Source organism: Talpa europaea (genome assembly GCF_964194135.1).
Source record: "Talpa europaea genome assembly, chromosome: 6".
In the NCBI taxonomy this organism is placed as follows: domain Eukaryota; kingdom Metazoa; phylum Chordata; class Mammalia; order Eulipotyphla; family Talpidae; genus Talpa; species Talpa europaea.
In genome coordinates this window covers 32,954,243-33,026,331 of record NC_140072.1, presented here as the reverse complement: position 1 = coordinate 33,026,331, position 72,089 = coordinate 32,954,243, and the positions used below count along the sequence as shown (strand labels likewise).

Here is a 72,089-nt window from a genome sequence, read left to right as displayed (position 1 = left end):
TAGGTCTATGCCACAGGCTCTGTTTTATTTCTTTGAAGATTTGTTAGGGATTGTGTTGGATCTGTATATTGCTTTAGATAAAATGGCCATTTTGACAATATTGATTCTTCTGATCCATAAGCAAGGAGTATCTTTCCATGTGTCCTTTTCAATTTCTTTCAGCACTGTCTTATAGTTTAAGTATACAGTCTTTTACTTCTTTGATTCAATTTATCCCTAAGTATTTAATTCTTTTTGTTGAGATTGTAAATGGTATTGTTTTAATCATTTTTCTTTCTACTAGGTCATCATTTGTATAGCAATACAATAGATTTTTATATGTAAAATTTTGTAGCCTGTGACTTTACTGTATTTGCTTATTGTTTCTATCAGTTTTTTGGTGGAGTCTTTGGGGTTTTCTGCATATAACATATTATCTGTATACAGTGACAGTTTTACTTCTTCCTTTCCAATCTGGATGTTATTTATTTATTTTTCCTACCTGATTACTCTGACTAGGACTCCACAACTCTGTTAAATAATAGTGGTAAGAGTGTACATCCTCATCTTGTTCCTAATCTTAGAGGAAAAGCCTTCAGTTTTTCCCCATTGAGTATAATATTAGCTATGGGTTTGTCATATATAACCTTTATTATATTTATTTATGTTCCTCTATGCCCATATTAATGAGAGTTTGTTTTTTATCATAATGGATGCTGAATTTAATCAAATGTCTTTTCTGCATCTACTGAGATGATGATCATATGACTTTTATCTTTCATTTTGTTTCTTGATGAGAAGATTCTTGATATATGCTGATTAAATTTCAAATGAAATAATGTTAGTTGTGGGTTGTAGGTCATCCAAATGTATAAACTTTCAGTTATAAGATAAATGAGTTCTGGGAATTTAATATACAGTTTTGTGACTGTAGTTAATGATACTATATAGTATGTTTAAAAGTTGCTAAAACAATTCATCTTAAAAGTTCTCATTACAAAAATGTAACTATGTCAGATGATGAATGTTAGCTAGATGCATCATGGTAGCATTTTGTAATATATACATATATCAAATCATTATGTTGTATACCTTATACTATGTTATATATCAATTATGTCTCAGTAAAACTGGAAAAAAGACAATGTCAGTTGTTCCCATCTTCTTTTTTTTTTTTTTTAAAGATTTATTTATTTATTTATATAAGCACTGGGTACAGTCAGAAGCGCAGGAGGGCGAGAGAATTCACCAGAGCAAGAGAGGGGAACAAAACAGGCAGACAGACGGAGGACGCTGCTGAGGGGATCAGCGGGCGTGGCAGGAGAGGTCTCCGCGCCATGTGGGACCCTCGCTGGCAGCCAGGGATGGAACCGGCGCTGCAGAGGCTGCGGGCAGAGCCCAGCGCTCAACTGCTGTGCCACTGGGGAGAGGCCCTGTTCCCACCTTCTTGATAGGAACTGCCAGACCACGTAAAGCCTCGAGCCAAAAGACTGAATGATGTATGCAATTTCTCATGTTCAGAATTTATTTTTGTCTTTCTTAGGTCGTGGTCACACAGGTTAATATTTATTTTTTTTTTTAAGGTTGGATTAATGTCTGACTTCTAAGATACTATAGATAATTGAGGTTGTTCAGGCAGGCCCTTTCTAAATGCATAGGTTTTTTTCAACACAGCAGTCTTGACACTTTCATGCTCTCTCTCTTTTTCCTCCCCTCTTACACACACACATTGCAGTCCAGCATTTTACACTGCTCTTCTTGTTTCTAAGTTTTTTTTTTGTGACTTTCGTGTTGTTGCCAGATAACTGCAAACCATGTCCTGCAAAACGAATCCCCTCAGCCCATGTTAACTCTATTGACCTGTAGACTATCTTGCCTACATGTCTCTGCTCCAACAAAAACAAGCAATATGTCCTCCCATTTGCACACCTGTGCTGCTGCATCATAGTCAAATGTTGGGATAGCCTTGAAATGCGCAGGCTTCCTACATGTTCCAAAGAAATCTTGTCAATCTGACCTCCCATGGGGAAAATAAAGGAACCAAGGAACCAATTAAAAAAATAAAAAACAATAAAAAAAAGTTTCCTGTGCATATTGCAGAGGAGAATAATGTACAGAGCAGTGTGGTAGAAAGAAGGCAGACATCAGAAAGCTGGGACAGAGTCAGGCAACCCATTGAATTTTTCTAATATGTTTTATAATTATTCCCTCCTACCATAAAATTAAATAATAGCTGCAAAATCAATTATGAACATCATTACTTAAATTTCCAGTTAATTAAAGCTACATAGAGAATCTAAAAATCTAGTAAACAAATCTTTCTATGCTGTAAACCTTGCTCAAATATTCTGGAGCCAGATATCCAGAGTTTGAATCCCAACTCTGCCTCTACACAGATATTAAGTAATTTGTGAACTTTGGTAAATCGCTATACCTCTGTAAAGGGTAAGATAGGAGGAATAACTGTGCCTAATTTCATAGGTTTGATGTGAAGATTAAATGAGTTAACATGTATAGATCAAAGAGTTCTTAATAATTAGAAGCATGCAAAAATTATTAACTATTCTTCTCTGTCTGCATCAGAAAAGCTCTTTTGTATCATCAAATAAGTGTTGATATTTTAAAGATAGAAGCATAAATGCTATTGTGGTAACCAATGTATATCAAATCAACACTGTATACCTTAAACTTAGGTAATGTCAGTTATTGCTCAATAAAGTTGGGGAAAATAAAAACACAGGTATGATTTGATTGTGTTTTAACAGGATCACAGTTTAAGAACAAGGGGATCAAAAGAAAAAGGAAGACCAACTAGGAAGCTATTGTACAAATGCAGGTGAGGGATTATGCGGCTTAGGCAGAGTTCTGACAGTTGAGGTGGTGATGTCTACAAAGCAACATCTACTAAATAATCTATGCTTTGTGGTACCCATCTATATCACAAATCAAGTGCATTTGAGTGTGTGTGCCTCTGTGTTGTATGTATGCATGTGTATATGAGTGCCTCTGAGCTCTGCTCTGTTCAGTTTACCTAATACTATTTTTAATATTAAGGCTTTGTGATATGTGTTAATACCTGATAGAGTGACTTTTACCTTTTGCTTTTTTCCAAAGTTAACTTGGTTGGCTATGTTCTTTTATTCTGTCATATACATTTTCAAATGAATTGATCAAGTTCCTCAAATCAAAAAAATTTCTTAGAACTTTCATATTTCTCATTAGGTGGTGCGATGTGTGTGTGTGTGTGTGTGTGTATCTTTTATTTGATTGGGTTTTATATTTTTTGCAATTGATCATAGTTTGGGACTGAAGTTCCTAGTTCTTTACCTTAAAATTGAATTTATAATTTTAAAAAAATGAAAAATTTAATATCCCTACTTTTCATAAGGATGAACAAAATGTGCAATTGCAGGATCTTAGCAAAACCACAACTAGGAATATGTATTTGTTCAATTATAATCACATCAAACTATGAACCCATAATGGTAATGATAACAGAGCAACAAAAGTGCTAATCTTTCAGCTCATGTATATTCTCAGCACAGTGATTCAGAAGCAGATATTGATATCTCAGACCTTTACCTGTTTAAATTTATTATGTTGTAACTAAATATGTTTTTATATTTTTGCTTATAATATATACTTGTCTTTTCTGGTAATATGAATATTAGTATTATATTGTTTCAATTTTGTTCATATATACACATATCAATTTAGCACAGAGAAGGATTTAGAATTATATATCAATAGTAAAATTCCTTTGATATTTAAATGTTTAAACATAAGACTGTAAAAAGAATCTATTTTCAGTTTTGTTTATTTACATCTCCTCTTACATGAAAGGATGCAGAAATCCATCAATTTTCAAATAATTCAGAGTTATAAGTTCAGATTTAAAAAAGATCATCCATTAAATATGGTTTACAGAGAATAACTGAATCTCTGTGAGTTATTAAAATAACAGTTTATATAGTCACATCATATTTTAGTAAAAATAAATATTTAAGCTTGGTAGTAATTTAAAACATTTCTAACAGTAGTAACTATTTTTCTGCCTAATAAAATAATAAGGCATACCATTTCTAGCTGGGGACAGTCCAGTGAAACACTGGCTTATTCATTTGTTTCTAGACCATTTCATAGCTCATACAAATTCATTCTCTGTGATTTGATATTCTTCTGTGTAGGATTTTGAAATGTTTCAGGGAAAGGAATAAAATGTATGCCAAAGATGTCATTTAAAAAATCCAAAAAAGCATAATTGGCCAAAACTAAAGAAATAATTACATAAATTTTGGCATGTCCACTTGATGGAACATAAGGCAGTCATTAAAAATCAAAGGTTATATAGCATATGAGAAGTGTCTATTCTGGTAGGTAAAGAAGGAAAATCTATAAAAGTGAATCAATATAAGATTCTTAACTATATGTTTACAATGCATGTAAAAAATGAAATTAATAGTTACTATGTTGGTAAGATCATGGGGGAAGCCATTCTCTAGAATTCCTGTGACAGTAATAATAATAGCTGCAAAAATGTCTTGAGTGCTTTTATGCCAGGCACTATACTAAACACTTAGTACACATAATTTCCAATCTTCATGTGTTCCTCAATCTTTTGTGAACATCAAAATACCCTGGAGGTCTTTTTTTTTAGTTTTTAAATTTTTTTACATCATTGTTCATTTTTAAACAATATTTGCTTCCCCCCATGCCTCAGGTGTAGTCCCCATAGAATTTCCTTCCCCCATGTACCCATGCACCATCACCTCAGTCCCCTGTGCTCCTCCCTCCCTCCCTCTGATCCCTCTCCCTCCTCCTCCCCTGCAGTATGTCTCTGATTTATAATTGCAGTACCCTGGAGATCTTGTTAAAAGACAGATTGTTGGTCTGCATCTTTAGAATTTTGGGCTTATATGTCTGGGATTGGTTATAAGAATTTGCATTTCTAGCAAGTTCCTAGAAATGTTGGTCCATTGCTTTAATCCTAATGTTTGTTCTTCTTGAAATTCATATGGTGAAATCCTAACCTTCAGTGAGATAGTTTTAGGAGGTGGAGCCTTCAGAAGGTAATTAATTAGGTCGTGAGCACACAGTCAAATGGGTTGGCACCCTTGTAAAAGGGCCCCAGAGGCCCCTTGTCAGACACTCGATCTGCTAGTGACTTGATCTTCCTTGCCTCCAGAACTGTGAGAAATATTTTCTTTGTTTTTTATAAGCCACTCAATCTATGGTATACTGTTATAAAAACCTGAGCAGACCAGACATCCAGGTTGTGCACTTTTATAACCATTGATTTGTTATATATAACATTCCCTCCATTTTGTGATTGAGAACGTCGAGTCAGAGGTTAAATAATGAAGGCTATAAGTGGTAGAACCAGGATTTAGTCACACGTTCATATATGCTCCCTCTGCTCTATGCTTCACTTGTCCTTTGAGTGTGATCCTATAGCTGACCCACAAAATATCTTAGTTATTTCGTCAGGACCAGGGTGTTGCACAATTGAGTCGCAGCTCACTATGGAGGTGTTACAAGATGGCATATACTTGAGGAAATCAGAATCTGGCTCTTTGGCTTTAAAATTCAGAAACTGAAACCTTGTGGAGTTTCTGAGTTGAGTGAACTTAGGGGAGATTCCTGACACAAAATTCTCAACAGACTGATGTGTAAAGTGAGGATGCCTGTTTAAAAATTTCCTATGAGAAATATAATTGCTATGGGACCAGAAATTCCTGGTTGGCCTGACCAGGCATGTTCTCCCTGGAGACATGTTATATGCATGAGAAACCAAATTATCAAAAGGCTGCTTGGTGACCAAGGAATGCAGGCTAGGGAACTTAATATGACTAAAATATTTCGCGTCTTCTGCACTACTAGAATGCCTCAGTGACAGAAAGAAATATCATGCTAGGGGCCTCCCTGGTGGCACAAGGGGTTAAGCACTAGCAATCCTCAGCCTCTGCAGCATGAGTTTGATCCACGGCTGGCCAGGGAGCAACCCACTTGGCGCAGCAGACCTCTCCTGTCTCGCCCACTGCTCCGCTCAACAGTGTATTTCAGTCAGTCTGCCTGTTCTGTTCCCCACTCTGTCTCTGGTGAATCCTCTCACCCCCCGCATCTCTGTCCTGTACCCCAGCTCTTGTATGCATAAATAAATAAATCTTAATAAAAAAAGAAAAAAAGAAATACCATGCTGCATAGATTGATGCTCAAGTTGGGCTGACCAAGCAGTTCTGTTGCTCCCTAAAAACTACTCAAATGGGTTCAATATTATTGGCTGCTAAGAGTTCCCTCTCCTCTGTGTCTTTAAGACCATTTCATCTTGTTTCAGATTCATTGTGTTTTAAGTGTCTAAATAATTTTCTGTTTTTTTTTTTGTGGGACCCTCGCGGATGGCCGGGGATATAACCGGCGCTGCAGAGGCTGCAGGCAGCCTCGCAACCCAGCGCTCAACCGCTGTGCCACCAGGGGAGGCCCTCTAAATAGTTTTGATGTGGTTTTTGGAGTGTGTGGGTTTGGAGTGCAGGGTTCTTGGGCTCACTCTGGGAAAGGTTTCACCAAAGCTCCCTTTTCAGCGACACACGGCGAGTTTCCCGGGGGAGTTTCTCCACGAGACAGAGACGTTAGTTATATTTAAAGAACAAGTTTAAGAGGGCAAGGGACAAAAGAATAAAGGACACTTGCATAGACACAAGTGGGCAGGAAGAGCTACCCCAGAAGGGACAGGTTTGCTAAGAAAGGCCTGCATGGTTGCTGGTGGGCGGCCTTAGCAAGTCACCGGCAGGCAGGAAGGCTGCTGCCCTGCAGAGGGAGAGAGATGGGGAAAAGAGGCACCTGCATAGTAACAGGTGGGCAGTGGGAGTGCTGCCCTGAGCCTGTGCAGACACTGCACTGATACAGTCTTCTTCTGTTTGGGAGGGGCTCACTCCTTGTGAGTCATCAGTTGATTGCTAATTTTGGATAACTATGTGGAATTTGAAAAGGACTGGAGATTCTACAATGGACTCAATCTCCATATCTTTACCTTTGGATGTGCCCTCAGATACCTGCTTGGATGTTATGCTTTGTTATCTAGTCCTCTTCTGTCTAAGGATACTAGCTTCAGCAACTGTGTCATCTTCGCCTAAGTATCTTTCCGTAGCTGTGGCAAGGGCTATGTTAATCTCTTCTACCCCCACCTCCTTGTGAGCCAGGTTTCTGGCCTTTTTTTTTTTTTTTTAGTTTTTTTTTTTTTTTTTTTTTTCTATCTTGTCCTCCATCAGTTTCAACTTGATGAGTATCAAGTCTTTCAAGTATGGGAGTGCTGTGGTCTCAAAGTTTATGTCCTCTCTGTATTCAAATTTTGGATAACCTCACTCTTTGTGGGGTCAAAGAATTCAAAGCCACATCTTTAGCAGAAGCAAAAGCAAAATTTATTTAGAGAGAGGATTAAAGTAAGGAGAGAAAGAGAGGGAGAGGGTGCTTCCCTTAGGTGCTTCTTGAAGACTTATGTCCCCTGTCCCCTGGATGCTTCTTGCCTGCCTGGATTTTTTTGGCTTTTGTCAATTCAAAGGTGTAGGTCTGTGTGGCACTATCTTGCCTGCACTCAGGGCTTGGGGTATTGTTTTCTTTTTACAAGTTTTTATCAGCCCAGAACTATTGTAAACCTCTAGTGCCTAAGGGGTGGCCACCCCTAATTGCCTTACACTCCCTCCATTTATATGCTGAATACTAACTTCCAAAGTGATGGTATTAGGAGGTAGGGCCTCTGGAAGGTCGTTATGAGGTTATGAGGGAAGAATGCTCATTTATGGGATCAGTACCTTTATAAAAGAGACCCCAGAGTGGTCCCTCACCTTTTCCACCATGTGAGGTTATATGAAAAGATGGCTATGAGAAAATGGGCCTTACCAGATAATCTGCTGATGCCTTGAACTTGCAGTTGCCTTCAGAATGGTGAGAAATAAATTTTCCATTGTTTATAAGCTATCCAGTTTATGAAATTTTTGTTATAGCAGTACAATGGACATCCAGTTTATGTCTACTCATCTATTTTTTATAATTATTGTTTAGCTTTTAGGGGGTGATAGTTCCCTCTTCAGTGGCTTTATTCTTGGCTTGCATGAGTAAGTTCATGGAGATAGTAGTTTTCTTGGTACTATGGATGTGAGCTCCAAAGTTCAGAGCAATGTTAAAAAAAGGATTATAATTACAATAATCCTTTTATAATTAAAAAGGATTATAATTCACATCTGGAGGCATCAAGGCCTCAGATACAAGATAACTGGTAAGAGTCCAAGAGACCCCTTCTCTGGTCAGCATAGCAGGGCTTGGAGAGGGATGAATGATGCTCCGTGATTTGAATGAACACATTTGATTTGTTGGCATACATGGATGACTGTCCTCATGGGGTTTCTGGGTGAGGCATGTGCCTTCCCCTGTGCCTGTTGCATGCTCCATACTGGTGGTTCTCAAAGTGTAGCACTCCTTTGTGCTAAATTGAATCCCCACCTCCCTTCAAGTTCATATGTTGAAGTCCAAATTAAAGAAGTAATTAAAATTAAATGAGTTATTATGCATGATATAAAAGAGCAACAAAACAAAAATGGAGGCAACAGACACCTAAATTATACTATGTGGAGGAGAATAATAATAATAATATAGTCTGCTAAAATTACTTTGAGATCATACTGTCCAATGGATCACAAAAAAATAGTCCATGATTTACTAACCTCGGCAGAACCTTCAAATAAATCTCAAAAGAAATAGTTTCTTGGTTAGATGTGGATCAATGCAGGGATCTGTCTGTAGGTAAGGAAAACCCAGGAGGGTGGGTTTTCAGGTTTTGTTTGTTTTTTAAAAATTTTTTTTTTTGCTTCTAAGAATATTTTAGAATTACTTCTTGAGAAACAACACTGAACAATGTATGTGCAACAGGTTTACTAATACTTGCAATCCATGTTTGTTCAGAATGGAGGCTTCACCTTATCAGTTCGCCTTGGGGAAATTTTAGAGCTTGAATTTCAGGGCATCCAGTTTAGAAGTTTGTTTAATTTGTTGTGCTTTCCCTTCATGTCTGCAATGGCATTTTTAATATCTAGGCAGATGGTGTGTAAACATTCAGGAATTTTACACCCAGAGTTTGCTTGGTATGCTGATAGGGCATTTTTCAGAGAATAGATTTTCCTCATTGTGATTATGACATAGTTACAATATTTTCATCAGCCAATTTTGAGGAATTTACCTGTGTTTGTATGTTAAGAAATAGTTTCTAGCTCTTAATTTCTTATAATTTCCTTTGCATTTCTTGTTTTCTTTCAATGAAATTTGGCAATATTTTAATGCTGAGGTGGACAAGTATCTAGATTCTGGGTATGTGAAAATGGACTATGCCCAATTATGTTCAAGGTCCTTGGGTGATAATGTGCTTTGAATAGTGAAATAGAAGGGTTTTCCAATAGAGAATAAAAGTGCAGGTCTTTTGAATATGAGAATTTGAGTTGAGACCTAGTTCCAAACTACTCAATCTATTGGTCAGACAAGATCAAATTCATAAAGGTTAATAATAGATTAGAGTATCTAAGGTTTAGTTGTTTTTCACAAATGTGAATAGTTAATTTTAAGCAACCCCTGCTCTTACTATAAGTACTAAATACTCATTCTTTACCTAGTATTGTATTTGTTTCTCTGAGAAACACTAGACATTTAAGACCTGTCTCTTTGTCCCAAGGAAGCTTAATCGTCCATATGAAGGAAGGAACAGAACTAGCACACATGAGAAATTTAATGCAAAACTATGTGCTACAGAGTAATTACCCCCTCTCTGGCGTTTTTTTTTTTTTTTTTTAATGAGAATTTTCTGAGCACACTCTAGGTTTTTCCTTCCTTTTTATTCATTCCACTTCCATGGTGGGAGGGAAGTGGTGAATTGCTGTAGCATGTTCTGGGCATCCTACTCTTTCTTTTTCCTTTCTTGTGAGCCAGAGGATTGTTCCCATAGAGCATGGGCTGTCTGCAATGCTTCTTTTCAAAGATATATGTTCCATCTGGACTCATATCTATCCCTTGCTCTGGGTTGACTGAGACTGGGAGAAAGACTGCCTAATAAATCAAGGGGTTAGTTTTAGCATTCCCACTTGATAATAAAGTTGACATTTTGGTATCCATATTTCTTCTTTAATTCTCAGTTTTTACAGAAACCATATGAAGAAGACTTAAATAAGGTATGACTCTCTAACCGACATCCATGCTAATGTAGAACCTGTTTGCAGTCAAGCAGACGCTGTCTTGTTTCTTACTGCCAGGGTGAGACTTTTAGTTGAAAATGTTAAAAACTTGGGCCTCCCCTGGTGGCGGGTGGTTGAGCACTGTGCTGTGACACTGTCCGCTGCCTCTGCAGTGCTGGTTTGATACCTGCTGGCGAGGGTCCCACATGGCGCGACAGACCCCTCCTGTCTTGCCTGCTGCTCCCCTCAGCAGTATATTTCATCAGTCTGCCTGTTCTGTTCCCTGCTCTGTCTCTGGTGAATTTTCTTACACTCCTGCGCATCTGGCCTGTATCCAGTTCTTGTATAAATTAAATAAATAAATCTTAAAAAAAAAAAAAGAAAATGTTAAAAACTTGACTCTGCAATTCAGTGGCTATGAAAAAGTAAGATATCATTTGCTGATTATGTTCACTGATCACAGCCTTCCAGCCTCTGATGCAGACTTTTACCCACTGGTAATGGACAGACAGTTGAACTTAAGAACCATTCCAAAAGATTTCAAAACAAATTTTTTTTTTTAAAGATTTTATTTAGGGGCCTCCCTGGTGGTGCCAGATTGCCCGCTGCTCCCCTCAGCAGTGTATTTCAGTCCATCTGCCTGTTCTGTTCCCAGCTGTGTCTCTGGTAAATCCTCTCACCATCCACACCTCTGACCTGTACCCCAGTTCTTGTATGCACAGTAAATCTTTTTTAGATTTTTATTTATTTTTGTGCAGAAGAGCTGGGGTGTAGGCCAGAGAGCAGAACAGGTGAATTCACTGGAATATACCGTTGAAGGGAATCAGCTGGTGAAATAGGAGAGGTCTGTTGTGTCATATGGGTTAGCTCCCTGGCCAGGATTGAACTCAGGCCTCAGTGGCCCTTTGCAGTTGTAGAACTGAGACTTAACCCTTACCCCAGTAGAGTGGCCCCCAAAACAAATGTCTTAAACTCAGAGAGTTCTCCTTCCTGATTCTTTAAAATTCCCTGTATTCTGATTTTGATGGTACGCAACCTGGAACCGCCCCTTGATCACGGACCTGGATCATGATTCCTATCCTCAAATATATACTTTTTTAATAGTGTTGTTATAGGACAGGGAGAGGGGCAGCCAAAACTCCACAAACCTGTCTGTTTTAAATGGGTTCTGCTATCCGCCGCATCAACATAAAACATATGAGACTTTAATGGGAAGGAACTTTAATAAAACTAGGAAAAAAATACAGGTAAGGCAAAGAGTTTAGTTTCTAAATGAAGCACCCAAAGTTACCCGTCCCCTCGTGGGTAAAACTTTATCCATATGGGATCGGCCCAGAACAAGGCCCCAAAGCCTGCCACAAGTCTAAAGTATTTTCCAGTGGGGACCCACAGAAAAGGGTCAGAAACAACCAGACAAGCCCAGAAGAAAAAGAGCAAAATCAACATCAAGATAAAAGTTGTCAATGTCACCTCCCCATGGGTCTCACCCACATCTGTGTCACCCAGTCCACGACCAAAAGACAAGTGCAGTTTCTTTATGTGTTTCTAGGCTCCATGCGTCTCCTCCAGGTCTCCTGGCTCCATCTTGTTTCTTCCTTCCTCAGTCTCTTCTGCAGCTTTTTCTCTCTCTGCTTAGCTCCACCCTCCCTTGGGAGGAGCAGGGAACCTCCCTCTTTCCTGGGGACCACCCTGTTACAGTATTACTGCCTTGTTATTTCTTGGCCAACAGCAAATTAGTGTGGACTGTGAATGATAGCGAAGACTTCATGAAGTGAAAGAGTCATTGGGATTAGATCTTAAAAAATGACTGGGACTTAGCAAATAGAAAGAAGGTAGGGAGTCTTTTAAGTCTCATCCACAATCTAACTTTTAGACTACTGTATTAGAAGAAATAGCAATGATTTTCCTATTGCAGATGGCCCCATGTGCCAGGAAGAGAATCTTTGTGAATATCACAAAGGGGAAAAAAATGAGAGAATTCCAAATTTTTGTGGTTTTCCAGGATTGTAAACAGAAGCAGAATTATGCTCTTGTCTAATGCAAAGTTTTCTAGAGAAGTGTCATTTGCCCATACCCACTAGTCTCACTTGGAGAAACAGGTCAGTAAACAGAAGACACTGACGTCTTCAAGTCCTACCTGCTAAGAGGAGGAGGGATGGGGGAAGCCTTCTAGAACTACTTAGCATCTTCACTACTCCCTACTTCTTCGAGGTCTTTAGCATGGATACTAAGAATCACATGCCAAATATGGAGCACATCCTTCTGAAGATATATTTGCAGTCTTCTCCTCTGTGTGCTGTGTGATTGTCGGCAAATCATAGATTAGATGTTGGCAAAAGTGCGGTCTCCTGAAGGCCACTGCCAGTTCCCTCCAGGTCAGAGCTTTTGTGGGAAACTTTGTGTTAACCAACACAGTCCTGGAGCTCTATAAAACCTTGTGGATTGAATACAAACAAATAGAAAATGTCTATTATCTCCAAATTAGCCCTCCTGCTGTGTTTTCAAATGGATCTGAAATCCCCATTTACATGCTGCAGTGGTAAAAAGCTTCTCAAAGGTTATTCGAAATCTGAGCTGATTGCAAGAGGATTGATTTTCAGCAAATGTGGCAAAATAACCAAGAGGGATTCAGGACAGCTTCTTACACACTGTGATGTTGGATAAAAGGTCACTGACTTGAGATCAGATTAAGGATTCGTTAGCATGTCATGAACATTCCTGTGCTTTACCACTTCCTCCTCTTCCCTACACCCTGTCTCCCCTCATTCCATATCCAAACAAATTACCAAATGTTGGAAAAGGAAATTTGGAGTCCTGCTGTGTTTATTTTGCTTTATATGTTCTGGATTTAGAACTTTCCAGTAGATGAACTGTGTCAAGAGCTTTTCATTTTATATTGTAAAATGTGTTGTTATGCACAGTTCATTCTATTAAAAAACAAAACATGTAAACCCAAATTAAAATGCATAGTGTGGATCTCTCAGAGGGGCTTCTGAAACACCCGGGCACAAAATGTTGCATGGATTTCTTGTTAACCAGAAATTATTTTTGCAAGCGAACCTTCCTGAGGCCTTATGGAAGGAGCTAGGGCATTGTGAGCCTCAGAAGTTGTAAGGTAGGTGCTTGATATTACACACATTTATCTCGGTTGCCAAGATCTCAACATTGCCATCTGTCTCAAGCTTTGCCAGAAGCTACCTGTGGTTTAAAAGGCCGGGAAGGTCTGGTCTGCGAGGGGGCTTTGGGAAATAATGTGGAAATAAAATATTTGCAATTTGTTTCGTTAACTCTCCTTTTGATACACCATGTTAGGTATTCAGCTTTCTTTTTTAGGTTTCATGCTGTGAGGAAACCATCATGATTTTTTTTTAAAAGGCAAAACCAACTTCCTGTGGTGACACAGTCATAATGTAGGTATCTAGAAATACAGTTATCAGCCCTTATATTTGAGACCTTTGCTTTTAGACCTGGTGATAAGTGAACTTTTGGGTGAAGAGTTCTCCATAGAGGAGGCTGAGATTGTTCACTAATACTTGGCTTTGCTATAGCCAAAGGGAGTAAGAGGACTGAAATAGTCATCTGTAGAGTTCAGAAAAATCTCTTTTTGGCTACATTTCCAGTAATTGTCTTAAGGCAATGTCATTAGTACAGACATTTGCCCCCGTGTCTTCTGCAATTGCATTCTAAAGAAACCGCTTTGGAAATAAGATTGAAAATTGTAGCTATTTAATGAACTGTGGACTACTAGATCTTCAGTAGATATGTGAGGGGAAAATGGAAATTGTCCAGGTCAATGCAAATCTAACAGTAAATATATTGTGTTTTTATTTAAAACACAGTCTTAAAAATCAGAGTTTTGGGCCTCCCCGGTGGCGCAGCGGTTGAGCGCTGGGTTGCGAAGCTGCCCGCGGCCTCTGCGGCGCCGGTTCGATCCCCGGCTGCTCCCCGGCCATCGGAGGAGGGTCCCACATGGCGCGCAGACCTCTCCTGCCGCCCGCTGCTCCCCTCAGCAGTGTACTTCGGTCCTTCTGCCTGCTCTGCTCCCCGCTCTGGCTCTGGTGAATTCTCTCACCCTCCCGCGCTTCTGACTGTACCCAGTGCATGTATAAACAAAACAAACAAACAAACCAGCAAACAAATAAATAAAGCATGCCTCTATAAAAAAAAAAAATAAAAATCAGAGTCTTAACCATGTAATATAATTTCCCCCCCCCCCAAAAAAAAATAGAGCCCAGAATCTAGTAGTAATTGGCCAGCAGTTATAAAAGACCAAATATGGGCCTTCTTACTTTCTGTGTGACCTTGGTCAATGTCCTCAGTGACCTCTGCTGACTTAACTCCTGTTTCCTGATTTCTAAAATGAATGGTTATGAGGATCCTATGTCATGGCACATGTAACTCACCAACGCCAGTGCTTTGCATATTGAGAAGTTCAGTGTTGTGCCTTTTTATTTCCATCCTTTTTACTGTTTCTCTTTTATGTTGTTTTTAGTTTGACAAGATTAAACAGTAGAATTAACAAGGAGACATTAGGAATCATGCTTCCCTGTTCATTAAAAAACAAAATGACAATGTTAAAGAGTTTTTCCTTGATGACATTGCTAGTGGGCAGGGTGAGGGGCATCCTGGGACCCTCAAACCTGCCTGCTCTAGGTAGATTCTATCATCCACCACATCAAGGCTCTCATGTGTAAGACCTACAGTGGAAAATTACTGGGCCTCCCCTGGTGGCGCAGTGGTTGAGTGCTGGGTTGCGAGGCTGCCCGCAGCCTCTGCAGTGCCAGTTCGATCCCTGGCCACCGGTGAGGGTCCCACAAAAAAAAAAAAAAAAAAAAAGGAAAAAAAAGAAAAGAAAATTACTTTAATACAATTAGTATGCAATAAAGGGAAAAGAAGAGAAAGAATATAATTAAAAATAGTTTCTAATTAAACATCCAAAAGTACCTATCCCTTTGTGGGTAAATACCCAGCCAAATGGGGCTGGCCAAAAAGTTTGTGACAAGTCTAAGGCACCTTTTGATGGGGATCCATAGGAAAGGAACAGAAGGAGTCAGGCAAGTCTGGAAGGAAAGGAGCAAAATCAAAACCCAAGTCAAAATAAAATCTGCCAATGTCAGCCTACCCACAGGTCTGTCACCCATGTCTCTGTCTCTTTCAAATGTCTACTCTGTGTCTCCCAAGTCCCCGGTACAAGTCCAAGGCTGAGAAGCAAGCACAGCCTCTTCACATGTCCCTCTGTTCCATGTGCCTCATTCAAGTCTTCTTGATCTCCTCTTCCTTTCTTCTCCCTGTCTTTATCCTTTTTCCTCCCTGTTCAGCTCTGCTCTTCCTTTGGGTGTGGCAGGGCACCTGGAGCTTCCCCCTTCCCTGGGGATTACCCTGTTATAATACTAAGAAAGTAAGTAGACTAGTCATGTAGAATCTGACCCATAGAACTTTGCCTATTCTGCATTTCCTTCATGGCATTCCTTAGTTCTCTCTTGCATCCTCCATCAATAACTACTTTTATAGAACATCCAATCAGTTAAGAGTACAGGTAGTTTTTGGATCTTTGGAAGAAATGGACACTAGGAAGTGGAGAAACTAAGTTGTAGGATCTCCTTTCCCCCGAACTTGCTGGATAACCTTACGTGAGATCATTAGAATAAAGGCATTTGTCAAGAATGAGTTCTCTTCATTATCCTTTTTCCACTGTCTCCTTCTGTATGGAGAAAACGTGAACCCATGTCCTTGAAAGGTTTCTAGTTTGCAGCTTGGTGATGGCATGAGAACAGTATTTCATGAGTCCTTGAATGGCAGGTGCTTAGCTAAGGGGTTCCAGAGCCCACAGGGATAAATAGATGAATGAAGGCAGGAGTCTAAGAAGAGTAGAAATGGTGGAGATGGGGGAGTTGTAGAATACAGGCCATGTCACTGTTTTTCTACATTCTTCTAAATTTACTTAAATGAAGACCTATCAACATGGCATCTGTGCTGGATTTGGCATCTGGTTACCAGTTGACAGACTAGTGTGGGTAGTGGGTTGAAAGGTGAATCTGAGAAAGGTACTGACCAGCCTCTTCTAGATGTTGTTCTCTTTGAGAGAAGAAAGCCCCAGACTGAGACACAGGTTTTTTTTTTTTTTCTTTCTCTTTATTTAAGGGAGAAATTTTGGCCTCATTAGACTCTCATCCCAGAAAATCAGCAGAATTTTAACTGCCTTAAAAATTCTTGAGTCAGCATCAGTTGCTGATATGCTCTGAGTCACACCTTTGGTTTATTTTGCAATTCAGAATTGGGTTTCCCTGCTGTGACTGATACCGTTGACTTTGGCTATAGTGCAATAAATTCAAATAAACATTTTATGAGGGAAAGTAATCATATTTTATGCAAACAAATTATTCTTCTTTAAAAGTCACTTTTAAAAATGCAAGCTATTTTTTTTTCCTCAGTCAGCATATCAAGCTAATAAAAGTTATTGTAGCATCAGAATTCCTTCATGACTGTTTATTGTTCCATTTATGTTAAATTTAGATGGTTGGTCTCTTTTGTTTCACCACCCCCAACCCTGCCACTCCCCATCAAAATTATATACTCTCATCACCAATTCAAGAAGTTGTGGTTAGTTCATGCATTACACAATTATAGCAAACTGTTAGCAAAGTAGAGGTAGCTACTGCTTCAGAGAGGACTGTGACCATTAAAAAGTGTATGTAGGTTCTAAATCCAGGGAAACACATGAATTACTAGCTCATTAAAATTGGGTTCAGTAGTAAAAAAAACAGTGTTTTAGCTTTGTGACATTTGTGTTTCTTGGTCAAGTGATAAAATAATTTTCTGGTTCATTCTTAAGTATCAATTTTGCTTTCATATCATGAATACCTGAGTTCTGCTTAAGAATTTATGCAGGATGTGATCGAGAACAACCTTCCTAGACCACTTTCTCTCCCCAGTGAGGGGAGACCATAATGAAACTCAGACTTGCCATCTCCTTTCACTTGTTTCAGCTGGGGAGTGCTTTAGGTGCCCCTAGGAGGTGCTTCAAAGAGATTCTTTCAGTTCTAAGAGAGTCTTAAGGGGAAATTAAGAAGAGGAAATTATGGGAATTAAGGATGGGGGTAGGCTGTACTACCCTTTTGAAGTGTTTTGTTGAGAGGAACCCTAAACAGATAACTAGCATTTATTAAGTGTTCTTAGTGGGTGGCCTATTCTATGCTACATACAGAGGTCTCTAAGGAGCTTGTAGTCTATCAGGGAGAACAATCCAGAACCATTTCTGAACCCAAAGGCTGAACAAGTCTCCCAAGACATTGAAGGATTATACATGCCTCTTGCGAGATTTAGACTTTCTGAAATGAAACCCTTTAGCTTGCATTCTGCATGTGTGAGTTTACTGTCTGGTTACTTCTTGGCAATAGGGCATAATTCTCCAGAGTCTTTGCTCCTATATTCTCATGTAGGTTCCAAAGATGATGGCATTTGCCTGAGCAAAGCCTGTACCCACCCAGAATAAACACTTGCATGTCAACCCCCTACAGAGATGGAGGAGACAATGTTGGAACACAAAATAAATATGGGTCTCAATCCTGTTTGGCCATACTAGCTATGTGATCTGAGAATATTACTTAACCTTTATACACATTAGTTTTCTCATCTACAAAACAGGGTTAACAATACCACCTTCTTGGGATTATTGTGAGTATGAAATAAGAGAACACATATAAAATATCTATCAGTACTAGGAATAAAATAGACACTCCAAAAATAGTAGCGTTATTTCTTTTATTATGGTGCTTTCCCATCATAGTAATTCTGACATAAAACAGTTAAACTGATTTGCATGTACTACTTAGATATGCAGTTTGCTCTGGTTATTTAAATCCATTTTTATTTTATATTCAGTTTGAAGTATAGTTCATGTCATGAATATTACTTTCAGTCTTTATGCTAGAGACACTCAGGAAATTCTTGCCAGTAATGTATAATAATTATATTTTTGACTTCATGTTTAAAAAAATAACCAGTCATACTTATAAATATCTAAGTGTAATATTTCCTTTTCTACCGAAGGGAAAATATTTTTCATTTATTGCTGTTCTACTTCTGAAAATAAACAGCACAGTGTAAACATACCAGCAAGGCAGTCTTGAGCTTGAAAATCAGTGAAAATATATTTAACTTCAGGGAGAGATAATGAATGCTCACCTTAAAACCCTACCTGAGGGCTTCCTTGGTGGTGCAAGGGGCTAAGTCTCAGCACTATGACTGTATCCTCAGCCACTGTAGCACAAGTTCGATCTCTGGCCAGGAAGCTGACCCACATGGTATGGCAGGCCTCTCCTGTCTCGCCAGCTGCTCCCCTCAGCAGTGCATTTCAGTAAATCTGCCTGTTCTGCTCCCCACTCTGTCTCTGGTCAATCTCACCACCCTCCCAGCCCCCGCCTCTGCAGCTCTGGCCTACACCCCAGCTTTTGTATGCATAAATAAATAAATCTTTAAAAAAACAACAACAGCCCTGTTTGAGAAGATGTATTTCCTAGGAATAAAGGTGCTGAACAGTAGCTAGCCAAAATGGGATGCAGTCTCAAATTCTGGCTAAAAACAATGTTATTGCCATCATCCCCATCAACATCACCACTGCTACCACCATCAAACTTGCTTGGTTTATTGTATCATAATTTGTCTTGACTTCCATAGATCTGTGATTTTATAAGTATAAACATCACAAGTGGATTTTCTGGCTTGGGAGGACTGCTGATGGGTTGAAAGATAGGTTGGCATTTGAAGTGTTGCTGTTGATAGTGGGTGTGATGGCTTCAAGGTTACTTCGCAGAGCAGGAGCGCTGGTTGCGCAGGCCCTGAGGGCCCGAGGTCCCAATGGGGTTGCCGTGTTGTGCTCCATAACGTCTGGAGGTGGTGTTCTACTGATGAGGAACAGGCAACTGGACTGGAGAGGGAGATCATGATGGCTGCACAGAAAGGACAGCATCCATACAATCTGTTAGCCCCAAAGGCGGCTTCAGGCACTAAGGAAGACCTTAATTTGGTCCCCTCCATCACCAATAAACGAATTGTGGGCTGCATCTGTGAAGAGGACAACAGTACCGTCATCTGGTTTTGGCTGCACAAAGGCGAGGCCCAAGGATGCCCTAGCTGTGGGACCCATTACAAGCTGGTGCCAGACCAGCTGGCCCATTGAGCCTCTGTACTGACTTACAATGTGCTGTAAAGTTTCTTCTTGCCAATAAGGATTAGCCATTGCATTGGCTCCTTCTCCCATTAAAAAAAAAAAAAAAGAGAGGACCCACAATTTCTGCTTCTAAAAAGGATAACTACCTCTTCACTGTGCAGTTTATACCTCCCCACTGGTCTCAGTACCTGGGGCTGTTCTTCCATCTGTACTTTCCATCAACCACGTTTCCTCCTCTCTATTAACATGACTTCTCTAGAGCTGCCTTTGTGTGGTGTGACCTCATTATTCATTTTGCCTAACTCTCTTCTCACAGATAGCATTTCCATGGACTTCTTGGTCCCTGTCTTCTTTGCTTCTATCCTTGGAGTCTGCCAGTTACATTCTGAGTCCCTCTGCTATAGGCCTTGGCTTGCTCCACCTTTGGCTAAGCCCTACCAGTTGAAAGAACTCCACATACACTGGTCACATGGGAATGATACTCTACTTGGGGCTTTGCCACAGTCAAGTGAGTCCATGAAAACAAGAGTGAGGAAGAGTTCCTTTATTTTCTTTCTTGATTACTCCTCTTGCTCATGAAACCAACTCCCTGGGCCACATGATGCCTCAAGGCAGGCATATGTGTGTCAATGTGAGATCTCTCGCTACTTGTAGCGGAAGAAAATGTTGTCATTTTATGCAAATCAAAACTACCATGAGATACCATCTTACACCAGTGAGAATGTCACATATTAAAAAAACTAGCAACAACAAATGCTGGCGAGGGTGTGGAGAAAAAGGAACTCTTCTGCACTGTTGGTGGGAGTGCAAACTGGTCCAACCACTGTGGAGAGCTGTGTGGAGATTTCTGGACCTACTAAACATAGAGCTTCCATATGATCCAGCAATTCCACTCCTAGGTATTTACCCAAAGGACACAGAAACATCAATTCCAAAGAACACCTGCACCCCTATGTTTATAGCAGCACTGTTTACAATAGCTAAGCTTTGGAAACAACCCAAATGCCCCAAAATAGATGACTGGATCAAGAAGATGTGGTACATATATACCATGGAATATTACTCAGCATTCAAAAAAGATAAACACATGCAATTTGCAGCAACATGGATGGCGCTGGAAGGGATCATGCTCAGCGAAATAAGCCAAAAAGAAAAAGAAAAATACCGGATGGTCTCACTCATAGCAGGAATCTAGAAAACTTAAATAAGGGACCAGGAAAATGAATAACTATAAGAAAGTGAAAATCAAAATCAACAAAAAACTATGAACCAGAGACACTTTTAGGGGGGCGGGGGCGGGAGGGGAGGGATTGGGGTCAGAATGGGGGGGCTGCAATTGTATGGGGAATATAACAATAAAATTTATTAAAAAAAAAAAGAAAATGTTGTCATTTTAAATGCTAATTGCTTGAGGAGAGCTTGTTTGAACCTCAACTTGAGATCCATTAGTGGGCCATAAAATCAATGTAATAGGTTATACCCAATTATAATAATTTTTTTATTGAAAAATGAAGTAGAATAACAAAAGAAAATACTAGATAACATTTTAGTAAGGGAAGGATATTTATCTATCTACCTACCAGCATCTATCACATTGTTGGTGTGTAAATACTGCTTTGTAATGTAAATAAATTTCTTATTGAGGTTTTCAACCAAGAAATTTGGAAAACCTCCACTCCAATAGATTTCGAATAGGATTATACCCAGGAAAAACATTTTTTTTGTTTAAAAAATTTAAATCTTTCCTTGAGTAGATTTCATAAAAATTGTGTTCCCTCTCTTACACCTCCCAACTCCACAGCAGCTGCTGTATGGTCTGCTAAAAGTAGGGCATTCAAGAGAAAAAGGGATATAGGTAATACAGTTATCTACCCCACCACTGCCACTGTTCCACCCCTTTGTGGTCTCAAGAATCCAGGGTTTGGTGGCCATGAAATAAGAAAGAGAAATGTGGGAGAGGTTGCTGGAGACTGATGTTTGGGTATATAATGTATAGAAGAACAGATGCATGGAAAGGCAGGCTTGTAAACAAAGCTGGCACCATGGAAGTAGAGGAGCAAGGAGAACCCAGATAGTGGACATTTATTAAAGTTAAGGTACTGGGGATGGAGGAGGATGGTGGGAGCGGGGAGGAAGTGTGAGGGAGTACTTGAGAAACTTTTCTACATGTATATACATATTCATTTTTTAAAAATATTTATTTTATTTATTTATGCATACAAGAACTGGGGTGTAGGCCAGAGGTGCAGGAGGTGGGGGTGAAAGGATTCACCAGGGAGCAGAACAGGGAGATTGACTGAAAGGATCAGAACAAACTCTTGACATCTGGTCCACGTAGGCATCAAGAACAAAGTTGGTCTCATCAGAACCCACTTGGGTTTCCTTTTCTCGAAGTTACATGTTCTATGCTGTGCTCTTTTACTTCCAAATCCCCACACAAATACTTATTTTGCTCACAGCCTGTGTTGGTGGTAGTCTTCTGGAAAAGGACAAAAGATGGTGGTCCCCGAACTCCTAAGAGTTAAGAGTGCTGCTTAGGGTCCAGAGAATATCAAGGGCTGCTTTCCTCTTTTTCACTAATAGGTTTGTTTGAATCACTATACTCAAATACTAAGACAGGCTATAAGATTGGGGACATGAAGATGACAAACATGTATTTGTAGCTTACATATGTGATATTTTTCATGTATACAGAGGGTGCCTAGATAGTTGTTTAATATATCTTAACATGTATGTTAAAGTACTAAGTTCCCTCCTTGAAAGGAAGAGATACTAATTCATATCCCATTCACTACCCTTGAACTGCAAGTGAACAAATTAAGAAGCCGAGCCACAGACTTGAAATTTTCTAGTATAATTTGAGTGAGATCGGCTATCTTTAATGATGGGTGGGAGAGATTACTTCTATAAATTATGATGGCATCTTACGGATATAAAGTTGCAGCATTCTTCGCTAAGAGTCGGAAGCCCCATGATGGCCTGAAACAGGCAGTCTTTACAAGATTGCCATGGTGCTGGTGAATGGTGCTGGCTATATAACATGTCTGTGCAGCTAAATTCAGCTGAGTCCCATTGGAAAGACAGCAGTCTGGGCTGCAGGGGAAATTTAGAATTCTAATGAATCATTGCACACCAGAGTGGGTTAATACCATAATATCACTGAGAAATCATTTATAATGATGGTGAATTATCCAATGCAACAATATGCTGACTTTAATTCCAGTGCCATATGGCTTTAGGTTTACTTTTATGCCTTTGGGGAGTGGGATGGGATAGCTTAAGGCTTTTTTGCATAGAGAAGATCATAAAAGCACAGTGTTATTTTATTAAGGGAATAGAAATCTCCGTAAAATATAGACCTAGGACAGAAAATGGAGATGGAGGGGAATATGCAGAATGACTTATTATTTTACAGTCAGTGGGAGCGATGGGATATTTATGGCTTCTTTTCATGGTTCCTGATTTAGTGGGGGAACTTCATAATGCTCAGCTTCCACTCTGAGGCTATAGCATTCAGTGCAAAATTCTCCCTGGGTACTGGGTGCCGCGGACCAGCACAGCAGTGAACGATGAGGCCGTCTCAGGGTTGAGAGACTGCGCAGGGTGGTCAGGGATTCGGCTAAAGAAATGACAAATAGACACACTTCAAGAGAGAGTGTAAATCTGAGTGCAACTTTATTTGAGTCAGTGGTCAGTATATATATGTTTTTCTAAAGGCATAGGATCGGTTATCAGTGAACTAAACCAGCTGGCTCATAGGTTTAGCTTATCATTGACAGGGCAGTGATCTATGTCTGAAGTTACATCTGGACCTAGCTATATTTCTGAGTAGACAGGCTATTAATTCTTTCTTTTGTTCTATGTAATTACTTTTTTGTTTTAATAACTACTCACTACTACTAACTTATTTATTAATTAGCATGGGTGAATATACTTTTCATAAGATCAAAGCTAACAAAGCCAAGGACACAATCAGAGAAATCATAAAACTAACAATTCTATTATTACACAGAGTTTAGTAATGTTTCATTTGAATTAGCCTAGTTATTAGATTATATATGTTTTTTAATCAGTAATCAATGACCTTTTTAGACCGGGAAAAGAAAAGATTTTAGAAAGACAGTTGTAGCAGAATAAGGTTTGTGGGCCTTGAGAAAGCTAGATAAGGTTCCAGGTGGTCAGCATTTCTTTTAACCATCTTTGTGGCGGCTTCTGGTGGTCGTTATCTCTTGGCAGGCATTCGGCTTCTCTGCATCTTAGGTAGTTTGCTGTTCTCCCCCTGCGCGCATGGTTCCTTGCCATCGCCGGACCTCAGGGACCATGGCAACAGCCATTAGCCCTGAAGGTCACTGCAGGGGGAGGTGCAGCAACTGGGTTAAGGGTTGGCATGGAATGCATAAGTCTGAGCTCAGAACCTTGCCAGGACAATTGACAATGACAGCTGAGTGGTCATCATTCTAGTAATAGCTAAAATTTTCAAAGCATTTATAAATGTGTTGATTACTGGGCTAATCCTTTTCATGCAAAATATTAGTTCATTTTCACACCAAACCTGTTGTTTGTATATATCTCACAATGTCAAATACTAACTACACATCCTGGCAAAGAGGATGTGTGTGTTTTTCAGAACAAACTTTTGAGGATGGGAGACATCACTGAACTTGCTTAAAATATATAGGACTAAAAGTGGTGCCTTCTAAGTGCCAAAATCATTCCAGGTGCAGGTCAGCACACAGATAAGTGACTTCTCCAGTTGCTCTTCTCTGTAGCTCTGCTCCCCATTCCAGCCAAACACTCACCCCTGTGTCATCTGTGAACTGGGTCAGCCAGGTGCTGGGATTAATTCCCTTCAAAGTCCTACAACCAGCAGGACACAACATGAAGAGTTGTGTATCAGATGGTGTCTGATAGCTGGTGAATCTATCTAGATTCTTTTTTTTTTTTAAGATTTATTTATTTATGCATATAAGAACTGGGGTATAGGCCAGAAGGTTGGGGGTGGGGGGTAAAAGAATTCACCAGAGACAGTCTGGGGAGCAGAACAGGCAGACTGACTGAAATACACTGCTAAGGGGAGCAGCAGGCAAGAAAGGAAAGGTCTGCTGTGCCATGTGGGTTAGCTCCCTGGCTGGGGATCGGACTCATGTGGCAGTGGCTGGCGATCATTTGATAGTGCTCTCTCTTTAACCTCTGCTCCATCAGGGAGGTCCTTCTATCTAGATTCTTGACCTGAGGTCCCCCTTCTTGTTGTCTTCCTCCCTGAGCTCTGGCCTGTACTACCTTCAGACCTGGGATAGCTGTGTATCCATTACATCTTGCTGCCTCCTGCCTCTTGTTCTCCATCCCATGCAGTTTGCCCTGGTTCCATGAACTGTGCTTTGTTATGTCTTTTAGTATTCCAAGTCTGAATCACTCCATTATCCTTAAATTTTGTGGCAGTTTATGATATAAATAATAAGTTTTTATTTCCCAAATGAAAAGTTACATGAAAATGTTGAATATGCTTTTAAAAATAGATGCATTTTCTTGCTATTAAATCCTGAGACAACCTTAATATGGTTCACATATGTTCTCTGAGAGTTTATATCAGACAGTATAATCTTCTAACGCAGTGGTTCTAAAATCTGATTGCACATTAGAACTCCTGGGGGGCTTGAATTCTAGCCCCACTCCAAAACTCTGACTTAGCTGCTCTAAAACTGAGCTCATGTAGCCATACATTATTTCTTTTTTTAAAAATAAATTTTGCATTTCTTTTTTTTTTCAGATTTACTTATTTATGCATACAAGAACTGGGGTGTAGGCTAGAGGTGCAGGGGGTAAGAGGATTCACCAGAGACAGATTGGGGAGCAGAAAAGGCAGCTACTGAAAGACACTGCTGAGGGGCGCAGCAGGCAAGACAAGAGAGATCTGCTGTGTCATATGGGTCAGCTCCCTGGCCAGGGATTGAACTGGAGCTGCAGTGCCTGTTGATAGCTTGATAGTGCTGTGTCTTTAACCCCTGTGCCACCAGGGAGGCTCCCATACATTATTTCTAATGTGTAGATAGGATTGGGGACTATTGTATTAGACCCATCAGCATTCTGAATGTTAGGTGAATGATTAAGATTTGTCTTAGGTAATGATGCCAGATTTAGGAAATTAAAATAACAGATGCTGGGCCTCCCTGGTGGCCCAAGGGTTAAGACGCAACCTATAAAGCTATCCACTGCCACTGCAGCTGAGTTTGATCCCTGGCCCGGCAGGGAGCAAACCACATGGCACAGCAGTCTCCTGACTCGTCCCCTGCTCCCCTCAGCTGTGTACTTTGGTCAGTCTGCCTGTTCTGTTCCCCACTCTGTCTCTGGTGAATCCTCTCTGTACTGGTGAATCCACTCTGTCTCTGGTGAATCCCCGCTTCTCTGTACCCCAGCTCTTGTATGCATAAATAAATTAAAAAAAAAAATCAGATGCCAAGTTGAATTTGAGTCTCAGATAAATGATGAATAATTTTTTAAAATAAATTTTATTTTTATATTCCCCATACAATTGCAATCCCCTTATTTTGACCCCAATCCCTCCCCTCCCCACCCCCCACCACCCATAGAGTGTCTCTGGTTCATAGTTGTTTGTTGATTTTGATTTTTACTTTCTTATAGTTATTTATTTTCCTGGTCCCTTATTTAAGTTTTCTAGTTTCCTGCTATGAGTGAGACCATCCGGTATTTTTCTTTTTCTTTCTGGCTTATTTCCTGAGCATGATCCCTTCCAGTGCCAAAATGATGAATAATTTTTTAGTGGAAGTATGTCCCATGCAAGATTTGGAACATGTTTTCACTAAAAATTATTTGTCATCTATCTGTACATCAAATTTAACTTGACATCCTCCATTTTATTTGGTAACCCTATTTTTAGCGGCAATCTCCATACTTTGGAGAATTTTTTTTCCCTTTTCCTGTTTTTTTTTTTTTCCTAAAGATTTTATTTATTTATATGTGTGTAGAAGAACTGAGGTGTAGGCCAGAGGTGTGGGGGGTGAGAGGATTCACCAGCGATAGAGTGGGGAGCACAGCAAGCATATTTACTGAAATACACTGTTATGGGGAGCAGTGGGCGAGACAGAGGAGGTCTGCTGCACTATATGTGGGTCAGCTCCCTGGCCAGGGATCGAACTCAGGCTGTAATGGTGATAGTGCTGAGACTTAACCCCTAGGCCACCAGGGAAGCCCTTCTTTTCCTGGTTTAATTGCTATTCAAACCAATATTGCTCTTTGTGTTCATGCTCCATTGTCAAGGCTCCTGAAATCAGGTTTGTTTGCTTAAACCCTTCCAGAAATTTCTACAGGAAAAAATCTTATATATTCAAAGTAATAAATGTTTTAGTTAGCAATGGATTTTTCAATGTCCAGCCTCCTCTTTTGTATGGTCTAGTGGTTTATTCAGGAAACTTTATAATTGTGTCATTATGTCAGTTTCTTCATTGAATTAAAGTGGTCTATAGGTCAATATTTTTGACTTGGAAAAAGAAAGGATTCCAAAAAACACTTTTGGAAGAACTATGGGAGACCCACCAACAAAGCACTGCAGCTGAAGAGGAGGAATGTGTAGTGAGATGTGGAGAAAGCATACATTGTATTGACTTTGTCAAATGGGAGCAAAGTAATTGTGAACCGAGGTTTCATCAATAATGCATTATTATTATCAAGACATTAGAGGTAACTAAGTGTTTACAAGCTTTATGACAGTTCTGACATTTTAATGGGCCCTCAAATGAAGTGAATTATTAAAAAGTATGCTTCAGATGAGGTCATGGACTCTAAGTTTAGGGATCAATAGAAATAGTCGGTGTGTGCCAATATGGCTAAAGTTATGCCAGTAATTTGTGCTGTCAGGTTGTTATATTGTAATGGAACAATGAGAACCTACATTCTTCCTTTTATTGACACCCCCTCCAACATACTTCAGGAGGACCAGATACAGGGCAACTGACACAGATAGCTACAGATCAACTGAAAACTTCATCTACTTCAGTTCTCATATGGAAAATACACATATATGTTGATCATTAAGCTAATATACTAACAATAACAAGCAGAAAAATTAAAATAGCCAGAAGATTTAATGATATAATGATTTATTTTGCCTGACTGTAAACATCTGAATGTAAATATATGTCCCAAATAATAGCAGAACTGTTCATTTGAAGAGGGAGCCAGACTCCAGCAGGCGAGTGAACCTGCACTGTAATTTCTAAATGGTAGGTATGAGAGAAATATATGAGCAAGGAGAAAATATCAAAGATTTTTTAAAATTGAGCATGTCTTCAGAGAATAACAGAGAAGATATCTAAAAGTTGCTTAAAAACAGGAATATGTATATTCTCTCACAGAACACATTCTTAGGTAGGACACATTTAGAGAATATTAATTCTGTGGTTCACTGCCACCATCTGGGACCCAAGTCTTGCCATTTGCCCCACAATCTTTAACATTTGTATTCTGACTTGTCCTCTCCTGGATGCAAGTTACCCCATAAAGTCCAGATAGTACATGTAGGTGGCAACTGTTGGTAGAAAAAGAGGGACCTTCCTAATAGGTCTTTTTTTTTTTTCCCAGTGAGGAAAACTCACTGAACAAAGCTACCCTTGCCCATTTCTCCCTTACATATCATTGGCCAACTTGTGAGATAAGCCCCGAGTTAATCCGATTACAAGAAAAGAAAATATTTGGCTTGGGTCAATCATGATCACTACTGTCTTTTGTCGTCCGAGGTTGTGTTCAGTTGTCTGAACCATGGCTGAGGTTTGAGGCTCAGCTGCTGAGTTCACTAGCCTGCCTGTTGGCAGGATGACTTTGTTTTTAGTGTCTCAATATGTGGGTCTCTCCATAGAGTTTCTTGAGTCTCCTCATGACATGGCAACTGTCTTCTCTTAGAGTGGTTGATGAAGGTAGGGGGAAAGAGAAGAAATTGCTTTTTATGCCCCAGTCACCCAGCCCTGTGCCAGCATTTTCATTGTATTCTACTAATCAGAAGTTAGTCACTAAGTGTAGCCCACATTCAAAGGGAGGACAATTTGTTTTTACCTTTTGAAAGGGGGCATATCAAGATATGAGAAATCTTCTGTCTTCCTGTCTTTCCTTTTTTTTTTTTTAAGATTTATTCATTTATTTATACAAGCACAGGGTACAGTCAGAAGCGCGGGAGGGTGAGAGAATTCACCAGAGCCAGAGTGGGGAACAGAACAGGCAGACTGACGCAATACACTGCTGAGGGGAGCAGCAGGCATGGCAGGAGAGGTCTGTCGCGCCATGTGGGACCCTCGCTGGCGGCGGGGCATGGAACCGGCGCTGCAGAGGCTGAGAGCAGCTTTGCAGCCCAGTGCTCAACCGCTGCGCCTCCAGGGGAGGCTCTTCCTGTCTTTCCTTTAATGATTTTGTTATTCATTTTGCCAGATTATAAACATCTGGATGACTCTAAACATTGAGTATTGACAAGGCATTTGTGAACATATTTAAAATCACCACAGTAGTTAAAATTTCTTTTCATTAAAAATATGCTGGAATAAGTGGATGATCCTTACATATATGAGGAATGAGGGTTGAGTGGGGAAAAAATATGAAAAAAAAGGGAGAGGAGGTAACCTGTAGTGGTTAAATTAAAATGTTAAAGAAAAATTAGATTGTAGTCCTAGGTGAATAATTATTTCTGTCATTGTGGTGACCAGTGTGATGGCATTGCTGATTTGCCTCTCACATGGGTCCAGAGGGATTAAATCTTGCCAGCAAATGACAAAAAATTTCCTTTCTTTGTAACAACACTGCATGGGTTAAGTGTAACGTTTTTCTCAGTCATCAAAATAAGGGGCCTGTCTACTTGAAAGCTCTGGTTGTTAGTTGTACATTTCATCTGAATGAACAATTACATTTGAGCCATCACAATACATTTGGAACTCAATTTTTTAAAAAATCAGAGAACATGAGCCTTGGCCTGTAAATACAATACACATAAGGAAAAGAGGAAAAGCAAATGTCAGTTAGTGCTAGAGCTACAATTAAGTAGACCAGAAAAGCATCTGCTCAAAATCTGAAATATTTCCCTTAATTCTATTCGGCTTTGAGTTTTTTTGGGGACTGGACACCTAGTTTGGCTATTTTTCAGCTCTTTTGTCCTCTTGCCTAGCTTTTGGCCACTCTGAATGTTTCTGGGTCTTATATTAAAAAGAAAGAAATGTGATGATGATGACAAAATCGCACAGTATTTCTGAGAAAGATGTTGGAGAGATTTCTACGGATTTTTTAAAATGTTATTTCAAACCCAGAAGCTAGCATCATGCATTAAATAGAACATGGACTTTGGAATTAGAAAGACTTGAATTTTATTTTTCTCTTCATTCAATAAAAGTTTATTGTGCCAGACATTGTGATAAATGCCTGGGATAAAATGATGAAGAAGTTGTGCATCATCTTTAAATAGTTAGCACCAGCAGAGAATCCAGACACAGAAAAAGGTAGATACATCCAGGATGTCAGGAAAACTCATGAGAGGGCCTCTCACCCCCTCTTGGTGCTGAGAAGTGCTTGTGAATGATTAGCACCTCGGGGTGAGTGACCATCTTTCTTGCATTTCCTCAATTGCTCTAAGATAGCAGCTTGTCATTTATTTAGGAAAACTTGTCTTTCCTCTATGAAAGAATAGTCTTGCACAAACTTTCCTACTGTGACACTTTAATTTTGAGCCCGTCTTCTTATTGGCAGCTCTGTGAACCTTTGTTTTTACTAAGAGTAACTTTTTCCTTCTATACCTGAGCCCCTCAACTATACCCATGCCATGGTGCTAACTGGCTTTGAAAATCATTCTGTGTGTGGCCAGGGTGGATCCAGGCAGATGCACCCAACTTCACTTTCTTTGTTGATTAAAATAGTTTGAGCTGTGAGTGTGAAACATTGTTGTCATCTTTTTATGGGTTGGTACTTCACAAGGAGCCTTGTGTACCTGATGTAAATATGAACTTTAAAACTGAACAATAATGGATTATAAAGGGAATCCCAAATAAGCATAAAGACATTTTATGGAATGATGTTCTTCAGAAGAAACCTCCCTGTTCTGTATTCTTCTGTCAGAGCAATAGAAGGTGAACAATATTTTAACTCAAGAATAGTTCCTACTGTGAACAACAAAACCCAGACTTCAGGCTTATTGATTTTGTGTACAGAGCTGGCATAATTAGTTCAGTGTCTCAATGATATTAGAGCTGACATCTCTAAGTTTCTCTTGCCTTTCAAAAATTTTTCATTGTAAAATGTTCCAGTTCTTGACAACACATCTGTATTCAAGGCAGGGAGAAAAGGATCATGCCAAATGTATTTTATCTTTTATTAGGAAAGCAAAGCTTACCCCCAAAGCCCTTGCCTGACTTCTCTTGACAGGTCATTACCAGTACTGGGTCACCCTTGGTAAAGGGATGTTTGGGAAAGTGGGCAGTAGGAAAGTCATGATTGTTTACACTTGCCAAGATTCATTCCCTGGGATAGAACATGTTTAAATCAAATTTAAAGTGTTATTAGTAAGAAAAAAGAATAAATTTTATTTAGGTAGCTAATCATGTGTACCCCATAGTTCATTTTCCTTATCATTTTTACCATCAGGAGCCACATGAAACAGATTGTTGTAAAAATACTTAAGAGGACCACTGTTTCCAACTTTATTCTCACTGTGATTCAAAGCACAGCAGGAACCATGAACACCCCCCTGTAGGTGGGGAAATGTTCTCTTATTGTGGCTCCTGTCTTTTCAAGGACAGTGCCTACTCCAATTCACTCCCACATGGAGACCAACAGGCTTACCTCATTTCCCAGCCTCCTTCTAAGCTCCTTCTAAGCTCAGGTGATAGCTGTAGAGCAAACAGCAGAGCTTTTCAACTTGTCACAGTCATGCACGCAGTTATGTGCTGATAATAGAGGGGAAAGTGGGATGTCAGTAATGGTTGACTATTTCAGCCAACAGATGCTCTTTGTGTTCAAAATGAAAAGCAAAACACATCTCCAAACCCTAAATATTAGAGATTCAGAGATAATACTTAATGAAAGAATTTAAAGTTAGAATCACAGCTCTACCTAGCAGAGGAAACACAATTTTTATCCTTTGTGGCAGATAAGTAGAATGTCTATACACTCACTTTTCCAACTTTTTCTTATGCTAATGTTCTCTTGTCCTAGAATGTTTGTTTCTCCTGGAGCAATAAATAAGAATTATGACCAATTGGTGTGCAGCACTGTTGCAGGGAGTGGATTTTGCAGGAGATGTGGGGAGGTGGGAGTAAGGGGATATTGAAGACAAGTTTGTCTCCATGTCCCTCTGAGAGGTACCACTCCATCAGGATCACACTTGTATCAATTCAGGAGTGAGCTATCATCTGCTGTGTGCTGCACATAGTTGGCTGTTTGACAGTTATAAAAGCTTAGGTTGACTTAGTGTTTGCATTCCCTTTTCAGAGGGGATGTGGGCCATATATTTGGTATGAAGAAAAACCTTACTACCCACGAAGAATTGTTAATCTTGACCCTTTTTGTTGGTGATCTCTCCCATTTGACTTAGGAGCCAACCATGTTACACTCAGCCAAAGGAGTTCTATGTAACAAGTCCTTTATTTTTCTGTCTGTGGATAAAGAATTTATTAGCCGCTGACTGAAGTTTGCAATTGCATTTCAGATGTCCAAAGTGGTCCCATTATTAATGTTGTCCGAGAGGGGGACGGACAGTTTGTGATTCCCTTTTTTAGAGTTAGTTTTAGGGCTGTGCAGGATTAGCCAGAAACATTAGATGAAGCTGGGCTGGACACTTCTTCTCTGACAGAAGCACATTCATCTAAATTGAAATCTAAGGTGAGCTGTCAGTCTTACACTCAACAACAAAGACCCAAACCCTACAGTTAAATAAAAATGAGTGAAGCATTGGGAGAAGTCTCCAGGCAAGTGATCTGCTCCTGTATTTCAAAACATAGTTTTCCTTTAGCATTTATGTTTTAGCCAACTCACAAGTGAGTGAAAATGCGAACTCAGAATTTTTAGTAAAACAGTTTTGATTATAGTTATGTCTTTTATACATTTAATAGAAAGCATTAAGAAATATGGAACTTATGCATTGCTTTTGACGACAGGTAATTTTAAATGAAAAATGAAGCTGGTGCTGTTTCATTTCATCCTTCATAATATGCTTGTAAGTTTAAGAGTTTTAAATTTGCTGTGCAGAAAATAATTGAAACTAAATTACTGAACAGGAAAAAACCAAAAACAAACCCCAAACAAACAAAAAAACCCTAGTATCTACTTGACTCATTTCTTTCAACTTCTTCAACTAAGTTTTCCCTCATCTGCCTTGTAGGTGAAAATCCAAGAAAGGCAGAAGGGAGAAGCCCTTTCTGTAATTTCTGTGGTGTTTCCATCCCTGATGGAAATGACTTATTTCCCCCAGGCTGTTCCTGACTCAGCCTCCTTTCAGCTCTTTGTGGGGTGGGTTGAACGGAGTGCTGTCCTACTGCTTGAACGGAGGCCAGGAATGCAGGCTGGCTCAGCTCCATAGCAAAGTGTGCCCCGGGAGCTTTGTGGGAAAGGATGTTGCGGGTAGAAGTTGTCAGTTTGAACCTTTCTAAACTTGATTATCTTGCTTGTATTATATGTAATTTCCTGAAATGAGCTTTTACAAGAGTGGTTTCCAGAATCATTTTAACTTGACCTTTTCATGGACAATGACTTTCATAGGACCCTTCTATGGGGAGTGCCTGCAGTTGTCATGTGGCTTTGTTGTTGTGGAATCCCAGTCCACAAATGAAGAAATTGAGGTTGTTCTTAGGGGGAAGGAGAGACAAGGATTTTCTACAACGTAGAGTGAATGTGCAGCAAGTAAGACAAAGCTTGTACCACCTGTCTCTTGTTCTTCAGTTTCTTTATCCCTGACATGTCCATGAATCCATTTTCTTAGGGATCTTTTCTGCCAAGCTGATTTAGGAGAGATTAAAAAAAATTTTTAATATTACCTCTGTTGGAAAACTAAATTCAAGACCAAATCTTTACCCAACTCAGAAATTTCTCCCACAAAGGTAGTAGAGAATGACAACTGTTTTACTTTCAGACAAACACTAAGCCAGAATGTGATGCATGTCACAAGCAATCATTAAGAGATTGCAAAGGCAGAAAGCAATCTCACTACCTTACGTAGCTACACAGGTACAACTCATTCAATACATGTTTCAAGACAAACAATAACTAGTTCTTAAGTAAGAGGACTTGATCAGACCGTTTGTCACACATAACTCATCCTAGCTTTACCTGGCAACTGAAGTGTTATGGACTGGCTTTAATTAGAAGAAAAGAAACCTCATATCTGTATGACAGGAAGAGCAAGGTGTAGCACACTATCTTCTTCCAGAAATTGGGAGAAAGTGGTGCTATCTTCTTAGATTTTACCTCTCAAAGAGATGGCTCCCAGGTCCTGAAAAACACATTCCTGAGTTACAGAGCTGACAAGGCCTATCTAGTTTTTATTTTATTTTTTTCTAAAGATTTGTTAATTTATGCATGCAAGAGCTGGGGTACAGGCCAGAGGTGTGGGGGGTGAGAGGATTCACCAGAGACAGAGTGGGGAACAGAACAGGCAGACTGACTGAAATACACTGCTGAGGGGAGCAGCGGGCGAGACAGGAGAGGTCTGCTGTGCCATGTGGGTTTCTCCCTGGCCGGCTGGGGATCGAACTCGTGCTGCAGAGGCAGCGGATTGCTTCATAGTGCGGTGCTTAACCCCTTGCACCACCAGGAAGGCCCCTATCTAGTTTTTAAAAACATTTATGTACCTACATTTGGAAGAGAGGAAGAAGCATTTACAATGATAAATTTTCTAAAGTCAGTGCTCCAGAAAAAGAGAGGTGGGCCAAATCTCTCTATTTTCAACAGGGAGAATCAGATGGGCAGCAGAAGACATTTGCCAACAATGCTCTCCCTTTGTCCTTAAACTGTGCCCTCTCCAGAGTCTAAGGTCCTGATGTGCTTCCCTGAGACCTCTGCTACGTCTAGTTCAGTAAATAGTGACATGCCCAGGGAACCACATTTGTTCAGTCCACTAAATTTTCCTGTTTTGTGCTCTAGGGGTACTCAGGTTGAACTGAGGTAACCCACATATCGTGTAGGAGGTATACAGGGAGACGGTATGAGGTTTGGGTACTCCACTATTCTATTCACATCATTTTTTTAATGTTTTATTTTATATAATTATTACATAATTTTTCATTTTTGCACAATGTATGCATTTTCATTTTGGTTATTCACATCATTTGTTAAACATGAATTATTTCCATCCCACATTAATACTATAGGGTACCATTTTTTGCATAGACAATTGCATTTGCTTACTCATTGATGCTTTTGTCATTAATCTCCCCTTTGTAAGCCATCTTGCTTGCATTATAACCAGAGTTTTTTTTCTAAAGATTTCTGGTAAGCTGAGTCCCTGACTGCCTTCCCAGTGAGAGTGTGACTACCTTACTCTTTCTCTTCCTCTGAAGCACTCTGTAGGGCTGCTGATTCTGTACCTCAGCAGTGCTACAAGGGATCTTTCTGCTTCACCCTTGACTTTATCTGGGTACTGCCTCAGTGGAAGAGACCTGGGAAGGCCTGCCTATGTTGTGCCTAAACCATGCACTGTAGACTAGCTGAATAAAAATCCCTGCAATGGAATGAGGGACAGAGACCATATTAAGGAAATGGGCCATGTTTTCCATTTTCTCTTGTCCTGTAGGAGTTTATCTCCCTCAAGAATATCACAAGGAAGAGAACTCAAGGATTCAGATATCTTGAGTCCTACAGTTAATAATATTCTAAATCCCTACAACTTATTATAAAAAGATATTTGACCTTATCATTACCTTGATTTTTCTCTGTCTAGAGCAGAAGTTATAAATCCAAGTTTGTAATGTCTAGAAGCTAGGCAGTGAGAAAAGCAGGCTAGGAATAAACATGTATTCCCTTGCCATTTCTTGTTTTCCCATTGGTGATAATAGAAGCATTTGCCATGGACAAGGAAAAGCAAGGTCTCAACGATAAATGGCAGCTGACTTGTTCCTTAGTGAATTGGGCCTGGGGTCCAAGAGCCAGACCCCAAGGTGGCTTCTAGGTCCTTGTCTCAACAAGGAAAAAATTCAACAGTGAGACCGGAGTCAGACAGAAAAGCAAGAAATTTATCATCAGATAAGAAGGACAGGAAAGTTCTCTGAACAGAGAGGGGTAATGAGTGGGTTGCCACTGAGCGGCATGAAGTACAGATTTATATACTTTATTTGAATTAAAGGGGGTTAATGTTTTGCCAAAGAGTGGGGAGTATGATAGTGCTCTGTGTTGTGTCCTTGTCTTGAACTGGATAAATTCCATGACAGGTTCTTATCTAGTTGATTGTGGCCATCTGTGGAGTCTGAGAGCCAAGGTCTCTTTGGCTGGAGGATATCTGGAATGTGCAGACGGGCTGACCTTGGCCCACACAGGTGTTGCTTTATTGTGTGGGCAGCCTACACTATGTCCTCTATTTCAGCAGGTTTCAGAATGCTGTCTCGAGGCTGGGGGCAGCTTACAGGATGTCCTGTTTTCAGCAGGTTTCAGAATGCTGTTTCAAGGGCCTAGTAGCCCTAATTTACTTTTCTCCTTCATTGGTACTGGGGAGACTATAGGGAATGGCAGAGACCAGGGCAAACTGGAGCGTTCATGCCTTGTGTGATGAAGCCAGCTGCTTCATGTGGCTATAGAGGTCTACTGTTGCCAGAGTTCTGTGTTTTCAAAAAGAGCCCCATATCAGAATTTTGGGGGTAGAATTTCCTGAGTTTTAAATTGCAGATAAGATTAAGTTCAAGCCTTTCAGTTTGACACATTAACTTTTTCATAATTTAGCCTGCACTGCCTCTTGCCTTTCTTCCCTTTTCTCTTAAGATATTCCAGAGCTTCTCAATGCTACACTTCATACTTTGCCTAGACACACCTCCCCCTTTCCTCACCCCATATTTTTTACACATGTTCTTCTTCGGTATGACCTTTATGGCTGATTAATTTTTAAAAAAAATTTTTTTATTTTTATATTCCCCATACAATTGCATCCCCCTTATTTTGACCCCAATCCCTCCCTGCCACCGCCCCCCCACCATAGTGTGTCTCTGGTTCATAGTTGTTTGTTGATTTTGATTTTTTCTTTCTTATAGTTATTCTTTTTCCTGGTCCCTTATTTAGGTTTTCTAGATTCCTGCTATGAGTGAGACCATCCGGTATTTTTCTTTTTCTTTCTGGCTTATTTCACTGAGCATGATCCCTTCCTCTGGCTGATTAATTTTGTAAATAGCTCATTCTTAAAAACCCACATGTAAATCGCTCTTCTTTGAAGTTGTTTACAACCTCCCTACCACTTCCACACCAGGCAGATACATAATGTCTCTCATTTCCCTGGACTTTTGGAGTGAAGAACCCAATTTTCTTACAGTATTTATCAGGGCGTTTCCTAATTGTTGTTTGTCTACCCATTTCCCAGCTCATCACTGAGGCTGGGGCTATGTGTCCCAGCACCCGGTGCAGTGTTTTGCCCTGGGTGTGTAACAGTAACTATTGCTTGAATACACTGAATACACACATTCACTGTGTTCTGCATATATGTTACATTTAATGTTCTTGTAAGATGCAAACATTTTGTTGCAACAAAATGTTTGTGTGTGTGTGACATTAATGTAACTTGTGGTGGTGCCCATTTCTAATAATCTAAAACACAACTCATTTTAGAATTATTTCTATGTCACTGATCTCTCATAACATCTGATATGTTATCCTTACTCCTGAGCTAAAACATTAAAATTTAATGCAAAAATAAAGTAGCTTCATACTTTGTTAAGGGCTTACCTGAACATGTTGGTATAAGAAGGTGAAGAGGGATGATATAGGGACTTGTTTTTTTCCAGTGCTATGTGCTATGGCAGGATTAATAGGGGTGTTAAAGCAAGGATGAATACTTATGTTTTAGCCATTGACAAAGCGGTAAAAAGTAGTTAGCTGTGAAATTCCATTTGTATTTAAGTTTACTGTTCTAAGTACACTTCTAACCCCTCCCTCTTACCACCCATGCCACATGCCATTTTTCTCATCTGACAGCTTGGAGATAGGAGTTTTGCAAATGTCTCTCTAGGGGTTAGTTTTAAAAGAAAAAGAAAGTGCACTAAGTGCAATGGCTAAATCATAACTTTAATGAAACCTGTAATTTAAATAAGCCCCAAATAATAATAGGCTGAAAGCTTGTCAGGCTGTGCTGGGATGGGTTTGTTTTACATGGATTATGACAATGGAACCACAAAGCATAGTCCTTTAAGTGCTTTTGCCCATTAGCTTTATCAAGTAATTGCAGGCTTTATAGGCATCAATAAGAAGGAAGGTTGACACCTTGGGAAGGAGAAGTGAATCTTTCCCCTTACGGATCTGGCAGGAAAGAAAAGTGCCTTGATGAATGCTCTGCGGGCATGGATGTTCAGAGCCCCAAGAAAGGAAGGAAGATGAGTGTGCAGTAGAGTAGCTTTGCCTTGCTCTAAATGAATACTTCTTTTCTACTTGGCCTCTTGTCTCATTTAGTGTGCAATGAGATCTAAGTAGGCTCACTGCCGGTCATCTCAGCACGTATATTCTTCAGAAAATGCTATTTCTTGCAAATATAAATTAAAAAGAAACTGGTGATGAGAGAGGCACAGCAAATAGCAAAAAATACTTACTCACTCCAGTATAAGCAGGAAGAAAAAATACAAAACACTGAAATAAAATACAGGGAGAACTGTCTCCCCCACCACATCTGAAACCAAGAATTTTGCCCTCAAATCATTTATTGTGAAAAATTTTGGGTTCTTGGTTGACCCTCATCTTGTAGAAGTCACATTTTTTCTGGTTTGAAATATTTATTTGTTTCTCTGGAGTGAACAACATGGAAATCTTTTACTTTAAGTTTCAGCTCAGTTAAAAAACAATTAACTTTACATTTAAATAAGTGTTGACTTTAAAGATTACATTGCCAGATACTTTTTCTCTTGAATGAAGTAAATTGTGGGGTGCTTTCTTGCTGTTGTTAAAATACACATTTTTCTTTCAAGTACGAATATACTGAGGTAGCCACAGAGTTTTGGGTACCTCTAAATTAGTTTAGGCTAGTTGGGAGGGGACGCATTTTAGAGAAAAGGAATCATAAAGCCATTTTTAATAGTTTTTGTGTTTAGCTACATATGTAATTTTTCAAGGGTGTGAAAGGTTATTGATACTTACCACATGAGAATTACCTGAAGAACTTTAAAATCCCCATGCCTCTCCTTAGATAATCAAATTTAATTTTTACTGTGTTGGGGGGAATTAAAGGGTCATTGGTGTTTTCTTTGAATATACCCCTAAGTGATTTTAATAAGTGTTCACAGCTGAGAAACACTGAAATCATGAAGATGTGGGTGACCCACTATTAGGAGTTAATTTATATTCCCCAAAAGGATATGTCTGGCATTTGTGATTTTATTTGCAAAAGGATCTTCAAATACAATTATTTTTATTAAAGTGAGGTCATACTAGATTAGGGTGGGGCCTAAATCCAATTTGACTTGGTATCTTATCAGAAGAGGAGGGAAGTAAGAGACAGATTAACAGGGAAGCTGATCATGTAAAACAGGCTGCGATTGGAGTTATGCTGAACATCAAGGATTGTGGGCTATTACTAGAAGTTAGAGGAGACAAGAAAAGATTATTTCCTAGAATCTTCAGAGAGAATCTTCAGAATCTGTTGATACTGTGATTTTGAAATTCTGGCCTCCAAAACTGTGTGAGAATACATTTCTGTTGTTTCATGCTATCCAATTTGTGGTAATTTGTTACAGCAGCTCTAGGAAAAATATACCTGCTGTTTTCCATCATTTGAAAGTATGATATGACTTCATAGGCAAAATATTAAGAGGAGATTACTCTTAATAAACATTGTTAGATCTTGAATGAAACTAGGCCACTGTCTTACACCATAAACAAAATTAATTCAAATTGGAATAAAGACTAGAATGTAAGGGCTATAAGCATTTAATACACAGGAGAAAACATAGGCAATAAGATCACTGACATTAATCTTAGAGATATTTTGGGATACTACTTCAGTGGCAAGGGAATCAAAAGCAGAAATACATCAAACTAAAAAGCTGCTGCACAGTGAAATAAATCATTCTTTCAGGCATCCTACTGAATGGAGAAGATATTCACAACTCACATATCTGACAAGGGATTAATATCCAAAATATATAAAGAATTCATAAAATTCAACAACAACAAAACAACCCAATTTAAAAATGGGCAGAGATTCTAACTAGATATTTCTCCAGAGAAGATATGCAGATGGCCAACAGATCATTGCTAAATACCAGGGAAATGCAAATAAAAGCCACAAAGTGCTAACTCCTCATACCTGTGAGAATTGTTATTTTTAAAAAGACAAGAAACTAGTGTTTGTGGAAATGTAAACTGGTGTAGCGATTGTGGAAAACCATGTAGGGATTCCTCAAAAAATTGAGATTAGAAATATTATATGACATAGGGCCTCCCCTGGTGGCGCAGCGGTTGAGCGCTGGGCTGATAGGCTGCCCGCAGCCTCTGCAGCACCGATTTGTTCCCCGGTCGCCCGCGAGGATCCCACAAAAAAAAAAAAAAAAAAAAAGGAAAAAACAAAAAAGAAAAGAAAGAAAAGAAAAAAAAAAAGAAATGCTATATGACATAGCTTTCCACTTTGGGATAATTTTCCAAAGAATAGAAACTCATACAAAGATATATGTAATTCCTAATTTCACTGCAGCATTCTTTTCAATATCTAAGATATAGAATACTTACCCAGATATTAAAAAGATGAAATTTTGTCACTGTGACAACATGGGTGAACTTAGAGGATATGATGCTAAGTGAAGTAAATCAAGGAAAGACAAATTCCATATGATTTCTGTCTCTGGAAAACAGGGGCACCAAAGAAATGAACAAACATAATAAAAACAGACTCTTGGATTATAAGCACAAAATGGTGGTTACCAGATGGAAAACAGGGAAGAGGGTAGGTAAATTGGATAAAGAGGAATAACTGTATGGTAATAGACTAGACTTTTGTTAGTGATCATAATGTAGTAAATACAGATTTCAAATTATAATGCTGTGTAACCCAAAACCTATATAATGTTTTAAACTAATGCTATTTAAAAAAAAAAAAAAAGGACAGAAAAATGATTTGTTAGGTCTTAAAAGAGGTTTTAGAAAGGGATTTTGGACCAACCAGACTAGTTTTCCCAGGACTGAGGGAATTTTGGGGATGTGGAACATTCAGTGAGTGGCAAGTGTAGGAAAATCCCAGGTAAACCAGAACAAGATTGTTCATCCCAAACAGAGTGGATATTAACTTGTGAAATCAGACTGTTAGAGAGTCCTGAAGTAGTTCTCTAAATTTGGTTGGAACTTAATTTAAAGTGAAAAACAAGTAGTTCTAAGCAACTTTTGACTTTGGCAATTTACTTCCAGGATGTGCGCTTTTTAAATTTTATTATTTTTGACTTTTGAAGCAAGAAGATCAGTCAGATCTCTTTTACCAAATGAACCCATCAAAGGTGAGCAATTGTTTTGTTTCCTGTCTATAATGGAAATCAGGAATCAGATATAGGTTAAGGAGAAACCTGATAATCTGAGTGTCTCTGGTTTAACTCCTGAGAAAAACAAGCTCATCTCAGGAGGCAGAATTTCTATTCCATAATTAAACCTGATGGATACCAGGACCCAAGGTGAATGGCAACACTGTTCAGGGAATCCTGGAGATGAGACCTCCTCTCAAACCCCATGAAACAGTCACTTTTTTGCTTTTAGGTAAAGTTTCCTTATGATGAAATTGTTATGACACAGGAGCCAAAACTCTTTGGCAGTACTCTTAAGATCCACTCTTCTTATGCTTAACTTGCTTATAGGATGAGTTGTGTTATATTTGTATTTCCTAGTGTCTATCAATCACGACAAACCTTGTAAGAATGTGCTTGGTTGGAACTATGGTTCTTGAAGGGAAATAAATATCACCCGTGTATCTATGGAAGAAAGCATGCTGCTTTGAAATAATAAGCCATTCATTTTCTTTGATGGAAAGAACAAACTTTTCTTTAGTTAGAAAACACTTTTTGATAGCAAGTGACCTATGCATTCAAGAAGAAATTCTAATTACATATCTAGTCCAATAGGGTTATTGCCAAGAGATAAAAGGTTTGCTCTCAAGGATGCTCAAATTTGAAGTGTTTCATGGGAGAAAGTAGTGATATGTTGCTTATGCAGGAATAACTGTGGGGGCCAGAATAGCACAAATCCATCTTATTTAAACATTTTTTTAATTAAAAAAATTGAAACACATTTGACATAAAACATTCTATAAATCTAAGGTATGTATCATGTTAATGGGATACTGTTGTATGTTGTAATGTGATTACCATCATGGTAATGATTAGCCCCTGTATTGTGTTACATAATTATCCTTTCTTTTTAGTGGATGGATATAATTGCTTTAGTTGTTTAGTAAGTTTGATGATTACAATACATTTTTAGGTCTGTGTTCTCTAAACTGTACATTAGATCTCTAGATTTTATTTACTACTCATTGCAAGTTTGTACCCTTAAATAACATTTATCCTACACCTTTCCTGTTTCTCCTCAAACACTACCATCCCCTGGTAAGCACCATTTTTTTCACTTAGGTTGCTTCCACCATTGATGGGCACTTAGGTTGTTTCCACAGTTTGACTATTGTTAATAATGCGGCAGTAAATACAGGAGTGCATATATCTCTTTGAGATCTTATTTTCATTTCCTTTATATATATACCCAGAATTGGATTGTTGGATCTATTTTTAATTTTTTGAGTCATCTCCATATTGTTTTCCATAGTGATTGAACCAGTTTACATATCCATCAATAGTGTATGAGGATTTCATTTTCTTCACATCTTTGCCAATACTTGTTATCAGTTGTCTTCTTGATAATAGCCATTATACCAGATATGAGGTGATAACTCACGGTTGGTCGTTTTTATTTGCATTTCCCTGATGATTAGTAATGTTGAGCACTTATTCATATATCTGTTGACTATTTGGATGTCTGCTTTATAAAAATGTCAATTTAGTTCCTCTCCCCATTTTCAAATTGGGTTGTTCACTTTTATTGTTAGGAAGTTGTATGAGTCCTTTATATATAGGATATTAACCCTTTATCCAGTATATGCTTTGCAAAATATTACTCCCGTTCTCTATGTTAATCTTTCATTTCATTAATTGTTTCTTTTTCTGTGCAGAAGCTTTTAAGTTTGCTTTATTGACATTTGTTGAATTTTGCATTAGTTGAATTTTGCTTTTGGTGTCATATTAAAAAAAAAAATCATTGCCAAGAGCAATGTCAAGGAGCTTTCCTCTTGCCTTTTCTTGTAGTATTTTTATGGTCTTATATTTAAATCTTTCATCCATTAAAGTTAATTTCTGTTGGTGGTATAAGAGAGCAGATGGATTTCATTGTGTTTATCCAGTGTTTCCAGTATCATTTGTTGAAGAAACTATCTTTTAACATTATTGAGTATCTCTGACTCGAGTATTAGTTGAGTATTAGTTGACCATGTATTTGTGAATTTATTGATATTATTACAAAAGACTGTACAATAGTCTTCAAAGGCTTTACCTTTTCTTGTCAAGAGATTCAGATAGAGTCATTATTTATATCTCTAACTTTTATGATTTCTGTGTCATAGCAAAGCTGTCAAAGTTTGGCCAATGTATCTATTTTTATGCTAGCACCATAATGTTTTTATTACTAAGGCTTTGCGGATAGGAAGTGTGTGTGATACCTTTGTCCTTGTTCTTTTTCCTCAGGATTACTTTAGTTATCCAGAGTCTCTTTAGGTTTGAGACAAATTCAGAGAAAATCTGTTCCATATTCCATTTTCTTTTGATCTAGATTAGTCACTCTGTTGATAATGCCATATTGAAGAATTATCACAGGGCATTTTGTGGACTCTTTGTAGAGACTCATTTTTTTTAGTTAAAAGTACTAAATTAGGTCAGACCTGGGACCATTTTATTTATTTATTTTTTAATTAATTAATTAATTATTTTGAAATTTACAACACTGTATGTCATTCAGAGCTATAGGATCAACCTTCTCAGATACATGCCACCATGCTACACCAATTACCCAGCTTTCCATCATAGGCCATTGGGAGCAGAGATTCTTGAGGACCAATATTTGTTTTTATCCTCAGTGTAACTTTTTATACTTGGTCATCTTCTCCTAAAACAGAACTAAAATGCATTGCCAAAGTCAGTGCCAAGGTGCAAGGGGGCAGAGGTCACTATCATGGGGTTCTCACCTGTGCATTTAATTGCAAGCCTCTACTTAGGTTCAGAATACAACAACAGGTCTTATTTAATAAACAGGAGATTGGAAAAAGGAGAGTTTCCAAGGCCACAGGTGGCCAGCTATATCACCCTAGATAGTGTCTTCAGTGTTCAGTAGTTCCAAATAAAGACTGCTTGTGCTAGATGGTGCTGTCCCGTCAATGAGGGCCTGGAGCTGGTGGCACACCTGATCAACAGTGCACTAGGATCCAAATCACAGTGGCAACTGGAGGTGCTCACAGGTGGGGTTGCTGAGGTGATACTGCAGCAGGCCTTATATAACAACAGCCTGCGGGCCAAGCTATATAGCACCAAATGCCAGACCAGATGTAATGGACTCAACAGCACTAGGAGGCAGTGCTGGAGAATCAGAGGTTGTGGGCAGCTCTCAAAGATGGCCAGACGGAGTTCTGGTCACTGATCAATAGTGCTGATTGGCACTTGTCACTAAAGGCAGAGACAGAGACTCTAGTGGTACAGCTTTTTGTGAGCTATTGGTGTGAGCCAATAGCCAATAGCTCTTTAAGACACTGCCATGGTCAGTAGTGCTCCTTGCAGTCAATGTCAGAGGCATGGCTGGATGCAGGTGCAGTGGCCTGATCTCCGTGAAAGTCTGTGGAGGTTTGGAAGTTTGCAAATCTAAGAGTATCTGTGGAGATCTGCTGAATGCTTTGTCTTTCTTCGGAGTTTGCCTAATGAGTGCCACTTCTCTCTTTGGAGGCTGGTTGCTGACTCCTCTCTTTGGAGTCTGCTAGCAGACTCAATCTGGCTCCTGCCCTGCTTAATGTCCTCTTCAAGGATCTCTACCCTACAAGCCTGATTGGATCATTTTCAGTCCTAAGCATCTGATTGGTCCAATTAGCACTAGTCAAACTCACTTCCATTTTTATAATTAATTCAAACTCTTAACTGATTGGTCCATTGAGCTCAAACCTGATTGGTCCATTTATGATCCTGGCTCCAGATACAAAAGTGAAAAGCCTGGCCCCTGTCTAGACAGATCTGCGCTAAAGTCAGGACAGGCTCATGGGCCAGAGGGTTCCAGTTTCATTCAATTTTGAATAAAATAAAGATAATAGTGTTGGTGCAGTCTCTGATGAATATTCTACATTGAGTAAGAGATGCAGAGCACTTTTCAAAAACCAAAAGCATTATTAATAACCAAAATTATTAATGTAGAATACTGTTATAACTGCAGCATGTAATTTCAAGGCACCAAGTCATAATTACACCATTAAATAAATGAGACCTCTCTTACCTTTGTACTGCAATGGGAGCTACACTTATATTCACAATCCTGTCAGCTGTTCTCTTTTTTGTTACATGTGATTCCAGATTATGAGTCCTTTCCTCACATAACAAAGGCATCTCTAGTTTGATGCTTTTTGGCTATAGTGATACTGGTAACAGTGGTAAATGGGGGTATATGACCCCCAGCATTATTAGGCAATATTCATTACCTTAGATGCCTTTATTAATGTACCACTGACCTCCGTTTCTAAGAAAGAATAATTGACGCTGTGTCAAAAGGCTACAGAATGTTCTTTAAAGCCTTTCTTTTTTCTGGGCAAGGAATGTTGGTAGAGACAGTATTTATACTGTCCCTGATTTTTTGATTTCTATGTTATAGACAAAGTTGTCAAAGTTACCGAGTTTTAGATCCCATTTGAACTTGACTTTGTGCAATGCAAAACCCCCTCATATTTAAAAACTACTGCCACAAAGTAATAGATAAGTCTGGAGCAGATAACCTTCCCCTAGCACACAACTTAATAAATAAGCCATGAAGCATTCTGCATACTCATACTGATTTTTCCTAAGAAATCCATTCTATTCAGTCTTTTAATTTCCCCAGTGTTCACAACCATGCTGGCATTTTCAAGAGATAAGCCCACATACTTTTTCCTTAGGAAAAAAAAAAAAAGTTTGACTAAAGTAAAATGTGTTCTGTGGTAAATCATTATTTTCAAGCAGTACCTTTTGTTTCCTTGTTTTTTAAATTATCAAAAGGATGACTCTTAATCCTGTGAAGAGCTTGACTGCTCATCATGCCCAAAATGGAGCCTGCTTAATATGAACAACTGCTTTCCTCCCACTAATGCAATGCTAGCCATTGAATACCACCCAAGAGAATTGGGGGAACCCTAACTCTCCAAAGCAGAAACAAAAGGAAAGACTTGACCGAGATTACCTTAGTAACAAGCAGTTAATTAGAATATTAATTTGCATAATATCCTTTAGTAGTGATTTCACTGTTAAAATTAAATGGTATTATGAAGAAAATGTGTTTCTAGCTACCTAAGCCCAGATACTAACCCACAAATTGATGCTCTTGGAACACAGTGGACATAACATCTCCTTGTTGGCAGAGCCTCTGAAGACCTGGTGTGGGTAGCTGACACTTCTCTTGAGCACTCTTTTCCTTATTTTTTCTACACAAGGTCATCATACTCTTTCAGTGGTTGGGACTGAGTTCTTAAAACTGCTCCACCAATGACAATCAAAGTACCTGCCAGAACAGAAAGAAACAAGAAAAATAAATTCTTAAATTATGCATTATCTTCCTTAATCTTAAATTATGCATTATCTTCCTTAGAAGGCCCTAGTTGGGCTGGCATGTGGGCACCAGTAGAAGAAATTGGAGGAGATGGAAGTATTTATGTAAAATAAAACCTCAGCAATTCTTACAAAATTAGAACCTGTGACTACCCCGTGAACTCAGCAAGTTTACTCCTAGATATTTATCTATGAGAAATGTACCATATGTTTACCAAAGATTTGTAGAAGACTATTCATAGCAGCTTGCTTATCATAACCTCAAGTTGGAAACAACCTAAATATCAGGAGTGTAGAAAAACTATGGTATTTTCACAGAATAACCTAATAAAATATGGATACACACAACATGGATGAGTCTTAAAAACTTTATGTTGAGTCCAAGAATCCAGGTACAAAATAGTACATATGCATGATCCTATTTACATGAAATTCTAGAACAGACAAGATTAATCTGTGATAATAGGGATTAAAATAGTGATCGCCTCAGCTGATTGTGGGATTGAACGTGACTTGTGGGAGCTTTTTGTAGTGATGGAAATGTTTTAATTTTCTTGACTAGAGTTATGGTTACATGGATATATGCATTTGTCAAAATCCAGCATATATACATTTAAAGCCTATTTATTGCATGTAAATTATATTAATTTGAAAAAAGGTTAAAAAAACAACAAAATACAGTTGAAATTTTCTATTATTCAAGTCCCTGATTAATGTAGTAGCCATTGGCTCATTAGTGGATTGTTACAGTGGAAAATTTTGTTCTCAACCTAATGGTTTGTTTAACTGTGTTCACCAGGAACTCGTGATCCATCAAAAGGATTTTAAGAATCTAACAATTTGGCTTAGCACTGCAAGAGGGCTTACAGACACAATTCATCTTTTTGCCAGGACTGACAGATGCTATTTTGATAATTATAGGAAGCATCAGTTCAAATAACCAGTTATTGGAAAAAAGTGGAGTTTAGATGAATGCGGTCTTTTAGTTTGTTGAGAGTTGGTAGGGTACCAGTTGTACACACATTTTTTTCTTCACTTTCATCTGTACTACTTCATTATCTAAAGTTATGGGAGTTAGATGTGTCTCCATTGTACTAACATTTTTCTTCCAAAAATCATGTCTGCTAGCTCTACTAAAAATGCTAGGAACTGCCTCCCCTGGTGGCGCAGCGGTTGAGTTCTGGGCTGCAAAGCTGCCCTCAGCCTCTGCAGAGCCAGTTCCATCCCCCGCCACCGGCGAGGGTCCCACAAGGAGCGGCAGACCTTTCCTGCCGTGCCCGCTGCTCCCCTCAGCAGTGTATTTTGTCAGTCTGCCTTTTCTGTTCCCCGCTCTGGCTCTGGTGAATTCTCTCACCCTCCCGCACTCTGACTGTACCCAGTGCTTGTATAAATAAATAAATAAATCTTTAAAAAAAAAAAGTGCTAGGAACTACATAGGGCATTTGGTCTGACCTTGAGCAGATGTGCTGAGCCAGTCATCCGTATAGAGCATGAGAGTTAAGGAAATCCAGGAGTATAAAACTAGAGGTGCGAGCAAACACCAGCTGTGTTTAAATTCCTGGGTAGTGAGTCTAGGAGTCTAGGTAGGAGGAAACTGAAGGAACCTACATGTTCTGTGGAAATGAACTATAAAAAATGAGAGTTTTTTTCCCTTCAATAATGTTTCAATTTCTTATTTAATATTTGGCTGCATTTGTCACTGAAATAAAGTTATCTTTTTGAGAACTCTGTTGGGCTTTGAAAGATTTGCTAAGCTATTTTCTTTCTGTTTATATCATAAGACCATTCATTCATTAGTCTGTCCAGGAGTTTCATTTGGAATTGCAGGTGTGAGTTGAAAGCCAAATATAAATTAAATTAATGGCATATGCAGAACACACCCCTTGCAAATATAAAATACATATTTTCAGCTGACCTTTCAGGTAAAATTATGTGGGAGCAAAATATTTATTGTGAACCTTATAATTTCCCCTTATTTTTTTTTTAAAGATTCATTATTTATGCAAGAACTGGGTACAGGCCAGATGAGTGGGAGGGCGAGAGGATTCACCAGAGACAGAGCAGAGAACAGAACAGGCAGACTGATGCAATCAATACACTGCTGAGGGGAGCAGCGGGCAAGACAGGAGAAGTCTGCTCGCCATGTGGGTTATTCTGAGGCCTGCAGGGATCGAACTGGCACTGCAGAGGCTGTGGACAGCTTCACAGCGCTGCGCTCAACCGCCTGCGCCAACAGGGAGGCCCCCCTTATTATTATTATTTTTTATATCTCCAAACTTGTTATCACGCAGCATTGATGGGGTTGAATAGTAGAGAAAGAGGAAAGGGAGGGGACTTTTGATCCAGAAGGCAATTCACTGAGAAACATGTGCAGCTCTTGGGAGTTCAGATGTGCTTTCCTTGTTGGAGTAAATGGATAGAAAGAGGAGGAGAGAAGTGAAGACATGGAAGGCATCACTGACTGGAACACAAAGAGTAGCAGTCAGTGGGATAGTCCCAATTCAGACTGAACACAGTAGTGTCCTAACATTTATAAAATGGAACCAATGTGGTGATGGGCTAAACAACCACCTTGCAATTTCAGGTCATTCAATATTTTTAATCAATGATAGCTTCTTGCAGTAATTCTAGGAGACTAGAGGAATTATAATCAGGAAAGCTACAGTTCAAAACATTTGCATTAGGAACTTTTAAAACTTAAAAGTAATTGAAAACATGACATCTATACAATATTCACAATAGAGTTAAAAAGGTATTTGTAATTTTCCTGAGTGGAATGGTTCTGCATTTCTCTATTCACAATAGAGTTTAAAACGTATTTGTAATTTTCCTGAGTGGAATGGTTCTGCATTTGGTTACACACTGACACTTATTATTACAAGGTCTGGTAAGAAATAATGAAATACTTGTTAAGAATTTCAACATCAGGCCTCCCTGGTGGCGCAGCAGTTGAGTGCTGGGCTGCGAAGCTGAGCGCGGCCTCTGTGGCTGTGGCGCCAGCTCCATCCCTGGCTGCTCCCCGCCCCCGGAGGCGGGTCCCACATGGCACAGACCTCTCCTGCCGCCCGCTGCTCCCCTCAGCAGTTGCTTCGGTCCTTCTGCCTGCTCTGCTCCCCACTCTGGCTCTGGTGAATTTGCTCACCCTCCTGTGCTTCTGACTGTACCCAGTGCTTGTATAAATAAATCTTTAAAAAAAAAAAAAAAGAGTTTCAACATCATGAAACAAGGCAAATAATACAACTTTGTGAAGTCATCAGACTTCAAAATGCATAGCTTATTTTATCAAAGTGTAGGTTATTCAAGATCAACTCAGAGTTCAGTGTTATAACCAGCAGGTACGTGGGGAATGACTTAGTGTGTGTCTTTAATACTTTTTAAATAAAAATATTTAGTGTAGTGGAAAGGATTTCTCAAGCTTTTAAAGAACAGATAGTTTCTAATTAAAACATTTCTTTAAAAATGAATTTAAAACAATTAATTTATGCATAGAAAACTATACTAATATGTATAGTTTGATTTTTTTTTAATTTTTTTTTTAAAGATTTGTTTATTTATTTATACAAGCACTGGGTACAGTCAGAAGCGCGGGAGGGTGAGAGAATTCACCAGAGCCAGAGCAGGGAGCAGAACAGGCAGACTGACGAAATACACTGCTGAGGGGAGCAGCAGGCCCGGCAGGAGAGGTCTGTCGTGCCATGTGGGACCCTTAGCGGTGGCTGGGGATCAAACCAGCGCTGCAGGACCCTCACCGGTGGCCGGCGCTGCAGAGGCTGAGGGCAGATTTGCAGCCCAGCGCTCAACCGCTGCGCCACCAGGGGAGGCCCTAGTTTGATTTTTTTTTTTTTTTAATACATAAACATCATCCTGGGAAGTTTCCTCATATCCCTTTATGATTAAATACCCTTTCTTGTAAACAGTTACTATTCTCCTGATTTCTATCACCGTAGATTAGTTTTGCCTTTACTCAACTTCATAAGATGGAGTCAGTCCACTTGTATTGTTTTAAGTCTTAACTTCTTTAGCCCAATGTGATGCCTTTTAAATTGTCCATGTTGTGGGCCTCCCTGGTGGCGCAGCGGTTGAGCACTGGGTTGCGAAGCTTCCCGCAGCCTCTGTAGCGCCGGTTCGATCCCCAGCCACATGGTGCGCAGACCTCTCCTGCCGCCCGCTGCTCCCCTCACCAGTGTATTTCGTCGGTCTGTCTGTTCTGCTCCCCGCTCTGGGTCTGGTGAATTCTCTTACCCTCCCGCGATTCTGACTGTACCCAGTGCTTGTATAAATAAATAACTAAATCTTTAAAAAAAAAAAATTGTCTATGTTGTTATAGACGTTATTTGTTCTTTTTTTATTGCTGCATGCTATTTCACTCTATTGTGATATGTTTATCCATTCTTTCCTGAAAAATTGGGTTTCCAACTTTTGTTGAGTTTTTATGCATAGCATGAGATTTTGGAGGACATATGCATGCCTTTCCAAGTCTGACTCTAAGGATGGATTAGGATTCAGATGTTTGTGATCCTATTTTCCACACCTCCCTCATTCTCCATATCTCCTTCCTCCTGCATTTCTGGCTATTGGTTGTTTGGGAACTTCCACCCAAGATGGCAGGTGGCAAACATAGAATAAAACTTAAGTAATCAAATTTTAATCTTGAAAAGTTCACATAGAATTTGATTCTGCAAACTAAGAAATGTTATTTTATTTTAGTGATTATCATAGGATAACAATTTGACCAATGGTCTTGAGGTAGAATTCAACTTGCCCTTTGCCCTTTGTTTCAGAGCCCTAATATGGGTTCTGAAGATGACTCTGTAATATTTGTAGATGAAGGGCCACTTATTGGACATTTTTTTGTCACCTACAATTTTAATAGTGATGAATCAGTGTTATATATATACATTTTTTATATAATATTTTTTATTTTTTTATTATAGTATTTTATTTTATATAATTCTTACATCATTTTTCATCTTTGCACAATGTATGCATTTTCATTTTGGTTATATTCCCTTATTTTGACCCTAGTCCTTCCTCTCTCCATCCCTACCCCCCCCCCCAAGTGTGTCTCTGATTTATAGTTGCTAGTTGATTTTTATTTTCACTTTGTATTAATTAGTCTTTTTCCTGGTCTCTTACTTAGGTTTTCTAAATTCCTGCTATGAGTGAGACCATCCGGTATTTTTCTTTTTCTTTCTTATTTTGCTGAGCATGATCCCTTCTAGTTCCATTCATGTTGCTGCAAACTGCATGTGTTTATCTCTTTTGATTGCTGAGTAATATTCCATGGTGTATATGTACCACATCTTCTTGATCCAGTGATCTATTTTTGGGCATTTGGGTTGTTTCCAAAGCTTAGCTATTGTAAATAGTGCTGCTATAAACATAGGCGTGCAGGTGCCCTTTGGAATTAATGTCTCTGTGTCATTTGGGTAAATAACTAGGAGGACTTTTTTGCTGGGAATGAGAGGGCCTTGAGAAAACAGGCCCTCTTTTCCTTGTGTAAGTTCAATGCTTGTCCTCTTTCCCATGTGTAAGTTCAATGATTCTTCTGACTCTGGTAAAGAGCCACTGACACATTATTCTGAGATAGCTAGACTTGGGTAACTTTTGTTTCTCTTGAGGCTACCATGCTTTGAGTCATATATTTTTTTCAAGAAGCAGCTTCCCAAGATATGAGTCCTGAGGCCTTTGTTTACCCTGCCAGGTGTGGGAAATTTCAGGGTTTATCTTCAGAGTCCTTCTAGAGCATTTTCTAATGCTGTGGCTCTATCACCTCCAAGCCTCCTGCCGGAGGTGAGCCAATGCTAAGCAAGGTGTAGGGCAGCTACATGCTGCTATCTCTAAATCAAGCCCTTTCTATGAAGAGCTCAGCGGGCATCACATCTGGAGGCACTTTCCAGTTTGTCTTCATCTTTCATGACCCCCACCTCTTTAAATAGCTACTTCGTTTTCCCTCTTCACGCAACTACTTTGTGTACTTCAGAATACATTTCACTGTCACCCACATATTTCGAGTAGTATAAAACACGTCATCAGACTCCATCAGGAAATAAACTGACCTTTCTAGGTTTTTCTAATTTTCTTTTATCTACTTTGGGTTCTGAGGAATTAATTTCTTTTATTTTGATGAAATATTAAAATTCTCTTAAAATGTTTTTTTCCTTCCAAGTATGATTTTTTTTTTTTTTTTTTTTTACAAACTGTTTATTTTCCATTAACATTATTTCCACTTTCTGTTCAAGTCTCTGGAAGAACAGCTTAAGACCACTCAGTGGTTGTTCCCACCCACTCAGTGGCTTGAGCAGTGGGAGCTGCAGACCAGTCTTCAGTGGCAGGCTGGGCGCTCCAGTCTTCAGTAGGGAACTGCTGGATAGGTACAGAGGGCACCTGCACGCCTTCAGACCAGTCTGCCACTTCAGGCTGAGTAGCAGTAAACTCAGGAGCTGGAGCCGTCCATTCGCCCTGAAATTCCTCCTTGGTCACAGCCTTTTCAGTAGCAGCCTGCTCTTCCTTTTCAATCTCTTCAGGATCCCTGTAGAAGTAGAGATCAGGCATGACCTCCCAAGGGTGTTCACGGGAGATGGTGCCACGCATGCGCAGAACTTCCCGGGCCAGCATCCACCACATGAGACCCACTGAGTGAGCTCCCTTATTATTGCAGGGGATGGCAGTGTCCACATAGCGCAGAGGAGAGTCTGTGTTACACAGAGCAATGGTAGGCAGGTTAACGTAGGATGCCTCTGTGAGAGGCTGGTGGTCAGCCCTGGGATCGGTAACCACCAAAAGTCTTGGCTCCCGGAAAGCTGCCTGGATCTGGTTAGTGAAGGTTCCAGGAGTGAAGCGGCCAGCAATAGGAGTGGCTCCAGTGGCAGCAGCAAACTTTAGCACAGCTCGCTGGCCAGTGTTCCTGGACGATATGACACTGACATCAGCCGGATTTTCAATGGCAACAATGGCACGAGCTGCCAGCAGGAGCTTCTCCCAGGTTCTCTTCAAATTTATGATATAGATGCCATCACTTTTCCTTTTGTAGATGTACTGTTCCATCTGGAAGTCAAGGTTGGTGCCACCTAAGTGGGTTCCTGCTGCAAGGAATTTGAGGACATCCTCCTCCTTCATTTGCAGGACATCGAGGGCTCCGGACATTGTGAAAGTTTCCCCTTTAAGTTACGACGGGAACCCAGAACAACGCCATATGGACCCCTCTCTGGGCAGCGCGGAAAGGCCCAAGTATGATTTTTAAATAAAGTGATGCTCTCCTTTTCTGCCTATCCAGAGATGATCACATTCAGAACTGCAATGTCATTTCCCTTAGAGATAAAATAGAAGGTTTCCATAAGTGAAGTGGTTTCTTAAAATGAAGTGGTCCTTTTCAATCAATTGAATCAGTAGTCCCAGCTTGCGGTCTGACCTAGGTGAAATTGTGAAGTGACTGGTGTCCACTGTCTTTGATTCAGGGTGTGTTTTTCCTTCTTGAGAAGGTAACTTATGGCCACAAAAATATTTGACACTTATAAACATTAAGCTGCAAATGACTGTGAACTTTAACATACAGTCTTGGAGCATTTTTGCATAACATTCCTGATACCGGTGGTAGGATGTTGGTTGTCAACCCACATTAATACTCTTAGGGCAACAGCAACTCTCTTGCTTAGTATGCAGAGCTGGTAGAGCTGTAAGGCCTTGCAAGGCACTCCTCCTTAGGATATTCCAGGTGTTCTGGATTTTGAAAACTCTGAAGCAAATATTCCTTTAGTGCCCTTTGGGGGAAAGAATCTATTTTGAGAGTTAGCTGTTTTCTTTGATGTTCATTATTTATTTCTTGCAGCTGACTGGTGGGTAAACCATTTTTCCAGGTATAGAATACTCAGTCCTGAGTCTCTAAATGACCCAGGTATAGATACATGAGAAATAAGAATAAGACTCTTGCCAGGACTTGGGTTTCAGTCCTTGCTGGCTGGTAAATGAAAATCGTTAACAAATAATAAAAGGACAAGGTAATGTCCGAGGAGCCAGTTCTAGTTGCATTTTGTGCTTTGTTTTGCACTTTAATTCTGTGCAGTCAGAGTGAGGTACCTCATTATCCCCCTAGACAGGGGTTACATTTTGCTTGCCATTCTATAGATTGCAACCCTTCAAGGAGCTTAGCACTCCTCATTTTGCATCTCAAGTCAGTGCTATAGAAATGTCCTCCATATCCATAATTAGCAGGTGAAGAAGCCAAGATGTTCTATTTTGGGGTGCAGTATATTTACCTTTACTCTGGGTTTCTTCTCAAATTAGGGTATAAAATTGTTTATATTTGTTGATATTATTGGTTAACATTGCATAGAAATTTAAGCCTTTTGGATCATTTCCGTATCGGTTATCTCTTAGTCCCTCAATATGGGAGAAATGAGTCTGAGTGATATTAGATACCCAGCCCCATGTAACATAACTAATATGGCAGGGTCACGCTAAATATGGCACCTGCCTTTGCACTGTACACCAGTATGTCTCTGTTAGGAATGCTTGTTGAATCTTCTCAGATGTTTTTGTGGCATCTATTGAGATGTAAATATGATTTTCCCTTTATTTTGTGAGTGTGGTAAGTTACATTGATTCATTTGCATTATATTATTGTTATGTACTCAGATTGGTTGTGATGAACTTCTCTTTTCACATATTTCTGAATTCCATTTGTTTAGAATTTTTGTATCTACATTCATAAAAGAGATTGACATATATGTTTCTCCATTTTAATGTGCTTGTCAGGTTTTGTTATTAAGGTTATTCTGGCTGTGTAAAAGAAATTGGAGTATATACCCTCTTTGTCTGTTTTTAGGAGATCTTGTGTAATATTGGTATTATTTCTTCTTTAAATATTTGGAAGAATTTATCAATGAAGGTTTGTGGGTCTGGAATTTTTTTTGTGTGTGGGACAGCTTTAAATTATCGACTCCTTTCTCATTTCAATTTTCTGGTAAAATTCTCCACATCAATCTATTTTCATGAACATACTAAACAATTATTTTAATATCTAAAAACTTCAGTATCTCTATCACTGGTGGATCTATTTCTACTATATTTTCATGTGTTATCCTTCCTCTTGCCATGCCTTCTAGCAAAATTTATAGATAATCTGGATGATGTGTCATTCCTTGTTTGAGAAAGTCATTGAGAGAAACTCAACATTCATTGGCTTAATAGCTGGACCCAGGCAATCAGAGGTTCCCTGTTGTGACAGCAATATCGCAGTGATAAAGAAAAGAAAGAGGAGTCCTGGAGCAGGCTGTAGGATGCCGGATGCTGCTTGATGCAGGATCCTGGACTTTTTATTGACTGAGAAAGGTGGGTCAAACTGAACACTGGATTTTGGGCTTTAGGGAGGGTGAGTGTACACCTGACTCCCACCCATGGTTCAAATCTTATTAACAAGGCATTCCACCAGTCAGTCCCTGGGGCACAAAGCACAGCAGTGCTGCCCCAGGGCTATCAAGAGTCCTGCTCTTGTGTAACTTGAAAGGAGCCTTGTATGCTTCACCCACAGTCCCCTACCTCCTCCCCTGTCCTTGAAATGTATGTTTGTCTGCCATTTCTATAACCAGAGACATTTCAAAGATGTGACCTTGAAAGAGTAATGTATTATGGAGACCATCTGGATAGAGTACATACTATGTGTCTGAACCCTGTTAAGGCCTTTATATAAACTTTAAGTTTCTGGAAGGCAGATGTGTGATCTATACATCTTGCAGCCACCCAACACAAACTTAGTATGTAAGTTTCCTTGCTTATTAAAACTACAACCTACCAGTCTGCAGTGGACTGCCTCTTGCCTCCATGTTTGTGAGTTTGTGAACCAACCTCCATGTGAGTTTGTGAACCAACATTCCTCCAGAGAAGGTGTTGTTTTCTTTTTCCAAGAAGTCTACCCTTAGAGTAAGGGCAGATCACTTTGGCCCTGTTAGTGATGAATACAATTTAAAGCTGGATTTCAGTCCTTGTGACAATTGGTTTGGTTTATTTATTTCATCTAGAGAATGGTCTTTTAGGGATTTCAAATGAAAACCTGAGGTGTTTATGAGGGCATTCATCCTTGAGGGTCTTGAACTCTAAAGTCTGTCACAATGCTTAGATTGTTAGTTTCTTAAGTCCAGTTTTCTTCTTTGCTTCTTAATTTGTTGACCTACAAACTTAGAACTTGATAAATGCCTGTAGGGAGCAGCTATGCAATTTGATGGGGCAGTGGCAGCGGGTAGAGGGGACCTTTATTTTGTGGTTTTCTTTTCTTGGGTGCCTTGACTTCTCAAGCCCTGGTTGAAAGCTTCAGATAACTGTTTTCTGTTCAAGCATTTACCTACACTTAAACATGGAACATACCACAAGGAAAAGGCAGTGGAAAATGTCAGGATGTTTGTTTATTCCAGGGATCTTGATTTGATACAAATAACTTTGACAAAGCTGGAAGTAATAGCATTCTCTTCCTCCAGTATTTTGTGATTTCTCTGAATTAACACATACCAGTTTTGCTAAGAACATTATCTTCTTAGACTATGAACTTCTGGAAGGCAGATGACTGCTATACTCATTTTAAAAAGAAACAGCTTTATTGAGTTAAATTCATTCTTCATGAATTCACCTATAGATCAGCGATTTTTACTGAATTTATGGATTCAGCAACACAATCAGCTTTTAGAACATTTCTATCGCTCCCAAAATTTACCTCATTCCTGGTATATATCTTTATGTGAATGTGGTTTATATTCCTTTTGGATAAATTCCTAGGAAAGAATTGTGGGCTCTATGGAAGATGCTGATTAGCTATTTTAAAAACTGCCAAACTATTTCACAAAGTGGAGCCACCATTTTACATTCCCATCACCAATATATGAGTACTTTAGTTTATGCACATATGCACCAGTATATGTTATTGTTAGACTTTTTGATTTTTGCCATAAGAGTGGGTATAAAGTCTCATTGTAATTTCAGTTTTAATTTCCCTAATGACTAATGGTACTCACTCTCTTTTCATGTACTTCTTGGCTATTTGTCTATGTTCTTTGGTGAAGTATTTGTTCAACTTATTAAGTAATTTTTACACTCTATTGTTTTATCAATTAATTGCAAGAGCTCTTTTTTCTGGGTACTAAGTCCTTTATCAGATATAGATTTATAAATATTTTCTTTCAGAATTTGACTTGTTTTTTCATTTTCTTATATCCTTTGAAGTGCAGAAATTTTTAATATGATGAAGTCCAGAATATTGAATTATTTCTTTATAGGTAGTACTTTTTGGTACTGTATCTAAAACTCTGCCAAATTCAATGTCATGAACATTTTTTTCTATGTTTTCTTCTAAAAGTTTTACAGGTTTAGTTTATATTTAGATCTGTGTTCCATTTTATTCATTTTTGTTTGTATGTGCGATAAAGGTCTAAGTTTGTTTTTTGCATGTGCCTATCCAACTATCTTGTACCATTTGTTGAAAATATCACCCTGCCCACATTTGATTGTGCTGCATCTTTGTCAAAATAAAAGAGTTTGTCTTTAGAATCTTATTTTATTTCATTGATCCTTGGGTCTCTCTTTATGTTAGTACCGCAGCCACAGCTTGATTACTATGACTTTAGAGTATGTTGTAAAATTGATGAGTGCAAGTCATCCAACTTACACTTTTTTCCCCAAAAATCTTTTGGATAATTCTAAATACTTTTCCATGTAAATTTTGGGATCAAACCACATGGCTAGATGTCCACATAAAAGGATCAATCTATCTTATCCAATGGAATTATTTCCTCATGGGACAATAATTGCATATAGTAGTAATATTGTTGAGAATTTTCCCAGTGCCCCATTCATTTGTTCAATAAATTTGCCTGATATCATGATAGGTCCTGGGATACAGTAGTGACAAAATGATTTTGATTCATGGAATGTATGTTCTAGTTGATGGATTTATTATGATTGTAGTTTAGTCTTGTTATAGGTGGTAAACAAAATGCATGCTATATTATGGTATGTTAGAAGATGGTAAATACTCTGTAGAAAAATAAACCAGAAAAAAGGGAGTGGGAATGTAGGAGCGAGAGTGGAGGTTTGCGATTTTAAGCAAGGTTTATAGAGAAGTCCTCTCTGAGATAATGACATTTGAACCAACACTTGAGGCAGTGAGCAAGTGAGGCATGTGATTGACAGGGAGAAAGTGTTCCAGATAGTAGAACAGTGACTACAAAGGCCTCTGCAGGAGTAGGCCTGGCACATTTGTGAAGCAGCAGGATACCCTCTCTATAAAACTGCAAATGAGCATTTTGTTTTATTGCTGATGCTAACTTAGAAGTTGGCTTCTTATGAGGAATTGGGATATTTTATCTTTTTTCGTAACACAAATGTATGCGTTGTTGGGAAAAGCAAACTTTTCTTTTTTCTGCTTCTTTGGAAGCTTGGAGGCAACTTGATAGGCCTTATGAACTGTACACAATGGGTTTGCATTTTTGTCTTCACCTTGTTTTGTCTTTGGTCCATATTTTCCTTGATATTCATGCTTTGTCCTCCTATTTATATTTTACCATCATCTTTTTTTGCTATGTATGTTTGCAGGAAGCCTCCTGAAATGCTTGAGAAAAGGAGACAGTGAAAATTTAGGGAAGCAAAGAGATTAGCGACAAGATCCACAATTTACCCATATTAAGTTACCCATTCATTTCAAGCTTTTAGCACATGTATACCTTGTGCTATGGAAGTAAAGATGTGGCCACATATAAAAATAAATCCACTTTTAGATAACGGTAATTTGAAAAAATGTATTTAATTACTGATTAGGTCACCCATACAATTGAGTCTTTATATTGTAATATTATCATGGATCTGTTGAAGGTTGTAATCTGACAGTAAATCATAAAGTGAAAGTACTCAATAATGCCTTTTTTCTTTCTTCATGCTTTTCTTCCTTCATTGCTGTTTGTGAAGTTGATAGGAGGTGCATTCAGCTTTGGAGTTTGAGGCTAGCCATGTCTTCAGATGATGAACAAATTAATATCATTCAAATTTCTTTTTTCAAGATGTCTGGAAATCTCTTTTGGAGACACTGGGGATTCCTTGCCACATGCTGACACATGGAAACTTTTGAACATGGTGGGCTTTCTTTGGCAAGTATAGCAGATGGGTTGATAAGGAGTGAGGCACATTTGTGACTGTGGGTGGCTGTTTTCTGTGTGGAATTTCTGTATTTCTTTGAGATTAGCTTGTTTCTTTTACTATTAGCTTGTTTCTTTTAGCTTTTTCTTCAACCATGCATTCTCTTCTCCTCCTCAGTGGCTCGGCACAATTTTGGTGGATGAAAGAAGAAAATATAATGACAGTTTTAGGTTTGCAGAATTGCTGATGTCATTTGTGCCCAAAGAGATAAGAAAGTTTATTAAGTGTGCACCTGCTGAGGTACTAAAGAGAGGCAGAAAGTATTTGTCCTTCATCTTTATTCATGAAGCCCTTGAGGGTGACGGGAAAGGAGACTGGCGATTAGGAGACCAGGCGCACTTGCAGACAGCCAGTCTGTGCAGACACATTCGGGCTGGCGAGTCCCGGCTGCCTCTGTTGATGTGCATTCAGGGCCGTGCCAAGTCATCTACCTTGGTGTGCTCTGCATTATTAATGCTTTCATAAGGGCACTCATTTGTATGCTGTGGGGAGGCCAGGTTGGCACAGTCTCATCTCCACCGAACCCTGCCTATTCACTGCTGTGACACCAGGGCTCCCAGAATGATGCAGAATTGAGCAAGCACAGCTGGAAGACAGCAGATTGTCTGGAACTGGGAAAAACACGCGTTTAGTCAATTTTAAATTAAGAGGCTTTGTTTACGTTTTCTCAGCTCCTCTTACAGAGTTAGTCAAATTTTAGATTCCCTCCAAAATTAAACAAGTGTCATGAACAGATGGTGGGTTTATTTTACTTTATTCAACCTGTTCAAGGAGTGTGAACTCAGGGACCAATCAGTGCGACATAACTTTTCATGTTAAATTGTCAAAAGAAAGCTTGATGCATGGCTCTCTCAAAGAGAACATTTATATGTATCTGAGACAGTGGCCTGAGGTTACATTGGTCTCCTGTGGGGAGTTGGCTTCATCATCTTGTCCTGGGAAGCCAGGTTGGTAGGAAGCCTGCTAAGTAGGTGTAGAAGGGCCTATCTGGACTTGTACTTCTGGCTTATATTCTATCAGGCTTCATGTGGCAGGAAAAATTTAGTACATCTGGATGGAATGGCTAAGATAAAATGCTTTGATGGTATCAACGACCTGTGTATTAGTGATTCTTACATTACTTCCACTTTCAAACCAATTTTGGGTTGTCTTATTGCCTTAACGTATGTGTGTCTTTTCTAGCCACCATGATCTCATTGGAGGGAGCAAGGGAACGGGAGCTACTTTACTGGCATTCAAACAAAACAACCTTGTTTTGTTGCTTCTCATTTGGGCTTGAATTTGGGTAAGGCTAACGTTATGGGACAACCTAAATAATGTAGACAAAATTTAACTTGTGATTCCATAGACAGAGTTCCTTTCATTTTATCGATGTGAATAATTGTTTTGCAAACCTTTTTATTATAAAAAATGTAATCACGTTGAAATGTTTTCTTTATTTTGGAGATTCTTGTCACTTCAATGAAGAATTTCATTTGGTTAAACAAGAGGCAATGCTTTTTTAATGGATAACTCAAGTCTCCATTCCCTCTTCCCACTCTGTCTCCTTAATAGCATACCATGAGTTTTTAAATTACCCAGATAATTACTTCAATGTACTACTTTACACTACATTAGTAGAAGCAGCATATAATGTCAGGTTTTTAGGCAACTGTCAGAATAATCCAAATTAACCCACTTCTTTTACTCTATTACTAATATAAAATAACAGCAGATGTCAATTTCTAATTAAAAATAGAAAAACAGCTAGATCGATAGATGCTCAGTTGGTTGGTGGTCAGCTTAGATCTTCCTCAAACTTTTCCATTATTGCATTTGAAATGGCTGATGTTCTTAGCTACTCAGCAAGCTTCAGTCAGAATTTAATTAATGAATTGACAGATAATTCTTATATGAAGTAAGCAATTGTCTAGATAGCTTGGAGTCTTTATCTTGTTGTTATGTTTATAAGTCTGTGACAAGCCTCACTATGACAGCCAATGCTAAAGAAATATATTCATTATTAATAATAAGAGGAAAATACTAACTGATGTCTTAGAGCATTTGCCTGGAAATGTTCTCATAGGTCATTGTTGTGAATTTGTGGAGAAATTAAAGCACAATAAAATGAAAAGATGTAAGACAAATGGTTGGTGAGGAAGGAATACTGAAGTTATCTGTGGAAAGACTTGCCCCAAAATATTAATGGAGTAATTTGTCAGAGAGTAATTATGCTGATATGTGTTCCTAATTACAATAGCTGTGTGTGGCCTGCCCTCAGCCTAAAATTTATGAAAGAAAAGTAAACTCCTGAATTCTTTTAAGAAAAACAGCAAAAAGTTCAGAAATAATTAATAAGCTAGTTCATATTAATTTTGTGGGAAAACCCAAGATATAACCTATAAAGGAAACAGGTGTTCTTAATTATTTGTTTGCCTAATCATGAATCTGGAGTCCATAGTCATTAAACATAGTGTTGTATTTAGTTCATAAATGTAAATAACTATGCTATATGCATTCATACTTGTATTTCATATATTTAATGATTTACCTTAAACGATGGAGTTAATAGCTACTAATTTACAAGTTGCTCACTCTGCATGAGATACTATTTTAAGTGTCCATTGAATCCTCATGGCTACCCTAGACATGATCATTTTATTGCTGAGGAATCAAGACTGAAATCAGTAAAGACATTTGTCCCAGTCACACTGCTGGTTGTCTCATTTGAACTCAGAACTGTCTGAGTCCATGTTACCACCTTCAGGGGTATCTAATCCATAGTGAAAAGTTAGAGTTTTTTTTTTTTTTTTTTTTTTTTTACAGCTAGAAATGCTTGGAATCTTACATTTGAGCTTTGCCCGTCTCCATTTAAATGTTTCTGAAAACATCAGTCTGTTTTGTCTAAGCCAATAAAACACCCAGTGACTTTTCTCAGCTGGTGGCAAGAAGTAGAGAGAGAAGCTAAAACTTCCAACAAGAGATTAAAAAAAATCTAATTAATTATCACAAACATCTAAAAAGCCTTAGAAAAAAATGGCAAACTGAGTTATAAATTAAAAAGCAAGCAAAATTAGTTGAAAATATGAGGAATTAAATATTATGTTAAAATCAAATTATTTTTATATTATTATCAAAGGGTGATACATTAATCTGAAAATTAAAATCCAAGCATGTATGAGTGGTTTTAAAATGGACTAGAGTCCAGAAATAAACCCACACTTACATGAATAGTTAATCTACTGTAAAAGGACTAAGAGTATATAATAGAGAAAGGAAAGTCTCTTTAACAAATGGGTTGGGGAGACTGGGAAGCCACATACAAAAGAATGAAACTAGACCACTATCTCACTATATACAAACTTAACTTAAAATGCATTAAAAACATTATGTAAGTCATGAAACTATAAGATTCATACAAAAAACATAGGTAAAACATTCAGAGAAATTGGTTTCAGGGATGTCTGTGGTGACTCAACTCCAAACCAAGTGAAACAAAAGCATAAATAAATGACTTTATGTCAAACTGAAAAGCTTCCGCATAGTGAAAGAAACCATCATTAAAACAAAGAGTCACACTACCGAATGGGAAAATATACTTGTACATTATATATGTGACAAAGGCTAAAAAACAAGATCTACAAAGAACTCATATAAATCAACAAAAAAGAAAATGAACAACTCGATTTAAAAAAAATGGGCAGAAGAGCTAAAAACACACTTCTCTAAAGATTTACAGATGGCTCACAGGTACATGAAAAAATGCTCTCTATCATTTATCATCAGGGATATATCATACAAATCAAAACCACAATGAGATATCACACACCTGTGAGAATGGTCCACATCAAAAATATTAGAGGGTGTGGAGAAAAAGGAAACTTTTTACAACTGTTGGTAGGAATGTACACTGGTCTAGCCCCTCTGGAAAACAGTAGGGGTTTCACAAAACGTTAAAAATAAATCTTCAGGGCCTCCCCTGTGGCGCAGTGGTTGAGCACTGGGTTGCGAAGCTGCCTGCAGCCTCTGCAGCACCGGTTCAATCCCTGGCTGCTCCCCAGCCACCGGAGGAGGGTCCCACAAGACGCGGAGACCTCCCCTGCCGCCCGCTGCTCCCCTCAGCAGTGTACTTCGGTCCTTCTGCCTGCTCTGCTCCCCGCTCTGGCTCTGGTGAATTCTCCCACCCTCCCGCGCTTCTGACTGTACCCAGTGCTTGTATAAATAAATAAATAAATAAATCTTTAATAAATAAATAAATAAATAAATAAATCTTCCATATGATCCAGCAATTCCACTCCAAGGTATCCAAGGTATCTCCAAGGAACTCAAATAATACACTAATTTAGATGGATCGATATATTTCTCTTTTCATTGAAGTGCTATTTACAGCAGTCAAGTTATGTAAACAACCTATGTGCCCAATGACAGATGAATGTATTAAGAAAATGTGGTATATATACATGATGGAAAACTTTTCAGCTATGAAAAAATGAAATACTGCCATTTGCGATAGCATGCATGGAACTGAGGTGATTATGCTAAGCAAAATAAGTCAGGAGGAGAAAGACAAAAACCAGATGATTTCATTCATGTGCAGAATATAAAGAAAGAAGATAACAGACAAAGCCAAACCAAAGCAAACCATGGAAATCTGACTTCAGAATCCAGTGTATTAGGGTGGGGAATAGGGACTTAGTAGGGAAAGCGTACGGTTGACTATAGTGCAGAACGATTGGTGCTTTGGTGTTAAGTGTGGCATGATAACATACATTTGAAGAGGTAGGAAACTATACCCCTAAATTGGTATTGTAGAACAATATTACCTAAATAAAAACAATAAATTAAAAAACAAAAGAAATAAAACTATGACAATAAAAGTTTCATGACACAGTGACAAACACCATGAAATTCATGAGTATGAAATTCATCTGCAAAAATTTAATACCCCTTTCTTTCACCAAAATATAGATCTAAAAGTTTATTATATTTATTGAGTAATGTTGATTGTACAATATTCTCAAAAAGTAAATTTTTTAAATTTCTTTAATGTTGCTCTCTCCTTCCATTCCTTTTCATTTTTCTTAAAAAAATCTCCCTTAAAAAATAAATGGAAATTAGGGCCCAAGTTATGGCATCTCATTTTTTAAATTATGTGTTTGACCCTTAACCGTGTTCTAATTTATACTGTTGTCTCAGTGCAATAATTAATAATGTCCTCTTCACTCTCAAAATCATCTTGTTTTAGATGAAAAATTACTTAGTCACTTTTTATTAATAGGGTATTGTAGATTTCCTTTTATCTGCAATTGGAAAAAGATTCCCTTCTCATTTAGGTAGACACTTATTCCATACAAGTTTAATTTAAAAATAGAAACAAGGCTCATGTGTCATCATCTTGAAATGAAACAAAAAATAGTTTTTAACTGATTCAGAATTAAGTCCTTTTAAATTTAAATCAAATACTTTAAATAGTTGGAAGAAATTTTACTTAACACAGTAACTCAAAGTCTACCAATAGTTTTTATTGAAGATTCATTCATGTCAACTGAACTCACAGGGGATTCACTGAAGAACTGGTTCACACATTTAACTTGAGGATAAAATGCATTCATTTAGCAAAAATTCATTTAGCCAGCAGTATGGCCAGGCCCTGTTGTAGACGCTTTGAAAATATAGTGGTTCCTTTGCTTAAGTAATTTAATGCAGAGAGAATCTCAGCTTATGAATACAACTAAGGAGAACAGAAAATGGTGATAGAGTGTAACTGGGGCTGGGATTTAATCAGGGAAGCCCTAACTAAGGAAGAAGTATTTGAATTGTGATCCAACTGACAAAAATATGGATGTAGAGAATTCCAGGGAGAAGGGACAGTGAGTGCCAAGACTCAGAGGTGGAGATGACTTCTGTATTGAGGAACAGAAAGAAGACCTGAGTGGTTAAAGGGCAGTGAATTGGTGGGAGAGTAGAATGAGTGGAGCTGGTACTATGGAGGCCTTTAGGATTTTACTCCAAGAAGGTTAGAAAACTTTTGGGGTATTTTAAGCAGAGTCTGACATAATTTGACTTATTCTTTTGGAAGATTGCTTTTTGGCTGCTGGGTGGAGGATGTAGTGTAGTGGGTTAAGAGTGGAGGTTGAAAGACTGGTCAGGTTGTCGCAGTGTTGAGTGATGATGGTGTCTTGGGTCTGGGCTGAGAGTGGAGGCATGCAGTCACTAAGCCTTGCTAATGGGGAAGAAGAGAAAATAAGCCTGTGTTCTGAATTGAGCAGGTGTCGGGTTGGATAGTAGTGTCATATAATAAGCTGAGGAAGACTAGAAGAAAACTAGGCTTTTGTTGGTGGGTGAGGGGGTGTTAAAATTATTTTTGGTCTGTATGAAGTTTAAGATGTATCTACTATGCTGAATGAGACTTTTTTTTGTTTTGTTTTGTTTTGGATTTTGAAATGAAACTGAGAACAAAAGCTGAGAAATTGCCCCCACTTTCTAAAGAGCTGTCAGACCCACCCTTACATAACTTGTAAGAGGGTCAAAACTAGGTCTGTAACCTTCCTCCGGTATCCAAAAGAGAGGAGGACTCTTTAGAGGTGGTTTGTGTAAGTAAAATGCCGTGGCATTTCCTTCTCTTATGGAGGAGAAAGGTAGGCATTTTCCACTCCAAAAACTGAAAAAGTGAGTTCAAGAGCCCCTCAGAGAGACTGGAGATGTTTGCCAAAATGGGGACAAAATCTAGATCCTTGGCTATTAGTAAATTAACCTTACAATGTTGCAAAGTTTATTTGCTTATTTTTTCCTAGGCTCTAGGAGTGAAGGAATAGTGTTGCTTGTGCTAGTTCTGTACAGTGTACACCTGCATTGTGAAATATAGCTTCTCTTGGCCCTAATAGAAATTTCAGTTGCGTTGGTAACATGGAGATGCGGATGGATAGATTTTCTTATATAAATTTGTTTTTGATATATTATGATTCATAATTAAATCTGATATCTTCATCTTTTAAATAAGCTAGCCATCCCAAACGTTAATTGGAATGCCCTAGGTTACAGACAGTGAAAGATTTAGCCAGGAATGAAAGCCAGATACCTTGATTCTATGTGACAGCTCTTGCCTTAACTGTCTGTTGTCACACTACAGTGGAGGAAACAAAATAAATTATCACTATTTTGATAAACTGCCTAGTAGTGGTAGTAAGAGCAAGCCATTTTGATCTTGTCTCCATTGCTCGGGGATAGTCTCCTCTAAATTTTTTAAGTGTAGAAATTCTTTGAAATTTTGGTTTAAGTAGAAAACAATTGAAATACTGCTAATCACTTAATACATCTTCTCCATCCTCCTTTTGTTTGTCTTATGTGTCTTCTACTCTCCTCCACGTTCTCACTTTTATTTTGGTATCACTGATAAACTGCTGTCCTCCCTGCATGCAATGCCTTCTTCCTAAATTCTGCCTGAGCTGCCCCTTGCATAGATCGAAGAAGGAAATAACATGTGTGTTTCACCTTCCTAGTGACATATTTCCCTTGGCATTGTATTTAATTAGATTATAGTGAGTGTCATGCTGTGTGGTGCTGTGTTTTATTAAAGCCAAAACGCGGTTCCATGATAAAACATGTGGTAAGTCCTGCAGTGCAGTGAAACATGAAATTTGTAGCAACACCTGTGTTTGCTACATGGTAGACTGTAAATACTAACCAAAATGTCTACGTAAGGGAGAAAAAGGCCAGAGGAAATTCTGTTATCCAGGTAGAAACATTCTCAGCTTGAACCACAAAAACTAAGTTTATGATAGAAAATTTCAACTTTTGTAATAGAATCAAAATGGAATATTTCATTGTGGTGATAGCATACTGGTGTGGTGCAAACATTGCTGCAGAGCTGAGGTCACCAAAGGACTTCAGTGTTATCTATTCACTCATCCATTTGTTCAATAAGTATTTATTGATCACCTGCCTTTTACATAGCATTGGGGGAATGCAAAGTGTGGTTTCTTCCTCAGTGAACTTGCCCTGCTGATCTACTTGTGAACCTTATTTTAGTAAAGCTTTCAAGACTCTAATCCAACAAATATTTGTTCACAATGTGAAAAGAATTAGATTGGGTACTTTTTATGTTCTATTCAAATCTTTGACTTTTTTTTTTTTAAATCAGTATTTGCTTTCCTCTATTTTCACATTTTGTTTTTTTGCCAAATAGAGGAACATTTTTTTCCTCCCATGATTCATGATAAAGGATATGTGGACATTTTGTATCTGAGGTTTCCTTATCCTTTGGCTCTGCTTTATCTCCTTTTTCCATGGCCTAATTTGGTATCCATATGGGAATATGCCAAAAGACAACAAAATAGATGGGAAGGAGCCACATGTTGGAAATGTGTCCCTTATCCGAGGACATCATGCTGGTTGCTGGTATCCATGAAGCACATTTGATTTTATGTAGCCTGTGATCAGTCCTGTGCTGAGCCAGCCATTCATAAGCCAGATTTGTTTTGAGTCAGATATCACTAAGAAGTCAGGGTGAATGCTGATTACTGGTGTGTGTGTGAATTTTCACTTCAGGAGCCAAGTCCAGTTAGGCCAGAGGACAGACTTTCCACAAGATTTAAAGAGAAAACCTGAAATGAACACATTGAAACAGTGTGTTCAGGCCTTTCCCTCTGTTGGAAATCTTGAAACGCCGTGAAATGGGGCTGTGTTGCTAGCTAGTACCTGCCCTCTCATGTTTTCTGAAAAGACAAACTTTCATAGGTTGGACACCTTACCACATGAGAGAGTCATGTTTTTATAAAGGGCTGTGGGTCTACTCTCCTAGAATGTTTCTCAGGAGGCAGTTATAGCTCTCTTCTGTGGAAATTACAGAAACAAGATGGTCGTGGCAAGACTACTTAGTGATGAGATACCATTGCTGGGTGACTAGGACAACAGAGTTTGATGTGTCCAACCAGTGAGCCCCATCAAGGTCAACATTGGTAGCTACAGAGAGGCAGTTCTGGTATTTATAAGAAGTTTGGTCTGGGAGATGATCTATTGCTGTAAAGCAGATACCACTAGAAAGAGAAGTTACTGACAAAATATGATAAATAACACAGCTAGATTATACGCAAGAAGAGGCTTAAATCTTCCGAAAGCTAATGAATACATGACAATGATAGCTCAGTCAATGCTGATAAATAATGACAAGTTTCTGGATAGTGGAATATGGGACTAATTTGTGCACCTTCAGCATACAAGATTAAAAAAAAGTCAAGGAGTCAAGAATTTGTAACATTAAATATGAATGATTGGAAGGAAGATGGGACAAAGTGAAAGTCAAATGTGTATGTACCATTATATATGAGTCGGCGGTACCAAAAGGCACTTTTTCAGTCTCTTGGAGGATCAAGGGATACCTGCGTCTTAAAGTAAATGTGTATGTATTTTTTAAATGTGAAAAAGAGTTATTGTAAATAAAAAAGCTTTCAAATGGACAACATACTCAGAAAGAATTGCAAATGTGACTTTTGATTCTGAACATTTGGAACAGTGTGAGCAGTATTGATATTTGGCGGTGAGAATGAAAGGCAAAAGAACTGAAGAACAAAGAGCAGCCTTAGCCACATTCGATGAGAGAGGACTGGTGGATAATGAGGAGCAGAGTACAGCCAGACACACAGAGCCTTAGATCTCTGGAAGGATAACAGATGAGAAAAAGCACAGTCAGGGCAGAGGAATGTGGAATCATGACGTCTTTGATGAATCTTCACTTCAGTCTAGGTAAGCAATAAAGCGTACTGAAAGAAAGAAAAAAACACCTTCCATCTTCGCTTTTCACTAATGATGACGTGACAGCAGACAAAACACCAACATCCATATGCGGACTCTTTGAAGACTTCCAATAAATAAGATGCCACTGAATCTTTTGTGTATGTAAAATCCTATGGGATAAAATCTTTCTGATAGAGGCAAAGAATCTATATCCAGCTAGTTAAAAAATAAAGAAGCAAACTCATTTGTGTTAATCCAAGGAAAATTAGTTGTGTGCAACTAAGTAATGTGATTGGAAAGAGTCTTCCTATTTAGACAAATAAGCAGCCTTGCCCACATCTGGATACCCTAGGCTCCCTAGAGTTGTCTGTCCTGTAAAGATAGATTTTGATGAATTTTCTTGGGTGATCAAAGGAGAATTTTGGAGACAAAAGGTTTAAACATAGGAAGATGTTACCCTTGTCTATATGAATTTATTACTGTTGCTGCTCAAAAAGTCAAATTTTAGTTCATGATTCATTGCTATTCCTTGGTTTGCAGGACTTATGGTTAGAAGTAATGTTACTCATGATACCAAAGGATCCAGCTGGAAGGTGAATCATTCCAACTGTTCTACCTTACCCCCTCTCCTTTGCCATTTTCCACTTTCTGAGAAAGGAGCTTAGAGTTCAAAGTCCTGCCTTCTATAATCTAACAGCCTTTCAATGATCAGCATCCCCCTTTTCTCACAGGCATAAATCTACAATGGTTGGAAGATGCTTGAGATCCTGGGTTAGGAAATGCTAGTGCCCTTTTATTATTTACTATAAACCTTTGCTACCAGGCCTAATTAAGTAAAATAAAACAATGACTAAGTAAGCTATTTTTATTACTTGTGTATGCAGGGGTACTTTTTTCCTTGAAAGTATGTTGCCTTGCATAACCAAGGCTCACTTCACTGAACCTCCCTGGAGAAACTGGAAGGTTAGATTCTTAGGCATGTCAAGGATGACAAATGGTCATTTAGTTGCCCTGAGAGAATTATTAAAACTATGTTTCAGAAACGTAAATTGTCTGCTCATTCTTTCATTTATTTACTCAGTCATTTACTCTTCAAAGTCTTGGGACTATTATATTGAGCTAAAACATATATGACCCAAGTCCTCATAAGAGTTTAATCCAATTGGGGATTTATCTAGTTACCAACATGAGTGTATGTGATTGCAATAAAAATGACAGTTTTCTGAAGCAGGGACAAGCTCTGTAAGCACAGATAACAAAGAAGCTGAACCTAGACTTGTGGGTTAGTAAAGCCTTGATTTGAGAACTGAAGGACATACTGAAGTTAATTATATGAGGTGGGATGGGGAGTGGCCAGGTAGAAAGAATCTCGAGGGGTCTCCCTGGTGGTGCAAGGGTTAAGACACAACCTATAAAGCTGTCCATAGCCTCTGCAGCACGTGTTCGGTCCCCGGCCAGGGAGCTTCCCACATGGCGTAGCAGACAGCTCCTGACTTGCCCACTGCTCCCCTTAGCAGTGTACTTTGGTCAATCTGCTTGTTCTGTTCCCCACTCTTGTCTCTGGTGAATCCTCTCACTCCCCACACCTCTGACCTGCACCCCAATTCTTGTATGCATAAATAAATAAATCTTTAAAAAAAAATCTCAAGAGTACCACCCTATGGAAGGAGCAAGATTTTCTTAAAATTTCCCAGATACAATTCTTAGCAGACTAGCTCCAGGGGTTCCCTGCCTCAGGAAATCTTTGTTCCATTTATTTAATAACTAAGTGAATCAGAGTAGTTAACTTCTTAGCACCTCCATTCCAGAGGGGAAGATAAAAATAGTAAGAGATAAATGATAGTACCAAAACCATAGAGTTGTTTTGAATTAAATGAGCTAGTGGCTGTAAACCATTTAGAACAGTGCCCAGCACATTCTTAAAAATTGTTATTTTTTATTAGGTGGCAGCTTTCTAAATTCTTGCATTTTTTTTTTTAGAGTCAAGAAATTTTGTGTGTATATGGTTTGAAATGTTATCAAAGTAATACATACACAAGGCTTAAAGAGTAAGAGTTCTATAGGTTTTAAATGAGAAATATCTGACTTCAATATCTCCACACACCAACATTTTGCATTCCCAGGAATCAACTATTTTTTCCCTTCATGTTTCTAAATAACAAACTTGTATTCTTGAATTTTTTATTTAGATGTGAGTTCTTGACTTCTATGTGAGACAAGGACTTAGCTTTTTCATGCTCAGTATCCAGTCCTACCAAATATATGTCAAAAGTAGTAAATAGTTTTACTTTCATATGTAGAAAACCTCCCATAGTGTTTTTAGTCTTCGAGTATAGCTGAACCATGTGGTATACTATGATTACTTTTTTCTCCGTAATATTTTGTTTTTCTTGAAGTTAATATTAATTAGCTTTTTTTTGTTTGTGTTTGCGTATTTTTCTCTGTGTTAACTACTAATTTAATCCCAACCCTTCCTCAGTTGTGCATATCTTATTTTCCATACAATTGAACATGTTAGGCTATTTACCAATTTTATGTTCTCAATAAAATCTCTCCTGGAACCTATGCATCTGCACTGATATGTACTGCTTGCTCTTTAGGCCTGATGCAGGGCTGTCATCTTGCCCCTCCATCATCATCCTGGGGTCCCCCTTTTTTAAAAAAGATTTATTTATTTATGCATACAAGAGCTGGAATACAGGCCAGAGATGCAGGGGGTGAGAGGATTCACGAGAGACAGAGTGGAAAACAGAACAGGGAGACTGACTGAAGTACACTGCTGAGGGGAGCAGCAGGTGAGTCAGGAGAGGTCTGCCTTGCCATGTGGGTAGCTCCCTGGCCAGCCGG

At 38.7% G+C, this 72,089-nt stretch overlaps 1 protein-coding gene and 1 pseudogene across 2 annotated transcripts; one reads left to right on the top strand and one right to left on the bottom strand.

The window, feature by feature from the left end:
- The first annotated feature begins 18,976 nt into the window (after positions 1 to 18,976).
- On the top strand, positions 18,977 to 19,582 carry LOC311172063 (cytochrome c oxidase subunit 5B, mitochondrial-like; annotated as a pseudogene). The gene has a single exon. The product of its transcript is annotated as a cytochrome c oxidase subunit 5B, mitochondrial-like (transcript).
- A 32,776-nt stretch (positions 19,583 to 52,358) lies between these two features.
- On the bottom strand, positions 52,359 to 53,504 carry LOC311171457 (small ribosomal subunit protein uS2-like; the record flags this gene model as incomplete). Its single annotated transcript, XM_084234317.1, has 1 exon — positions 52,359 to 53,504. The coding sequence occupies one exon, from the start codon at positions 53,502 to 53,504 to the stop codon at positions 52,617 to 52,619; it is 888 nt and encodes a 295-aa protein (XP_084090443.1). The 3' UTR covers positions 52,359 to 52,616.
- Positions 53,505 to 72,089: the final 18,585 nt, after the last annotated feature.